The sequence below is a fragment of the Squalius cephalus genome (genome assembly GCF_949319135.1).
Source record: "Squalius cephalus genome assembly, chromosome: 16".
In the NCBI taxonomy this organism is placed as follows: domain Eukaryota; kingdom Metazoa; phylum Chordata; class Actinopteri; order Cypriniformes; family Leuciscidae; genus Squalius; species Squalius cephalus.
The window spans coordinates 10,881,747-10,953,835 of record NC_137137.1 but is presented as its reverse complement, the minus strand read 5'-3'; the positions used below and the strand labels follow the sequence as shown (position 1 = coordinate 10,953,835).

The 72,089-nt window shown below is 38.0% G+C and overlaps 1 protein-coding gene and 1 long non-coding RNA gene across 2 annotated transcripts; both read right to left on the bottom strand.

Annotated features, from left to right (window-relative positions):
• Positions 1 to 26,875: 26,875 nt before the first annotated feature.
• LOC307173901 lies at positions 26,876 to 30,909 on the bottom strand. Its single transcript, XR_013823921.1, has 3 exons — positions 30,835 to 30,909; positions 28,057 to 28,095; positions 26,876 to 26,935 (listed from the first exon to the last, which is right to left on the bottom strand). It is a non-coding gene; the product is annotated as an uncharacterized lncRNA (long non-coding RNA).
• A 34,612-nt stretch (positions 30,910 to 65,521) lies between these two features.
• On the bottom strand, positions 65,522 to 67,824 carry foxd2 (forkhead box D2). The gene has a single exon (XM_079897463.1). It carries the CDS (start codon positions 67,364 to 67,366, stop codon positions 66,257 to 66,259), a length of 1,110 nt encoding a protein of 369 aa, XP_079753589.1. The 5' UTR covers positions 67,367 to 67,824; the 3' UTR covers positions 65,522 to 66,256.
• Between the last annotated feature and the right edge of the window lie 4,265 nt (positions 67,825 to 72,089).

Sequence of the window (72,089 nt, the reverse complement as noted above, 5' to 3'; positions counted from 1 at the left end):
GCATATGAACCTACATCAGAATAAATATATTTTAGGCTCTTTTGAACAGCCTTTCCACAAACTCAGCCTAGCACATATGTCCCCAGCGAGTCACATGACCCGAGACCGAGTAAATAACCTGTGATTTAATTATTTGTGCTATCCTTTGTTCTCTCGATTTATTCAGCGTGCTAATTGTTCAATGACTTTCATTAGGTCGAATTAAAAAAAAAAACTAAATCTGTTCATTTTTAGTCGTTTGAGGTTCGTCTCGCTCAATCAATTAAATAGACAAAACACAAAGCTAAAGATTGCTGTATTATAGTCTATTTGTCACGCGTAAATAATACAGTCATAAATAATGTTTAGTCGATCTCGAATAACTGCACGAATTTTGGTTGCTAAAACATTGTGTGAAAAGGCTGTTGAGATGTATAGGGACATCCCGCGTGACGTCACGCCATTTGGAGCAGCCATTTTGACGGAATAGAAAATGCTAAACCGCCGGTGATACTCATAGACAGACAGTATAAACAGAGACGGGCTCGCTCTGATATAAACTACATTGATACTGCAGCTCGTCGCGATATTCTATCATGCCCGAGCGATGCTGTGCAGTTGGATGCGATCAGATACGTGATCATACAAAAGGAATAGGCCTATCTTTATACCGTATCCCGAAAGAAACAAAACGGAGAAACAAGTGGTTGGCGGCAACAGGCAAAACGCTGATGGTGGTGCTTGGCTTCCAACTGTTTGTGATATAAGGTAACTTACAAGAAGAAAAATGTAAACAAATAATAAAAGTGCATGTAAAATATACAATAAAGTTGAGATGAAATTATACAAGGTTACTTGACTTTTTACGTCTATTCAGTTTTTGTAACATGTCCATGACAACCGATAGCCTGCTTTTGTATGCTTTTAATGAAGCTCTGGTGTAACGTTAGCGTGATGGGAAGTGAATAAGGTAACGTCAGCTGTAAATGTCACCAAACTCAATGTCAGGAAGTTTTTCTACACATTAAATGCCTGTAAAAAGAACTTGCGGTGCTTCATATGGATCTATGATTCCTATCTTCCTCTTGTATACTTGATATATATTTTTGTGATGCTAATAAGTGCGATGACATGACGTGAAGAGTTAGCTGAAGCTAATAATAGTGGTGGGGGAAAACTCGATTCTGTTCAGTATCGAGATATTTTGCGCACGCAATTATATCAATACTGTAGCGCAAAGTATTGCAATATTTAGGCTAATTATAAAACAATTATACTAATAATTATATTATTAGTATAATAATATACTCCCTAATATATTACCCACCCCTAATAATAGATCTATTGCCATTAGACAGTCCATAGACAGTATAGCCAATGTGAGTAGCTGACGGATGTATACCGTCAAAATGGCTGACACACGGCTAGGGGTCACGTGACTGGGAGATCCCTATATGCTTATATTCAAAAATAATACATAATTATAAGACCCCCTCAACCTTGTTTTGACCTCCTTTGGATAGGTTCAAGTCATAATTAGGGAGGTCACACCTCCCAATTCCTCCATAATTTGCACCTTGACTATTCAATAAAGAGCTCTGCAAATGTGCAAATGCATGCAGGGAACAAATCTGGCAATCACAGAGAAAATGGCTAATAAATAAAAGGCCATTATTTTTCAGCTAATAACTACAAGGCTACTACTGTAGTTTTATGGAATTTTACTGTTTTATTTTACAGATTTTTCATGTATTTTTGAAATCTGGAAATTACAGAAATAGACTGCAAATGTACATTTCCTGTGTAAAATTACATGAAAAACATGTAAATGTCATGTAAATTTCTGTAATTTTTTCTGGCACCCCAGCTGCCAGAATATTAGTTTTTTTACGGGATTTTTTTTACTATTCCCATATTCCCAGAGCCCCTATTCCTGGTTGTCTTGGTGAGTGCATAGCCAGGCAGCAGGCAGTGGTTTGGATGTGGAGGAGGTGGTGAGGAGATAAGCAGGTGTTTGTTCTTTGCAGTGCTAGTGTGTTTCAGTAGTGAGCCCCCCCCCCCAATCCCACCCCTTCCTCAATGATCACAGCCCGCATTCTGCAGCCACCTCCACTTGGCTGTTCCCCCTGTCTTTGATCAAAGCCCTCCCACACACACACACACACAGCTGCCCATGTGTGAGCTTCTGCCTCACTCCCCCCAAAACCCTTTAGATCACCCCCAGAGAGTCCTCAGGGTGGGATAGCTGTGTTTGTGCAGTTGGGTGCAATGGATTGAAATAGAGAGAGAGAGAGAGATCGCCAAAAAGCTTGTGTGTGCAAGAGTGTGTTAGTGCTGGTAGCAACAACAGACTGAAAGCAAAGGAGTCCTTATGAAAGAGAGAGAGAGAGAGCGAGAGAGAGAGAGAGAGAGAGAGAGAGAGAGAGAGAGAGAGAGTTTAATGTTGTTTTGTGTACATGATTAAGCACACAGACTTTCAGATGTTTAGGCAGACCTTTTTAACACACAAACAAACAAGACCACAAATGAAAGCCTACAAACTCGCTGTCAGTAAACATATGTGAAATGTATAGACATATGGCGACACCTGTATACGCTTATTGTTCTGGAACGGCCCTCTGATATTTCACTTGAACTGACTGTTTCTCGGATACATTAAGCATGTCTGTTGGAAAAGTGCTGTCACTCAGCCAACAACATCAAATAATTGCTAACTCCAATAGGTTTTAAAGACCTATTGCACAAAATCTTAACATTCAGAATTATACATTAAAATATACTGCATGTTCAATTTTTTTAATTTAATTAATAGCCTATAGAAATATATAATATTTCCTTTAATTAAAGAAAATTCTTAATATCAATCAATCAAACTTTATTTATAAAGCACTTTAAAACCAAGTGGACCAAAGTGCTGTACAGAAAAAAAACAACAACATAAAATACATACTTTATCCAATGCATATAATACAAATAAAACAAATCAAGAAGCATAAAACATAAGAAAAATAGCCATAGAAACAATAAGAAGCATTTAAAAAAAATAAAAAAAAACAGTGAAGAGGGATTCTGAGGGAATAATATTCCTTTAGAATTCTTATAGCATTTCTAAAGCATTTTAACAAATTAAGTCAGTTGTGCTGAACAGTTGCTTCTCCTCTCTAGGCCTCACAGCCATGGTCAGTGAGCAGGGCCGTCGCTATAGTGGGGCAAAAGATGGTGACGATTCCATAATTATCGTGTTCATTTTTTTGTCCAATTTAGAGATTTTTGCGATTTCGAGGTGGGACATGCTAAAATTGTCCTTATTCTTCTTCAAAGAGAATGAAGGAGACAGGATAAAACTCACTGCAGGAAATCTACATAAGGATGATGATTGTAGAGGTTCACTGAGATGAAGGATGATAAATGAATTTCACTGATTCATCAATCACAATAATCTCTAAATAGGATAAAAAAATTTAACATGATAATTCTGATACATTATGATTCAAACATGAAAAAGCATCAGTGGGCCATACAGTAAGACAAAAATGCACATATCACGAGCCAGTCATGAAAACATAGCTATTTTCTTTACATTTCAAGGTTGTTGTCACAGCTCACTTATGGTTGAGATCAAAGCAGGGCATCCAGAAAACTGCCCAAGGGCAGACAAAGCTGAAAGACAACCATCAGAGAGAAAGACAAAAGAGGAATGACACATGGTCAGTCATGTCTGCACCCTCTGCAATATACAATACGCCATGCCAATGAGATTCCTCACACAGGACTGATTTCCACAAACGCCATGTGTTTTGCCACAATAGGATGGGCCACAGCAGGATATAAGAATTTCACATGAACGCAAACTGGCTGTGTTGGTTTTTAGGCATCGTCTTTGTGCTTCTCAGAAGCGATCAGATGTTTTTAATGAAACAAGGCTCACAAGAAATGGCCTTCAGCTGTTTTGCCTTTACAAACAGAGTTTTACCAATAAAAAAAAAAATCTATATATTTTTTTTCAATTTAAAGCATAATGTGGAACAATTACAGGGTCTAAAATCCAGTCTAAACTGCAAAACTAAAATAAGCGAAGTTAATACTTGCACTTAAAAAATTATTGCACATCAATAAATCTGACACAGAGAGTTTACCTAGCCATATTTCCATTATTAGATCTAAAGGTAATAAAACGGGCAAAGCATGTCATTTTAATTTACTACCAAGCATTTACATATAAACAATAACACAAAGAACAGTAAAATGTGAGCCTTTTCCATGAAGATGGAAAGCGTATTCATCCATAATGCATGATGTGACGTTAGCTGGTTGCTCATTCCTTCCAAATGTTTCATGTGGTTCTCCTGACTCTCTTCGAGTGCTGATACCAGACAGAGAGACAGAAACTCGTGAAACTCTAATCCCCCTGCCTGTTTATGTAAGCTCCTGCCAGTGCTGTTAAACAGCCTCTTATTTTTGGTTCAACCTGTGGAGAGGCCAAAAACTATTCAGCTGGTCTGAGAAAGAGAGTGTGTTTGTGTGGCCATGTGAATATATGAGAGGGTTGGAAGAGGAAAAGAAGCTAACAAACACTAAAACATTTTATTCTGCTTTTTGCTATTTTGCATCTGCTACTATATGTTGAAATGCTCCTCATTTTGTAATGTCTGATGATACTATAAATAAAACTACAAGAATTGTATTAATTTGCTGCGGTTAACAATAGCATCTATAGCATGTTCGTTTGTGGCCATTCTCTGCTTCACAGTAAACAATTTGTTGCATGAGATGGCATGTGATAGTTTTAATGCATATAAACGCAATTGCTACGTGTTTGGCTTTACTCAGGACTGTTTCTACCTCAGTTTCAACAAGTTCACTTTGATTTTAGACATAGGTGTAAAGAGTAGCCTACTGAAAAACATACTGAAAGGGTTAGTTCACCCAAGAATGAAAATTATCCCATATTTTACTCACCCTCAAGCCATCTTAGGTGTATATGACTTTCTTCTTTCAGCCAAAGACAATCAGAGTTATATTTGAAAATAATCCTGTTTCTTCAAGTGTTATAATGTTACTTTGAAGCCCCAAAAAAGTGCATTCATCCATCATAAAAGCAATCCGTACAGCTCCAGGGGGTTAATGAAGGCCTTCTAAAGTGGAGTAATGCGTTTTTGTAAGAAAAATATCTATATTTATAACTTTGTATACTCACTGGCTTCCTGTAACGGCCGTACGAGAGTCTAGTTCCGGCGGAAGAGTGAACTCTTACTGACGCATGATGTATTGACGAACGCAGACGTGCTGAGGATAGAACAAAACACCGGTCACGAATTAGTACTTAGTCTAAAACAAGAATTTTTAAAGCGGAATGTTGGAGGAGCTTGAGTTTGTTGCCCAGCCCTATTTGTTTGAACCGCGAGAGGTCTACTCTCACCAAAGCTTACGCTACTCCCAAGTCCTACCTCATTCGCCGGAACTCGACTCGATGCGCGGACGGACGTTACCATAAACTCTGTAATCACTAGCTTCCGGTAACGTCCGTCCGTTAAGTTATAATTATGGATTTTCTTTTTTACAAAACTGCATTGCTTCGCTTCAGAAGGCCTTTATTAACCCCCTTGGAGCCATATGGATTACTTTTATGAAGGATGAATGTGCTTTTTTGGGCTCCAAAAAACAAGCTCTCATTCACTCCCATCATGAAGCTTGGAGGAGCCAGGATTTTTTTTTATAACTCTGATTGTGTTTGGCTGAAAGAAGAAAGTCCTAGGATGACTTGAGGGTGAGTAAATTATGGGATAATTTTCATTTCTGGGTGAACTAACCCTTTCAGTAAAAGTAGAAATAGCCCGCCTTACAGCTAAATTGACTCCATTAAGTTACCAATTGAGCCATCACATCAGAACATGGCAGAAGTTCATACTAATTGCTATAGGCCTAACTAAGTAAAAACAGCAACATTTTTCAATAGCGTGACAGTAGAGTGACATTTTCACTGGCTACTTTTCCAGTAAGCTACTTTATTCAAAGACTATCACTAAAACACGACCAAACGCTGCATTGCTGTTTTCTGAGGGAACAATCAAACACACTTACCAAAACAGTCCTTTCTCTAAAACCAGATTCATTCTAGTGTATCAATTTGTCCTAACTGGTCTCTTTCATATATAGCGCCGTAATGGCTCTTTCATATAGCTTCGTAAAGTCCATTGTAAGCTGTGTTCATGTAAATAAACAGATTCACAAATACGATTCACCAATTGGCATCCCATCATGACTGCATATGTGCAAATTAGGGTGATGTTGTTGTATTTAAATTTGTAAAATTGATACTGTCATCCTAATTGAGATAAGCTAAATACTTTTTCAAAACAGTAGTTTGACAGTATTTAAAGTCACACTTCAAATCATGGTTAGCTTGTAGCTTGACAAGCTACAATTTCAAAGTAGCTTCCCGAACACCGGTTATGACCACACACACCCCTCCATTGTCTCATCAAGTCTATGTCTCCTGATTTAAGTGTTGAGAGAGACATTACAGATAACAAAACAAAGTGCTGTGGAGTATGTTATGCAGTGATGGGATTTCAAGGTATTCAAAAGCTATAATGCAGTCAGCACTCAAAAAGCTTCACGGCTGATAGGAGACCAGAAGCCGGCGTTTGGACTGAATCACATGACATCTGCAACCTCTGAGTCCTGTAAATCGAGCAGACAGCATCGGGACAGTCAGTTCACTGCAAATACATCAGAAAAACAGTGTAAAACTGTGAGATATACTGCTAATGGGAGAAAGGCAAATGGATGAAAAACATGGAGATGGAAAAAGATGGAAAGTGGGAGATGAAATGTGAGGCCTGTGACACAGAAGAATGTAAGGCTTTCCCAGAGCACAGGGAATGGTAACAGCATCTATAAATTTACTAACATTTCTCATGGGCAGATATATCAGATGTTCTAAACTATCTATACACAAAAACACACACACACACTGACATAGTCTAATGACATTTAATGCACATTCTACTGTGCTGATGAAATAGCTTGGAATGGGACAGTATATTTTTAGGAAAGAAATCTCAAACGGAAAACTATCACAGCAAGGAGAACTATCTGAAAAATCAAAGATCTTAAAAAAAGATCTTTTTTAAAATATAAAAAAAAATCTGAAAACTATCAAAGTACATTTGTGATTATCGGATACAATGTGTGAGCATTTTTAAACAGTGAAATCCATTAAACAAAACAGCTTCAAGTTAACCATTGAAGCTCACAATTAACATTAATATAATGAATTGCAAACAAAATCTTAGTGCTAACTAACTTTATGTTCAGCTTTACAAGTTGCAGGTTCACAGAATGGCTAAAAGTGCACAGAAAATGTTTCCTATATGGACAATGTCAGAACCAGACAAAATCTGAGAAGAAAGTGGTCATGTCAAGTCCAAGTTCAAGGCCAGGACCTATACTAACTACTTACCAAGCTTTTAACTCATTGGTCACATGATTTTGAGAGCAGGCATGTCACCTACAAACACCTACAACCATCTCTATATTACACTAATGCCCAAATATCCAAGACTTGACTAGAATAGCGTTGGATAATCATGTCTAAAATTAAAATAAATGTATGATTTTTATTTTATTTTTCTAATGCATTTTTTATTTTAAATAATTAAATAACTCAAATTTAAATAATACAAAAATTATTTCATTCAATAAATTTGATTTATTATATGGACATTTTTATATTTAACATCATATATTTTATTTGATATATTTAACCAAAGTAGCCTTCTGTATTCTACAGGGTTGTCCCATTGACAGACATGCAATATCCTCACTGTGTGTGGTCATTTTGTGTGGTTATTAGTCATTATAACAGATGCAAAGTTTTTCCCTCTCTATGTTGTTTTTTAAATTGTTAGCATAAACTGCTTCATTGGAATATGCATCAAACAACGAACACATAGGAAAGAGACTGATAGGTAATTCAAATGAAACGTCATCTATAAAATAAATATTACTCTTAAATCTCAAGACATTATACCCCAAACCCTTCCTTCATCTCATCATCAGTCCTTCTCCTTTCCTTCCTATGTTTCTTCTGGCATTCTCACATGCTTGCCTCTAAATTAGGAAAAAATCTGCAAGAAACAAGCAACTGTATTAACAGATGGACAGAGTCAATAAAACACACACAAATCGTGTCTCTGACACATCTGTTCCCCAGCATTAGAGTAATTTCCTCGCTGAAGAGACCTGGGACAGCAGTGATGGAATGGAGGGGGGGGGGTCGTTGGGCTCGCCCCTGAGACCTCTCATCTTTCAGTGGGAGTAAGTAACTCGGCTAATCCCTCTTGGACGTTCTTGATGAACGAGCATCATTTGCATGATCACAACCGGCCCTTCATTGTTCAAGGGGGTTGTTCTGGACACAGAAAGTCTCCTTGTCGTTTTTTTTATGACACATTTGGCACAGGGCTTTGTTTACTTAATTAAGGTTCTATTTCATAGCATGCCACCCCAGATGCTTTGTGTCCATTTTAAGCTAAAACAACACAATAAATAAGAAGACACAAACTCTGAACCGTAAAACACACATATTGTTCTCTTCCACTACACTCACTCTGACAGTAAAGACATTAATGTGACACAGACCCCACACCAGCAGCTGAACTGGAACTATGGCTGACCTCAGCAACACAGTTAGCTTACAATCCATACTGGAACCCTGCATGGCAGAGCGGCTCAAAGCAAGGAATTTCCCATGATTCAAACACTCCCATCGAATTACTGCAGCTCTCTTCAGTCCTGTGAGTCATTACTGGCTTTTCTACTGAAAACCTTTGTGCTATTAAATGCATATTAATAAACCTCATTGGGACATGATCTCAAAGCACTGGTGGTACCATGCTGATAAAAGCTGATGCTGTCTTTGGAAAAGGCACAAAACAAACAAGCTGAATTACACCCCATTGTTTTGACCCATGCATGTATTATACCAAATTTCCACTAAATTGGCCAAATGTCCTAATATTCATAATAATACAGGACAGTGTTATTCTGGATGTTCGTTTCCAGAATATGCACATACAAAAAGAACACACTTGGTGTATGTGCAGGTGTATCTGTTAAGTTAATAAAATAAATAAATGAAATAGAAAATGAAAACAATACATAATACATTTTAATATAATAAAATGAAATATAAATTCTAAAAAGCATTATTATAAAAATTAAAAATAAGTGTTTTGTATTTTTATACTGTCATTTATTTTATTTCATTGTATATTATTATATTCATATTATCATCCAATATTGTTATATTTTATTTGATTAGTTTTATTGCATTTATTGCAGATACACCTGCAAACTGACACCCGTGGAGTTCTTGTGAAGCATATACAGTCTAAATCAAATGGACTGATTCCATTTGTTCTTGCGTTCCTTTATTCATTTGCTTCTGATACGCGCTTTCACTTGATAATCCATTGATTCTGCTCCTTTCACAACAAACATAACCACGTTTGTAATACACGGTTTCCACAAAAGCTGGTGAATGACAACAGAAATATTACTGAAGTAAGAGGGATTTAATCATTCTCTGGTCCTCCACTGTGTAGTCTGCAGGAGTGGCCTTTAGACAAACAGTCACCACATGCTTAACTTTCAAATAAGCCATTATAGATCAAAGGCCATGAATGTGATTAGAGCGTGGACGCTCTCTCTCTCTCTCTCTCTCTCTCTCCCTCTGTCTGTGTGTTTAAAGAGGCCATTTCTGTACAATAATCCTGCTTTTTTCCCTCACAAAGTTATTAGAACAAAATATATCATGCAAGATACAAGCTGACAGACCGACAAAAAAAATCTTTGGGAAGCGAAATAGCAAAACATCAAACAGATTTAATCAGAAGAGGTCGATAAGCATCCAGCCTCGGTTAATTCTCAACAAATTATCTAATCCAGATGTTGCACTTTGAGTGTAAACACAGTACCCTGCAGAATCATAAAACAAATAAGCATGAAAAGGGTTTAGAGTTTCAAACAGAGCCTAACCCGGCTCGAGACCTTTCCACTGCAAACCCCACCACCCTCCCTCCTGGCTTGGCCTTTTTCAAACAGGAAAATGTAAATATGGTAATATTTAGCACGTGTTCTAAAACAGATCGGTTTTCTCAAGCAGGGAGAAAAAAAAAAGGAAAAACAGGCCCACACACGATCCCAGGCCTCCCCACATTTACTGTGTGTTCCTGTTTAGTTCTGCAGGGATGTGCTTTGCGGCTTGATTCTGTTTGCAAACCGTCCCGCCCAGATCTTCCACGCTCCAAAACCTCATCTGGGCCAGTGAAAGTGTCTAATGCCACAACAAACTTAACAATAGAAAAACACCACACCAACAGGTCTACTAATCTACTCATGCAAAAGGATAATGTTTCCAAAGACTAGGGAGGGGAGAGAGAGAGAGAGAGAAAGAGAGTGAGAGCGAGAGAAAGAAAAGGAGGAGTGAAAAGGGAAACACTCAAGACATATGGATGTGTTTAAGGACCACCAAGGAAGGGAAACTTGTGCATTTTCGCATAAACCCAGATAAACTCCAAATATGTAATTACACGGGGTTTAGGGCTTGTCTGTTGACAATTCATTCAGGAATCTTATGGCTTTTAGTGTACAGAGACTCTGCTCTGTGATGGAGTCAGTGCCTGATCTACATTCTATGCTTGATCACTTACAGCCAAGGAGCGAGAGAGCGAGAGAGAGAGCAAGAGACCACTCCTGTTTGGCAGAGCAAGAAGAAAGGAGTGAGAGGAATGGCTGAAAGTACATAAAAAGAAAGGAGGAAAAACGAGGACCCCCATAAAATACCTGCAGCACGTTTTAAAACTTTCATCGCTTCTAGTATTTATAGTGCTTCGATTCCATGTCAGTGTTTGTAGCCAATTTGTTGTGTTCCAATAAATAGACTGGCCTATTTATCAGCAGACCACATGGCAGCCATTTATGGCGGCTAATGAGAGGCAGATGTGCCGTGTGTATATTTTCACATGCAGGTTTGACGCGCTGACAGCCCCGGACAGATAGCTGAGATGTACGGCCTCGGCCCTGACTTCCGTATCAGCTGCACACAGCCACCGTGATTTCCACTTCGTCCCTTCCACAGTGACTGATGATCGTATTAATATGTTCATTCCAGACCATTTGGTCCGTGGACACTGGAAAGATTTTCTTTGGCAGGCATGACGAGCGTACGCAGCCTAAACAACTTCAAAGCATCTTCGCTCTAGAGAGGGAGGATCGTGTAATCTCATACACATCTGTGCTATCAAACTGTGATGTAACATGAATCATAATTTGGAGGGACTTGGCCTGGCTCTCCCTCACACGTCTTGAGAAAAGTGCATTCATGCACCACAATCTATGTATGTGTGTGTGTGTGTGTGTGTTGCCAATTACCCCGGCTATAAATACAAGAGCCCCATCCGTCACCGAGTCTTTGGGTGGCTGTTGCACCACCCTAATTGGTTTCAGATGGTCCCCCAGATTTCTCTGCTTGCAACAGCGCCGTCACACAGCCTGTGTGTGAGAGAAAAGCCGCAGGGCAGAGCGAACAAGGGAGGAAAAAAAGATGAGTGACAGTTCAGAAGTAAATATGGGTAGAGGACAGGAATAAACAAGGAGACTTTGGAAGTTCCTCTTCCTTTCTTCTCCAGATCCTCTGTGAGCCAGATCCACAGGGGTGGGACAAACAGAGGATTATACATGTTTTAGGCTCAACTATAAATGTTCTGTTTCCTATTTTGCAAAAGTTGTTTTATGTGATTATGTTTATAAATGCTAAATCCCTTCCTTGAAGAGAAGGGCTTGTTGAATGTTACGCATCAGCCAATACAAATTGTCTCTAGGGCGAGCTTAGCATCACAGGGTCCTTTTATTGGGACCAGAGAAATAACAGGGTAAAGAGACGTTCAGCTCACTGCTGGAGCTGCAGTACGTGCAGGTGGGGCTTTATCTGAAATAAACAAAGGCATGAAAGATCTTACTTGTTTCTGGCACCAGGGCTAAGCAAAAATAAGAGGTGAACAATTGACTCCCTTTCAATTCATGAGTGTGAACTTGAACCGAATTGCCACACAATACACAGGAAGGTGAATTAAAAAATTTGACCGGAAGTGGGATTTATTTAACTGATAAAATAAAATTAAAAGTTAAAAAAAATAAAAAATACAGAAACAGATAATCCATTCTGGAAAATATTGTTCTTGCACCCTGGTCTGTCTGTCCATCTATTTATCAATAAACCTTACATTTTCAAGGCTTTTAAAATATTTTTCAAAGCTTTTAAACAAGTTTTGACTAGTAACTTAACTGTAGCAATTGTAATAAAATACAGTAACATGATTTTTTTTAACTTCAGTTCATTTTAAATGTATTTACTTACATTTCAGAATTTATATTTAAATTCAAATTCAATACAAATTCAGAAACTTCTCCATTCTCAGATCAATTTTGAATATTGCCTTCTGAGATGAGACATTATAACTAATAACAAAAAATGAATCAAAAATGTAAACAATAATTAGAATCTTGATAATCAAATCATCTATCATTATAGATGTGCCACTTTGTTTTCCTTTGACGTTGAGCATTAGTCTTGTGAAGACAGTGTTGCAATGCATCAAATTGTGTGGCTTCCGATTCCCTGGATTACCACCTTCTTTACAAGCTAAAGATGTCAAACTCTGCGTGTGGTCATGCCACACACCCTGGGGACATCTGATCAATTGACATCTATTAACACTAAATTAGTATTGATCATGAAGCTGGAGGACGCAGATCCTCTGACAGCTGGCCAGAGCAAACACTGAAAGTAGCCTACACAAATTACTTTCAACTGATGTGGAATACAGACAGCATGTGAGATAGATTGAAGAAGGAGCTGAATTAACTGAATATCCAGATATAAACCCAATTGTCAAACCTTGTTCATTTAACAGTTTATGTGACAATGAATTCATGAATGAATGAATGTGGGTTTGTTATTTTCGTATTTCGCCTACATAGTGTAGCCTAATGTTTAACAAATTGTAGCTAAAAATAAAAAAAAATAAAAAAAATTTAACAATACTTATAAATATAAATAATCTTGGGGTCTATCCAGACAACATGCCTTTAGAAAGAGCCATCAGTCCAGTTATACTTGACTGCACATTTGCGTCAGGTGAGCGACTATAGATGACAATAGAATGGACTTTTGGGCGAACTCCACATGCCAATTAAAGCCATTTGACATCAGGCAGCCTCGTACCCCGGAGCCCTAAACGGCAATAAATCCATTAAATCCCGCTCATTAGAGCACTAGTCTCATTAAGTCCGAGCGGGAGAGGGAGGAGCAGCGCGTGAGGAACTGCATGCGCACCGACACACAGTCATTAAAGCAAGCTGAGATAATTACGGACGCCTGTTGTTAGCTAATCAAACCATGAACATCAACACCGACGCTCTTTGGTTACGCTACTGTGGCTATACTAAACTGAGCAATATAGCCTATACGCCATTTTACATACGCCAAACATTACAATTACCTTAAAAGAAAAACACTAAATTAGAAACGATTTAGACGTAGACGAGATTCCTCAGTCATGATTCATCAGGCGTTGTTAAAGGGCCGTTGGAAACCTGCATGATTGACATTCTTCCACGGAAGTATAGGACACAAGATTTTTTTCCCAACAATGTCTTCATTGATTTTAACATTAACATTAATGCATATATAATAGCTAATAATACTAATATTATTATTAATAATACAATTAAATTAAAAGGGAGGCAATTTCAATGGTAGGCCTACATTAATATCATGATGTGAAAAAATGACTATTTGGTTCAGCTTCCTTCAAAAATCCAAAGGGATTCCATACTTTGAAAAACTTCCCTTAACAATATATATGAGTTTCTCCAAAGCCAAACAAGACATAACCATTGTTTAAAATTAGAGCTTTTTGTGTTTTTCAAATGACGAGCGACTTCAAGTTTAGCTTGTAATAAACAGAAGATCAACCTTTTCTTACCAGAGTTAAAGTGCAAGTTACAGGGAAAATATTTCATATTTAAAGTTTATGACATTTTGTTTTAACGCCAGTGCTAAAAAGTCTACAACCTTTTCCCCAAAAAGTTGAACTTGGGGACACTTCCAGAAGCAATGATATAAAGTTCCTATCTCTTGGTTGCATTTTATACAGAATGTTGGGATTCAATTTATCAATTCCTGAGTTATGTATACTCTCATAATCCACTCATAATCCACTTGTTAGAAGTTTAAACCTTGTCTGTGTTTGGGCCTTTAAGCAGATACTCTGCCATTCATCTTCTGTTCCATGCACTTATATCTTGACAGGTCACAAGATATTTTTAAACGTTGTACCCTATTGGCTTTTATGGTAGCCTATGGCTAAAAAGCACTAAAATGATGGAAATGGAACATTATATAAATGATAGATAGATAGATGGATAGATAGATAGATCAAATGGCATTGTAAAGCTGTGAAGTAAATGAATGCAATTTAATTTAATCCAATAGTAGTGTGAATACAATCCTTCCAGAAACTAGGAGTCAGTCCGGCTGTAACTCTAACTTTCAATTATAGAGTCCATTAAAATTGATTGCAATATTCATAAAGCATTGTGACATTTAGAATAGTGCCATCTGAATCTTATTAAGCACGCTTCACAATATATTCTTTATGAGGGCTTAATGCTTTTTCTCAGCCATTCACATTAAACAGTGTTGATGCTGCTGGTGTAGTTTTAGGAATGGAGAATCATTCTGCAGTGCAAAAAAAAAAAAGTGAGGAAAAAAGTGGAGTAGAGAATAGAGAGAGAGAGAGATTGGGATGAGAAGGAGAGAAAGGAAAGAAAGTGAGAGCAATGGAAGGAAGAGAGGTGGCTGCAGGTTAAGGAGAGCCGAGCGTTTGAAGTGTGAGCTCTCATCTGGATGAGCATGTGCTAAACCTTTGCAAACCCGTATCGCACAAGATCAAATATTTATATATGCTATTGTCTAATGGAGAGCTCTGCGGCGAGTGCCTTAATTTGTTTTCCTCTGCCACAAATTAATTCCGTCCTCATCATCAGTGTCCTGCGAGGTGACTGCGATTATCTCAGCTCTATCATTGGACGGCTGATCAAGCATGCTCTCCAGACATTTTAATGGTCAAACTCCACTTTACAATTACTTCTCATCTGATACGCACATTTCCATAGATTAAAGGTGAGGCAGAAACACTTGAGGGAGATGCAACTAGCTCTCTCTCAGTTCTCCCTCCTCAACATTTCTCTACTTACTCTGTTTTCCTTTTTTCTCTCCTCCATCAACTCCCCCTCTCCCTTCTTAACATTGCCATAATGAAGAGGCAGATTAAAGGAACATCTACATAAGAGCTTATCAACCCAAGAGCTTCACAATTGAAACCATAAGTACATATATTTTCTCTATACGATGTAATGTATGGTTAAAAAGCCAATCATCAGAGGGATAGAAAGGAAGCGAGCAGTGCACACGGCATCATGGACGTCACTTAGTGTAAACAGATGTAAAGCAGAAATGTGCTAGTAAATGTTTGGCCCCTCTGCAGCAATACAGACCGAGTGTTAGAGCCTGATTGTGCTGCTATTACAGGCAAATGACAGCACTTCCATTCTATCACTGAGCCCATAATAATCAAAGTCATTGATGACACTGAGAGAAAGAGAGAGAAGGGCCAGAGTCAGGGGCTCTCAGGCACTTCTGCTGTCACCTCTATCATGTTGTCATAAGTGGATCAGAGGTTGACCGTGATGAACCTGAACGCAAAGGAGTCACTGGAACTCACTGATCAAATGCAATAGAAAGAAAGATTGGTCTTTCATCTTGATTCAAGAAAATCAAGTCAACAACTGCCTCGCTTCAAACCAACAAACCCCCTCCAATTTCAGGCCAGGGGACACAAACGTTAAAGTACAAGACATTATCTGAGCAAGCTGTAGTCAGACAAATGATTTTGGTTGAGGGAAACTGAAATTACAAATTAATTTAGTCTATTAACTTCAATGAGGATGCAGCATGAGCCATTGTGAGGCAGGGTTGAGCCAATCAGAATTTAACTGAGAATACATTTCAATGACAATTCAACAAATTTGAATTGAGGTAGGAAAAAAGAATGCTGAATTCCAGTTTAAATTGGTAAGGAAATATAATACAGTGAATTATTTTTGTGCAGGGTGCCACTTCATATCCCAGAATTCATCTTCAACTTCAAATTCGAACTTATTAATTAAAGAGAGCCAGTTCTTCAATTCTGAATTTTGCCCAACCCTGTTGTGAGAGTTTAACGCTCTAATTCTAAACACTAATTCGTTTTCCAACTGAAATCTAAATGGAGAATCTCCATTGATAGTCTAATTCAGTCCAGTTCTAGGTATAATCCTCACTGTGGGAAAGTGGTTCCAGTAGTAATAGCAGTGGGTTGTGCAGATCCATAGCGTTAGAATCAGGTCAGATATGCAGCCTCTTAGTGAAGCTCTTGTTATATTTCTCAGCAAGACAGGGAAAAGAAACAGTCTGTAACTAAGCTCTTTAAAACATTAACTTAACGTATGATGTAACTGAACGTAATCTAATTTTCTCTAACTCAATTTTCATGTATCTGCACCAAATCTGCAACAGAGTGAAACTCAATTTGTTCCGAAAATTCGGAGGGAGAGATATCTTAGAATAATGTTTACAAAGTCACCCCAAACTGAAAGGCTAAAAGCCTGACAAAGACAGCGTGTGTTGTCCTTGACCGTTACAGCAGGAAGGTGTGGCTCAGTTTCGTGGAGTTTATTTGAGCTGACTGACAGACACGAGGCCAGATTACACAGCTTTCCTTGTGGCGCAAACATCTTCATCAGTGTGAAGCGAGTTCAGGCTGTTAGTGGTCTGAGACATACAGTACAGGATAGGTTAGTCACCCTCAATGGTCTGGGAAAAATCCTGAGTCATTCCCAGACGGTTTAGTCTGACTGTACGGAGCATGGCAGAACACTGATCTCTGATAAATTCTGAATTTCACGAACCAATGTGAAAAGTTCAACATCAGTCCCAGATCCCAAATAGTAATTTTCTTTGCACAATTCTGATTTAGACGTCTACATATACATACTGATACTCTCGCTTCATCCCTGAAGGTAGTGCTATCGATTTCTTAATCTTGTCAGTTGTGTTCCGTCGGTTTTTCGACATGTTTTCGTAAGGAAAAGTAAGATTTGGTGTTGATGGGGTTTGATTAAGTTCCAGGCCAAAGACGGATGACCTTTTAAATTCAACCTGACAGAGGAGCAGCGGTAAATGCTTTCCGACACGAGCAGCAGTGAAGTTTTTCTTCATTTTCCCTAACAACCCCTTTCAATTCTCCATTACCGTCCACCTATCATACGTTGTTTAGGCCACTCAACCCACTTCCTTAATCCTGTGTCCTTTAGAGCCCTTAATGCCCCTGCCAAATGGCATCAGACGTTATTTAGGAAATAGAATGTGAACGCTCAAAATGTTTATGAAATTTCAGAGGCCCGTTCCTATGAACTGTGTAATCGTTCCACTATCAGGGCAGCTTAAGTGCAACAGTATGCACACCATGTAAAGATTACACACACAAACACAGTCTCGCATTAAAGACAGATATAGATAGAAATAATGAATTAAGAGGACAGAGATTAGGAGATAGAAAGTCTAAGAAACAAAGTTTGAGATCTAAAGATACTGTTATGAAAAAGAGCGAGTGCAAAAAGAGATCGCTGTCTGTATGTGTGTGTGTGTGTTGTTCTCTGGCAGGCTAGAGTGGAAGTTGAAGTCAGTAATGGGAACAGTGTGTTTTCCCCCTCCAAGTTCTTTGCCCCAGCTGCCTATCAAAAACTAATATCCTCAAATTTGACGCTTATGTTGTCCTTTGAAATTAGAAAGAATCTGTGTCTAATGCTATAAGCCCAACCTGGCTCCCCTGAACTTCGCTCCACTTCCAGCACAGTCTCTCTCTCTCTCTCTCTCTCTCTCTCTTTGTGCCACTGAGACCCCAGGATTTAAAGACCTACAGCGTTCTCCTTCCAGTCCCGCACCCCTGCTCCCCCAGGCCCCTTGGCCTCTCTCTCCTTCCTCCCTCTCGATCGCTTTCTCCCTCTACGGTCGGTTCTTTTTTAAATACAGTAACACAATCTGCGGGAAACTGATATAATCTTTTCTAAACTATAAAAGTCAGTCACCCAGAGAAACATCTGCATGGTCAAATTTAAAACAAACTGTCAGGGAATCGGGTAACCCATAAAGAGAACGGCAGAGAGGGAGCGAGGTGCCATGAGGGGCTCCCTGATCTTTTTAACTTCACCTCTCCACAGACGCTCCTCTCTCCGTTTCTTTCTGTTTGTTCCTTCTTCAGCCTATCACTCTATTCCAGTAAATTCTATCACATTTCGCTTTTTCATCTCGGCAGAGCCCACCCAGGGAACGCTATTCTTGGAGGTTGATTTTATTAACCGTTAAAGCCCTGCTAAGCGTTAGGTTTTGACTTTTCCCTCATGGTAACTGTCAGGCTTTCCTGTTTTGTGTCACAGGTACACGTTCAGATGCACTTCTGGGAATGACAAACACATTAAGGCTTGCCCGTTCTGTCGGAAACGTGGCCTTGAGGTTAGAATGCTTGACTGACATATTGAGTTGTGGCGCATATGTGAGAGTTCTAATCTGGCTTGCAACTTTTAGCCAGTACATACACCTCTACTCACTAAATTAAATTATTTTTACATTTACATTACCTTTGAAATGGCGTTATGAAATGCTCACTTACTTTTTTTAGAATGTATATATATATATAAACATATTAAATGTGCATACAGTCATCAGAATTACTGGCACCGTTGGTAAATATAATTAAAGAAGGCTGTGAAAATAAATTTACATTGTTTATCCTTTTGACCTTTCATTCCAAAAAAACACTAAAAATATCTGACCTTTCATTGAAGAAAAACTAATGAATGAGGGGGAAAATCACATTATGAAATAAATGTTTTCTCTAATACACGTTGGCCACAATTACTGGTACCCCTAGAAATTCTTATAAGTAAAATATATCTGAAGTTTATTCCCCTTCATATTTACAGTTTTTTTAGCACAGGGTGACATGAAAATATCCAGCCATGAGTATAAATATGATGTAACACAAAGGCCAAATTCCCTTAATCATCCATCACAATGAGCAAAACCATATATAAAGAACCAAAGAAACCAAAGAACCATCAGGGCAATAATTAAGAAGTTTCAATCAACAGGAAATGTTACGAATCTGTGTTTTACGAATTATAATGTGAACCTGCATGGAAGAGGTCGCGTGTCAATATTTTAATGTACAGCAAGGAGGATAGTTCAAGTAGCCAAAGACTCTCCAAGAATCACAGCTAGAGAATTGCAGAAAGTAGTTGAGTCTTGGGGTCAGGAAGCCTCAAAAATATTCATAACACTTTATAATAAGGTCTTATTTGTTAACACTAGTTAATGTATTAACTAACATGAACTATCAATGAGCAATCATTTGTTACATTAATCTTTGTTAATGTTAGTTAATAAAAATACCGCTGTTCATTGTTTGTTTATGTTAGTTCATAAAGCATTAACTAATGCTAACAAATACATTTTTTGATTTTAATAATGTATCGGTAAATGTTGAGATTAACATTAAAAAAGATTAACAAATGTTGTAGAAGTATTGTTTATTATTAGTTCATGTTAACTAAAGTAGTTAACTAATTTTAACAAAAGAAACCTTATTGTAAAGTGTTACCAAAATATCAAAGGACACCTACTTCTCCACAAGTTATTTGAGAGGGTTTCAAGAAAAAATATTCTATTCTCATTCAAAAACATGGTCTATGAAACAAAAAAAAAGACGTGACTTTTATACTGCTGATTCTTAATGTTGAGGGCCTTTTTTTCTGCTGGAGGTCCTGGACATCTTGTTCAAATACATGGCATCATGGATTCTTATCAAATGCCACCAGATAAAAAATCTAAATTTGACAGCCTATGGTCCGTGGTTGAATCTTCCATCAGGACAAAGATCCAAAACAAACATCAAAATCAACACAAAAATGGGTCACTTTGAAGTGCAAACAAAATTCCAGTTCCCTGACCTGAATCTGAAACTTTTTTCACTGTATTTTTTATTAAAAATTAGACTTCTTTCAAAAACATATACATTTTTTATATTTCCAAACTTATGGTAGGTACTGTTTATGAATGTATGCATGTATACACACACACACACACACGACTTCTATGTGTTTGTGTAAATCTGTGTGTGTGCATGTCCTCTTGGCTGTTGAGTCACACTTTGGATGGGTTTAATTGCCACACTGACCCACCACTGTTAGAGAGTGAACCCAGCGAAACACACAGACAAACAGCCCTTACTCACACACGCAATACTTCAGCCCGTCAAGTGTACTGCTCCTGTATGAGGACAGTGATCTCGGTATTGAAACACATCAATGCACACCCTGCTCAGAAAGAGAAAACATGTTAAGAAACACATACCCATGAGCACAAACACACATTCACACACTTGTCCACTCACTTACTCTCTCTGTAACACCGGGTGACTAATCTCACCACAAATAGCTTGAATAACACCCACTGTGTAGTGTTACATTGGTTGTAAAGTGTGTGCGCGCATGTGTGTCCTTTGTGCGAGTCAATAACTGTGGATCTGGCTAATGCCAGTCCTAAATGGTGTCTCTAATTACTTGGCCTAGAGATGGCTTTTAGCTAAATCACATGCTTTCTGAAGAGCCTGTATCAACAGAGACAAGGGCCTGAACAATTACACCAGTCCTCTCCCATCGGCAGTGCCGTGTGGCTTTACCCATCAGCCCCTGGCTCGCCGACGCTCCCTCATTAGCTGCTCTCCTGGACTAGGATGTTTTCCCCTGTGTCTCTGCAGCCACACATGGCTACAGAGAGGGCTGTCGTGGAGAGAGCTTACTTATGTTAATGTTTTCACTGGCTGTGGGAGAGAGATAGAAAGAGAGAGAGAGAGAGTTATGGATAAACAGAAGCAGAAGATGAGTACCGAGTGGACTGTTGGTTTTAATTGATACTGGAGAGGTGTAACATGATTGCTCTGTAGAGGACACTGGAGCGCCGCTGCGCTCACTAACGCACACACACATACTCAAACTGAGTGCTGTGGGTACAGCTCTCATGTTTAATGTAATGTGATAATACAGAACACTTTGACTTGGATTCATACTGTAACCTCCCGGCTATATTTGATCAGCTGTTTTTATTGAACGGTGGCTGAGCAATGAAAAATCTCACGCAAAATACCCAAGTCTCTGCAATATTCAGTGCTTTTCCGCATCTTCTTTCCAGTATTTGGATTGTTTCTGTCCGTGCGTATACTGTACAAAAAATGATGAGTGCTTTCAGGTTTCTCAGTAGTTGGCTAACTAACAGTTGTCTATGCACACTAAGAAGACATAGGAAAACAAAACAATTATTTTTTATATTTAACAATTATATTAAACAGAGTTTATTTTATTATACTTTATCATCAGTGTTGTTACTAAAATGATTAAAAACTGTTTTTGGTATAAATATTAGATGAAAAATGTAAACTTAAAAACGACAAAATTAGAAATGTTGCCTTGGCAACTAACTAAATTTACTAAAGCAAAAACTGAATAATTTTTTTATCAAATATATTATATTAATTAATTTTTTTAAAAAAAAGCTAAATAAAAAAAAAACTCGCATAACAAAATTACTCAAATTAAACAAATTAAAATGAAAACAATTGTCAACTAACAAAATTGACTAAAACTAAAACTGAAATAAAAATGGTATAAAATATATTTTTTATTAAAAGCTATATAAAATAAAAAAAACTCGCATAAAACTACAAATTAAAATGGAAACAAATGATAAAAATAATAGCATATTCAAAACTATTAATAAAAATATAACTATATAAATAGATGACAAGTATTAGTGTTTTTAAGTAATGAACGTTAAATAAAATTATTATTATTAGAATTATTAAAATAAAATAGTATAGGAAAAAGAAAGAATAACATTTAATAATGATAATAAAAATATATATTTTTATTTTATTTGTTTAATTTTGAAAAGGTAAAAAATACACATACGGCCTCTAACACTGCTCAAGAGTTTTCAGAATGGAATCTGGCATTTATCAAATGCTCAATTTAACAACTTTTTAAAACTACAGCGAAACATTTTTACCCAAGCCTGAGAGTGGCAAGAGAAGAGTCTAAATGGAGACATAGAAAAGAAGAGGATTCAAAGAGAGGGAGAGAGAGGGAAAAAGAGGAGTGAAGGAGCTAAGTGGGGTTGGCTCTCTCAATAGTCAGTCTGCTCCACCCTATTAGCCTCCAACCATCCTCTTCATCCAACAGCGCCATCTGTAACTCAACGCTGACTCTAAACACTATCACCCTCTGAGAGATGCAGAGAGAAAGAGCGGGGGGCAGCCTCAGAGTGCGGGTGGCTCTGGCTCTTCAGTTAAAGAGCTTTGCAATCATTGTGCATATTTCATTTTGCACCATTTCCAAATCAACAGTCTCTCTCTGTTCTAAAGCCCATGTGGCAATCACGAGCAGTCCTCTTCACTGCAGTCGACTTCCACTGGAACAACATGCACCAGCTCCACACATATCTGTGTTCTTATTTTTTTTAAATTGCTGTGGTAAAAATATGACGTGTACTTCTAGCGACATAAAAAACCCTCTGTCTACCATTGCAAGTGCAAACAGATAGCCCCGCCTCAAAATGACACAGCTAAGTGTTAAAACAACACATTGGAATATGGCATGGGGCTACTACATTTAAATATTGCATCGTTAAAGGTGCAGTAAGCGATTTCTGAGAAACGCTGTTGAAAGTGGATCGGACAGAGCACCACAACACTCTTAGCCAATCAGCAGTAGAGGGCGTGTCCACTCATCCAGGAGAGAGAGTGAGCTAGAGGAAGACTTGAAGAAAGAGAGATGGCTGAGAGAGATTACTGAAGAGAAAAGGTCAGAGGAATATCACTGGTAAAAGAAGGGTTATGATCAGGCAAGAGCTTTAGGACTCTTGATAATATTAGAAAAACTTTCCAACTCTGGAGAGAAACTCTTGTTTCTGCTCCATTCGTGAGTAACGTTGGTTTTGCTATGTTTCACAAAACCAAGATATGCTGTTGTTGTAATGTTAGCTGTAGTAGGTTTGAGTGTCATTGTTTGTCTGGAGCTGGTGTGCTGCTGGCGACTAACAACAAACACTTGCTTGTGTATTTACTCTTGTGTGTTGATATGTACATTTTTTGTTCTTCCTTGTCGTTCGTTCGTCATCTTCGCTTTATTTTTCGTGAAGCATTATTTTGCTTTGCTTCAGATATGATGAGGTGATATCCGCTCTTGCATTGCATGTTTGTGCAATCTGGGGGCGGAGCAATGAAGGGAAGGGTTTGCGTTTGTTTGGGTTGATTTCAGATATCAACCGTGATCAGTGATCACTTGTCAGAAATCACTTACTGCGCCTTTAAAGGTGTAATTTCTGTGCCACAAGCAGCACTAAAAAGGACTGCAAAAATAGGGATTGATTTCCAAGCAAGTTTCCAAACACTTCAACGGACCCATATCAATTGTAAAAAAAACAAAACAGTCAGTTCCCTCCTGAACAGCTTATTCGTGATAGTTACACACCAAAGTCACACTGAAGGACATGCCGGGACACAAACATAGTATGTTTGGAAAGCACTAACCTGTTTACACTAATGACTTGCTTGCACATTAGACTAAAAGTATTTTAGCATTAAAAAATTACACGCTTCACCTGTAACGTTGATGGAAGAGATTGAAAAAGAAAAAAAAATAGAAAGAAAAAGAGACAGAGAACATCTATTGAAAACCTGTGGGGTCTGCACTTTCAAGGAGGGGAATTCATAGGGGTCCGAGACAATGGCACCAGTCAACAACAGGGCTGCCCTCTCTCTCTCTCCATCTCTTCCTCTTTCTCTCTGCCTCTTCTCCTTCTCCCACACAAAAGCCAGCTGTTTGGATCACTCAGTGGAGAAATGAAAGAAGGACATGGCATTTTAATGGGAGGGCTAACAGACAAGAGGAGAAGGGAGAGAAAGAGAGAGGGAGAGTGATCGAGAGAGTGTGTGTGCAGAGCCTAGCCGTGCTGTTCCTGAGCCTTTTTATCTGAGTGATTGCCCCCAATTAGATCTGTGTTCGGGGTGGGTGAGAACACGCTGGGTTCAGGGAGGGGGTTTACAGTGATGAGTGCCCCGTCTCCTGCTCATTAACCCCAGTCAAACATAACCGCAACGTAAAAAGAACATCAAAAACAACACATTATTTTGTTTAATTGAGGGTTTTAATTTTAGACATGTAAACAAGTGTAGAAACGGGCTAATTCTGTTTCCACTAATGGTCTAGAGGTCACTGATTTACATAGGTGTCCTGAATCAGTTTGCCACCAGGAGAGGAAACAGAACAGCTTTCATTTAGATCAGAGTTTCCCAAACTTTTTATAAGCCTTCTCTGAATAATTTTAAAACTTTGTATTGCAGGAGTTCTGCATCCTTAAGATGAATCACTAATATTCTTTGTTTGTAAGTTGTTTTAGATACTCAACTCAATATTCATCATGCAAAGTAAAAGTCCAATATATTCTGAAAGGTTGATTTATTCTTTTAGCAGACGGTTTGTATGACACCGTTTGCTAAATAAATAAGGTAAATGCTTTTAAAATATAATGGATTTTTACTTTGCATGGTTTTATTTTGTTTTATCATAAATAATTACATAACACATATTAAAAATTTAGCATGATATTTCAATCATATAATCGAATGAAACCCTCAATGTTTGTGAATCCTCATTTGGGAAACGTTATTTCTGTTCTACGGTCATAAAACTGTTACCTGTGTTGTTTGCTATTATTATTAAAACTAAAACTATTAAAAATCTAATCTAAAGGTGAAATACAATAATATAAATATTAGATGAAAAACAAAATTTTGAATTTAAAGAACTTAAATTATCGTGGGTCCAATTCTCACTATTAACTATGATATTTGCTTCAATAAAATCCTAATTTCTGCTTATTAATAGTTAGTAAAGTAGTTGTTTAGTTTAGGTATTGGGTAGGATTAAGGGATGTCGAATATGGTCATGCAGAATAAAGCATTAATATGTGCTTTATAAATACTAATAAACAGTCAATATCCTAGTAATATACATGCTAAAAAGCAACTAGTTCATATTGAGAATTCTACCCTAAAGTGTTACCAAAATAATAAATACTATTAATAAATACTTTAACACTGGCTGTATAGCCATCCAACCCCTCAGTGTCAGAACATAAATAACTCCCTCTCTTCTTTCTTTCCTCTCATCCTCTACCCTCTTATATCACAGCCGAGTGAAAGAATACAATCCCTCGCTCCATTCCACTCAATCCTCATGTACCTCAGACAAGCTTACATAAGTCTCATCTACCTCTGAGTCTTTCTCTTCTTCTCATACTCCTGATTGAATTGCCAAGCACTGAGATTCCAGCAGACTTTCATTGAGCTGTAGGGAATACACTGTCATAGCCACATTGAATTATAATACTAATTTGGATGGTTTGATATCACTTTATGTCTAAATTATTGTGTAATAAATTGGTTCCATTACTCACCGAGGCAATTGTGGGGCAGAAGGGAGGCAGGGAAGGGAGGTAAATCTTCATGGTCTCTCTTTTTTTCTCATATTAAATAACAGGAGGACCATCACTACAGCTGCCTTAATGCACATTAAGACCCACATACATTAACAGATTGTCACTGTCACTGTCACGCATACAAACGTTCTGTCTCTCTCACTCGCTTTCAATGCCATATTGAACACAACAGGTGTGGTAGGGCGGGGGTGGGGGGGTGGTTACGATTGCAATCCCTTGTCTCCACTGGCTTAGACATTGTAGAGAGAGAATGATAGAGGAAGCCAGCATCCATAAATCGCCATGAACGTGTAAATGCCACTGCTGTGCATTCCAGGAGAACAGGAGTCCAAACTGCTACAAGTTCCCTTCTCTCTTTGCTGCTGTTGTTTTAATACTGCTCTCCCACACACACACAACTCTCTCTCTCTCTCTCTCTAATGTGTTTTATTGGTATGACAAAAACTACACATTTGTATTGCCAAAATGTCTGGCTGTGTACAATGAAAAATTGTGCACCGTAAAATAAAATAACAAGTGCAAATAACATGTTAAAGTAACATTCAAAAAAATTATCAGTAGAGTAAAAAAAATTACTATTAAGTTTAATATGCAGCATAAACTAAGAACATAGCAGTTAAATATAAAGGAATAGTAATATTAATTGAGCAAGTCGCTAAGAAACAACAAAGACAAAAAATAAGTAATAAATTTGATAATGAGCTTTTCTTTCTCTCCCGTTGAAACCATTAAAAACAAGTAGTTTGATATGACGTTTTGCTATCATTTGAATGATCCTTATTTTTGAGGACACACTCCCTCCGTGCCACAAGCTGAGAGACAGAGAAAAGCGTAGTAATGTGACTGCGTGTTTCCACTCAAAATAGCCAAAGGGTAAAGCCTTCACAATTACTCCCTTACACCCCACAGTTAAACAGAGAGAGAGAGAGAGAGAGAGAGAGAGAGAGAGAGTTAGTTTACATTATCATCAGAGTTGCTGGATTCATGTTTATGTTTAAATAACCATTGTAATTATTTGCTTGGACAATACAGTTACTTACACAGTTCACTGCTTCAACTTGTTTGAGTGAAACAAATTGAGTGTGTGGGAGAGAAATTGAACATGAAAACAAGAGATGTTTTTCCTTGTTTCGCGTGTGTCATGACATTCTTTGTCATCTCCGAGGCAAGAAGCTACAGATCAAAAGAGAAAAACACAGAACAAAGCCTCAAATCCAAACCCTGAATTATGCAATATTTATTGCCACTGGAAATGCTTTGCCCCTGATTTTTCACAGACAGCATTACAAAACAATAGTGAGTTGTAATTCTGGAGTGCATTTCCTCAGACTGTAGCCTCCCGTGGCTTTTATCATGTGCTACTCAGACTCAATATTACACGGCAAACTGACCCACATCTGTAAATAAATAAAATATTTTTTGCCTATAATATTTTGCAGTCAACACCCATAACATGAATCAAAATTATTTGACAGTCATTTGACCGAAAACAAGGCACTGTGTCTCCAGCAACTGACAAAGAAAATACCCCTTTCCACAAAACTTCCAATTAATAAAAGATAATTAATTATTTAAAATAATAATAATTTAGAGAATAAATATCAGATTTATTTAAAATAATCACAGCTTTCATTTTGAAAGAACAGTAGGCTACTTCTATGCCTAAAAGCTTTTTTTTCGACTGCATAAAACTGCAGTCAATCTGAATTTAAAATTGACACTATGTACTTCAACACACAATCCTGGTCCTATTGCTAGTCATTATTATTAAAATATTATTAATAAGATGTTTTGAAGAAGATTGGGGGTTCAAACAACATTAGACCCCACTGACTTTTACTGCATAGAAAAAAAAAACCCAAATGATACCTTTTTTTTTTTCACAACAACAACAAAAAAAAAACAATTTTGTGTTCCACAAAAGAAAGAAAGTCAAAGTCATGCAGGTTGGAGCGACATGACAGTAAATTAATGACAGAATTTTCTATCTCGTCTATCTCTTCAGACTTATAGAATTCATAACTAACTTTTAATCGAAGTTGAGAGCGTATAGTGTTTAAATGAGTCTGCAAACACACACATACAAACACCATGAGCCATGTTCTTGAACTGGGTCTGCCAGTTTTCCCTTAACCCCCCCACATCAAAGGCCATCAATCTCTCCCAGTACAGAGGGAAAGCCAAATATTTAGAGAAGGCCCAAGCCCCCATAAATCTGTTGTGGGAGAGAGCGGGGAGAACACGATACACCCTTAACACACACACCTAGCTCCCCATCCCAGCGCTCTCCTCACCTCCATCAGCCAGAGGAAGCAGAGGAAGACAGAAGGAATCTGAAAAAAAAGAGAAAGCTGTGCTGTGCCTAAGTTGAAAGGTGCTCTGGGAGTCTTAAATTAGGTAGAGAAGTATATAGTGCCCCCTACCTTTTAATATACACATGCATAAAGGCATATATGCTGAGACACAAACACACACTAGAAATCCATAACTACCGCTTTAAATCACTGCTATGGCTCACATACTAGCGAAAATGCAATCCCCTAAACACAACACACACATTTGCAATCCAGCAACTTTTCCCCGGGCTTTGATTTACAATAACAAAGCTTGGTTCCACTCGAGAAGACTGGCAAATATTCTAAACTATTTATTCCCCCTTTCATTGGAAAACAATATGGTATTTTGTGTAATAAAGAAAGGAATGCTGTACTGACAGGTCAGAGGTCACGTTAGGAGTAAATTGAGGGCAGATGAGACCTAGTTTAGTTTGTGAATGGAGCCGTGCGGAGGAGAGTGGACAAGACGCAGAGATGTTTGGCTTGCCCTGAGTGCAGAATAAGGAACCAGCCATAAGAGCTGGAGGGCTCTTAGCACCGCTGAGCTAAATGACATGAGTTTATCCATCTTATGGCTGACCACTTCAGTGAGAGCATGCCTATTGTACCTGAGAAACTATTTACCAGTGCATTGGTAACACTCACACACACAGTCATACTCATATACACAGACTCTTATCATCCACTTCGTTCTTACACACACACACACACACACACACACACACCATAGACTGTAAAAAAAAGACACACACACACACACACACAGAGGACAGTCCTCAGCTGTCTGGCTAACAGGGAACAAGCAGGGATTATGCTGTCTCTCTCACTCTTTCCACGTCTTTAAGAGTTCTCAGTGTGTCCTTTAGGGTCAGACAGGAAGATTGATCCCATGGAAAGAATACAACAACCTCCAGCCCTGACAGATGCCCCGGATCAACTACAACTTTCTTCGGGGACCCTGCTGGGATAGAGAGCCACCTCAGCCCATTTAGAGAGCAGCCCTAACACTGCAGCCCAAGGCTTACACTCAGATCACAAAGTCTGTATATGGAGCTCCTTATATAGGTAGGGGGGGCCAAATCAATTCCCCAATATTTATTAATTTGACATGATAATATAATATAATATAATATAATATAATATAATATAATATAATATAATATAATATAATATAATATAATATAATATAATATAATATAATATAATAAGAGTCAATTATTCAATTTATATATGGTTATCACACCTTAAAACAATGATCAGATGATGTATTTCAAGACATTTGTCAGTTTTTTGTCCTAAAACGCGCTTGTGTGTAGGTCTAATTTCTTACGCATCTCATCCCAAGCCTCCGTTGCTAATTCCAAAACGTCATTTTAGATCTAGTAATGGCCTGATAGCAGACTATTGCAGTTATTAAAGGAGAACTCCGGTCAATTTTAACATTGAGCTCATTTTTTTGTACATTTGGAGTGCTGTCAATACAGAGAACAATGACAAAAATCGGTGTTGCCTACACCGTGTTATCCTCTTTTTAAAATTTGCACCCTGTTGACTTCAATGGGGCAAGTTTTAAACCTGCTTTTAGCCTCTTAACATCCTTGATGTGTCATTACAAGTGCACAGGTCATGTGAGTGATTCCTTCGGCGTGAACGCGGGTCAATCTGACTGCAGTAGATGTGAAAGATATGAATAAAAATGATATTTATTTAGCCAGCGCACATACCTGTATTTACATCCTGTTTTCGGTCAAAGTCCATAGTAATCGATTGTCGAGTTCACGCGCATTGGTTTAGTACCTATGATCATGCGCGTGAACTCGACAATCGATTACTATGGACTTCGACCAAAAACAGGATGTAAATACAGGTATGTGCGCTGGCTAAATAAATATCATTTTTATTCATATCTTTCACATCTACTGCAGTCAGATTGACCCGCGTTCACACCGAAGGAATCACTCACATGACCTGTGCACTTGTAATGACACATCAAGGATGTTAAGAGGCTAAAAGCAGGTTTAAAACTTGCCCCATTGAAGTCAACAGAGTGCAAATTTTAAAAAGAGGATAACACGGTGTAGGCAACACCGATTTTTGTCGTTGTTCTCTGTATTGACAGCACTCCAAATTTACAAAAAAATTAGCTCAATGTTAAAATTGACCGGAGTTCTCCTTTAATGCAGTTATTAGATAGAGAGAGAGAGAGAGAGAGAGAGAGAGAGAGAGAGATTTTGCATATGTAAATTACCTGAGTCTGGCACGTCTCTCAACAATGTTTGGCAGCAGCTTCTCTACTAATAGCTGTACATTTATCACCTCCAAGAACATCACCGTTATTACCTCGCTAGTGAGAAATGTCATGTAGCTTTTTACTACTATACCGATAAAATCGCAAAGAGCAGCACTGACAACAGCGCTTTCCGTAAATAATAAAACATATTTTTGTGTAAAAAAATCATGGAAATAATTAGTCGTTTTTTAGCCTATTGTTTACTATATTTATTTGCTTGGTCAGTGTCAGTGTTTTTGTTGTTGTTTTGCTGTTGTAGCCTGTAAGGACCTTTTGAAATCATTTGATATGAAACTGTAATATGGTCAAGATCTGCCTGGAACTATAGCCGTGCATTTCCCTGAAAATAATTTCACACCTTAGAACGTTCCTCAACCAATCAGATTCAAGCATTCAACAGCCCCGTAGTATAATATAATTAATATAATATATAACCTGAAACTTACTGTTATTAATATTGGGGGCAATGCAGTCGGACACCCATGTGGTCAGCAGTGGCCCTGGTTCAGCCTCTGCCTGAGCATCCAGGAAAGGGCAAATTCAGGTGCTTCTGTCATCTCGCGCCATCAGTTTGTTGGTATTCTTGGCTGTCGTGCCCAGTGAAATGTCACCTCTCTGAAGGCCTCCATCTATTTTGTGTATAAATGTCAATAATGAGTTATACAACCACAATATGGCAGAGGATTCTTTGCACAGGGGTTTTGTAACCTTTTTTCAATGCTGCGACTTTACTTTAAAAAATTCGGGTATGTCTTCAATGTTCCCCCAGAGCAGCTTTTCCCCCCTTCTGTTATTTAACTAACCGCCTCTCCTGTGTTTCTTTTCTGTGTTTATTCTTACAGCATTAATTCCACCTTTCTTCTCTCTCTCTCTGTTTCCCTGTTCCTGTGTGGGCTGTGCAGAGAGAGCTCCCTTGTCTCGGTGTTTGACACGCGTCTTCCTGTGTGGCTGCCAGGACCGCTAGGGACAGGAGAGGAACAAAGCTGTCCAGAGCACTGCCCGATTCAATTACACACCTAGGCCACAAATAAAACTCAGACCGTCTGCACTCACAGGCACAGTGGCCTGCACCTCAAAACCTCGAATGAAGATATTTTGGTCTTGGTTTGGACATTGGGACATATGTTAATATTTATGTTGATGGACATTGGTGTTTATTCAGCCATTTATGAATAATTCTATAGGTTACATCCTAATAAAATGTAAACATTTTGAAGATCCATCTAATGGACTACAACACAATTTAAAGATAAAAGTGATAATAATATTTAGTCATTTACTCACCCTCATGTCATTCCAAATCCTGAAGGAAAAAAAGATATCACAGTTTCCACAAAAGTGTTTTTAACATTGATGATAATACTACGAAATGTTTCTTGAGCACCAAATCAGCATATTAGAATGATTTAATAATTTAGAAGTAATGGCTGCTGAAATATTAGCTTTGCATCACAGGAATATTACATTTTAAAATAGAATTTCTTTTCTATTTTGCAATATTACACTTTTTACTGTGTTTAAAAAATAAATAAATGCAGCCAAAAATATTTTTTTACAAAATTCTATTAAATAAATGCACTGTAAGTCACTTTGGATAAAAGGGCCATCAATAAATGTAAAAGAACAAACTAAAAAAAAATATTGTGCTGTTTTTCTATGCCTTAGGCATTTTCCAGGAGGTCTAAAACCCCTTAACTGCGGTAAAAGTCAGTGTAACACAAGGCCTTGAAGAGGCTTATTGCGAATATAAAACAGCAGCAAAAGCAATATGATAATATGTCACATATATCATTCCTCTTACTCCTCCCCTCTCTTCACCTCACCCCTCTTGTGAAGCCAACAGCCCCCTCCACTGGGCCCGTGAGGGTCTCTGGTCACATAATCACTCCTTGCTGATCCTAATAGCACATCACAGACACCGCCACTTCAGCCTCCCTCCGTTCAGAAGCACCCGGTCGGAGACGTTCGTTACCCCTGTGACCCCCCGCTCTAGCACCCAGAGAGGGACCCCCAACATCTTCTACCCCCAACACCCAAGCGCTGGCCCCCTTGCACATGCATTGTCCCCTGGGGTTTAATTGGAGCGATGTTCCCTATTGTGCTCGCACTCAATGGCAGTGGAGAAGCCCATTGTAGGAGTGAATGAGGCCAGGAGTGTTCATTAGGTCCCGCGGCTGAATGGGTCTATCTGGGGGTGAGGACCACAACACAGAGCGTCCTGGACCTCCGTGGAGGGTGAAACCACTGTCGCTCTGACATACACTGACGCTTGGCCTCATGAAAGGTCTGCGACTGCGAGTTCATTTGTTATGGGGCTTTTGTAGCTCTGAGATAGACGAATCAAGAAAGAAAGAGAAAAAGAGAGGCTTGGATGCCCAACCATACCTGAGGGATCCAGAGCTGCTGTATGGAGGTGAATAATGTCCTGCACTATCAAGAAAACGCTCTGATCACATTCAGATAATGCAAACTTGTGAGTGTCTACACAAAGAAGGTGAAACGTGGACTATATAGAGAGATTTCAAATAAATGCTGTTCTTTTGAACTTTCTATTCATCAAATAATTCTAAAAGAAAATGCATCACTGTTTCAACCGTTTTCTTGAGCACTAAATCAGCCTATTAGAATGATTTCTGAAGGATCATGTGACGCTGACAACTGGAGTAATGAAAATTCAGCTTTGCCATCAGAGGAATAAATTACATTTTATATTAAAACAGAAACCGTTATTTTAAATTGGAATAATATTTAACAAAATATTAATGGTTTTACTGTATTTTGTATAAATGCAGCTTGAGCATAAGAAAATGCAGACAAATATGCATGAAACAAGGCAGTCATCACTGCAGTGTCTTGTCTGATATGAATGAATTAAATTTCTCTTGGGGGACGGCAACAGCTGGGCATTTCCGCACTTCTGCAGACTGCAGCTGGCACTGTGCCTCACACCTGGCATACCGCCAGTTTCCTTCAGCAGAGTCATGGTGCATCGCCCAGGACAGAGCAATTCAATTCAGATCATCAGATTAAACTTGCTATAAAAACCACTGAAGTATGCCTATCAACCTTTTTAGTGTAACAACAATCGAAGGTGTTTATACTGTAGGTGTCATTTTTTTTCCGGAGAGTGTAAACTGTAAAAGCCTGCGAGATTGTGTCACCATCACTGAGTTTTAAACATTAAGCTTAATTAAACCTGTCCTGTAACATGTCATATACAATGAATCATTTACTCACCCTCCTGACAAACAACCTCACCACGCTAGTTGTGGTCTAGTCTAACTTTGGTGACCCAGAACGTAAACCGAGCCTCTAAGGTAAACTTTCTAAGCTTCCTGCACCCAGACTGCACTGACTCGAGCCCCGCCAGTCTCCGCCTGTCCTGTTACTGGAGCCACAGTCATGGAGCTGTCCTGACAAACTCCAGCCCTCCACCCTGACCAGCGCTCGTCACGTCACCCCTCACAGCCCTGCTATTGAAGTTCAGGCTGCTCCGAGAGGACTTTCTCTCTTTCACACACACACTCATAACCGATGGTTACAGGCTGGAAAATGCCAGAGGTCATGCAAATGAACACACAAGTGGGGCTAAAATTTAATGTTAATCTGACATCATTTAAGTAGTATGTGTGGTCACCGTCTTATTCTTTATATACACAAACATTGTGTCTACCAGGGACTTTCCACGAATAGGGTACAAAATAGCATATGAAACTTAAAAAAATTAGAATAATATTTTTCTTTTTTATGAAATGGTCAGTGGAAGAAAATGCTGATCATCAACCTCAAGATGTCAAACTAATTATTATTTAAGACATATTCATTTTTTATTAGGGCTGCAATTTTAAGAACCCTGATATTACAATTTGGAGCATATCTAATACAAAATCAAATCATTTTGTAATTTTCTAGCAATAAATATTTATAAAAATAGACCATTTCTAAGGTTCAGAACTATTTGGGGACAAAATTAAATATCCATTCAACATGTTTTAAAATGAAATCACCATTGATAAGGGCAATAAAAACATTTTATGCATTTATAACTAACAAAATTGTTAATTGTTAACTAACAAAAGGAATTGTTTCTCATGCTAATTTAATTTTAAGATGATAATAATGTTTTAACTGACATATCTAACAGATCTCATAATAAAACATTTTGATTGTTGCCTGTAATTCTTAAAAAATAAAAATAAAAACTGTAATATAAAAAAATAACAGTACTGTATTCATGGAAAGTGCCACTACCACTCAAAACACACAATGATTTATACTATGTCTCTCACACAAAGCAAACTTTCCTTCTTTCTGTCAGTGTTTATTTTACTCTATGCCTCATGGAGTAGCCCACACTAGTACACACATGCATGTACTTACATTTATACATTTAACAGATGCTTCTATTCAAAGTGACTTACAAAAAAAGAACAAAAGCAATTCGTCAAAGGACCAAAAGTAATTGTAATATACAGTGCCAGGTTTATTAATCAACTAGATGCAAGCTTCATCCCACAAACATAAGGCACACACTAACATACACTCAACATATTATCCACCTCAGTAAAATCACACTGAAGCCCCATGAAAGCACATTCTCATTCACAGTTACACAAGGTCTATAGCATCTGGATCAAATGGTATATGTGTCAGTGCTTCAACAATTGGCATTTGTATTTTGTGTGTCCCCTTTCTATGTTCTGTCCTTTCCTGTTTAGCCTGGGCGTCTGCTGGGCGTCTGTGGGCAGTAAACAAAAGAGGGCTACGTAACCACTGTGGCACGCTTGGAGAGATGGGATGGTTTTCATTTTGCTAGGAAACAAGGCTGATCAGACATTTGCACTAAAAAAAGTTTAAAAAAGTATTTATGACAAACTTACTCTGACAAAATTATTAATTATTAATATTTAAGTAGTCTTAAATATGTATCTTAAAAATGTTAAAAGCAATATAAAACACTTTATTCGAATTATTCCAAATGAGGGAGCACATCATTAACATAATACACCCACAAACAATACCCATATAAGCTATCGACACAAGCTCTAGTTTAAAGCCACTCTCACTCTCCGCAAACTTAGCCAAGTGCGTCTATAACCAAATACAACAAGGCCTAGACCACATGTAAATGGCTGCAGACCGAGTACACACATCATTACTCTGAAATAATCAAGGGTCAGTATTATTATTAAGAAGAAGGAAAAAATGTATCTTAAATTAAAAAAAATTTAAGTTACATAGTTAATTGAATAACTCTAAATAAATGATTATTGTCGAATAAATTGAAGTGCAAAGTCACAGATGTCTGCAAACAGGTTTTAAGTACTTCTATGGTGAATGAAACAGCTCTGTGATATTTCTACCTCACCCTCTTTTCTCTTGTTTTGGACCAAATCAGTATTTCTAACTCCCGCTTCTCTCTTTGCTCTTTAATTTACTTCCCTTTTAAATTCTTCTGCTCTTTCAACTAATTCCTGCCACCCTCTAAAAAGTCAAACCCTATGAGTAAAACCCTAGACTGCCTTTTTCACAGAATCTCTCAATTGCCATCCACCCCCTCCCCACCACTCCAACAGTTTGATCTACTGAGAGTCATGCTCTTCACTTTTACAGTGACATCTGTGATTAGAAACCGCGTATCTGCCCACCCACATGCTGCACATCACACAGAACAAGCTGTCGAAGATGTAAAGACATCACGTTGTGCCAAAAGCATGAACAAAAACGTCACCGCGTGACCCTGAGATCTGGCCGACAGAGCCGTCCTGGGATCACATGTTGGGGTGTGGGTTTTAATAGGCAGCCAGGCTGCATAAAACTCACTGCTTTGTTTGTTTTGCAGCCTTCGTACTGTAAAATCCTAAAGCGATTCTCAGGGCCGCCCTCTTCCATTTAGTAGTATCTGCAGAACAAATGTTCCCCACACTGGAGCTGTTGCTGGCCACACGGTGGAGGAGGATGTTTGGAGGAGAATGAGAGAGAGTGTGTGCTTGTGTGGTGCTGAAACGGACTGATGTGTGAACACACACACACACACACAGTGGAAGGCAGGGCCCGAGGGCCGTGGGGTGTGTGTAAATGAGCATTATCCTCTCTGCAGCCCCTCACATCCTGACTCATGCCACATCACAGAACCAGACCCAGCCAGTCCACGCTCATCCAGCCATACATCTGTCCCCGAGCACTGAGGGGACTGAAAAAGACAAACAGAGTGGAGAACATAAGAGAGAAGCAGATGCAGCGGCCGCACGGCAGCATGCCGGATAAGAAGAGGAAAAGGAGTGATGGAGGAAGGATGGGTAGAGCAAAATGGATACAAAGAAAGAAAGTAATAGGGGAGTCCAGCTGTGTCCCATTAGAGGTGGAGCACAGGAGGTGGTTGGGGTTGGCAGGGGGCAGTGTCCAGGAAGTGCTAAGAGGGACATACAGCGGTCTGGACAAGGGTTTTATTAGACAAACTGCCCTCTGTCTTTCTCTTTTTCTCTCTCTCTCTCTATACGCCCTTGGGCCTTGCAAGGGCTAGACCAGTAGAAAACTATTAGAGCTGTGGAACTGAGGCCGGACCACCCAGAGACACACATATTATAATGGCTACCAGGAGGAAGTCCTGCCATCAGGGCTGCAGCTGGAGAGAAAAAGAGACCTAGGCTGAAAGAGAATGTGGATGAGGCAGACAGAGAAAGAGGGATAGATAAAGGAATAAAAGAGGCGAGCCGCTGAGGTTTTGCCACTTGTGAACACTGCTCTCCTTTGATTTTTTTTTGTTGCTATCTGTCTCGTATTCAAATCAAACCTTCACCTGCTGCCTTTGCTACTCTTGGTTTTCCACACACTGTCGCTGAGGAGACGCAGGTTGAAATAGCTCGCGTGCTTGCATCACAAGCCGCGCCTGAGAAAATGCGCGCGGAATCTGAGAGCTTCGAGAAATGCGCACGCGCGCCTCAATGAATAGACCCTTCTGCCTGTTTTCTGACGATTATCGTCTGCAGCCCGAGGGGTAAAATACATATTCAAGACGAATCATTTCTCTGGTATGCCGGTATATTAGCATATTCATCACCATCGCCTTAGGTAACGTAACCAAAGTTTTAAATAACGGTATCTCGCTTTAAAAAGTAACTGAACCGCGACAAGCATATGTGGAGAATTTGACACAGCCACCCTCCGTGTTAACATTCCAGAGCAGGATGTGTATACCGGTAATGAGCCTTGGCTCGGACTTCTGAGATCCTTTCTTCAATTGTCTTTGATCTTCTCCATCTGAGTTGTATATTGTACCGTCCAAACATGCGCACCGTCGCTGTCTGCAAACCACAAGAATGTTTGACTAAATAACGTGATTCCTCGGCAGGAGACATGGAAGGAAAGTATAGCCAAGGTGAGGGCGGAAATTTGTTCTCAAGGTCAAGTTAGAGATGAGAAAGACGGTAGATGTTTGGGCGGGACTCATTTGTTACTATGGTAGATTCTGTTGCCTCATCCAAATATAACAGACAAGGGTGGATCCGGTTTAAGTCTAGCCTTTGACTATACTGGCTGAAAAGCTATTTATATGAAAAATATCTTGATGTAAAAAAAAATTAAAAATCTTTATTTGTCATAAATGGTCAAATGGTCTCGCACGGAGGGTACTTTCTCATCCTGTCCAGCAGGGTTGCCAGATATGCATGCAAAACCAGGCCAATACCACAGCTCAAAATATACAGTAGCACACACAAAGCAAAGCAAATACATTTAGATGATGTATTTACAAGTTTCCTTTCATTTGTAGGCATAGAAAATAAGGTAGGAAAGTATAATTAAAAAATTATATATAGCCTATAGGCTAGGCTATATCTAATCAAGTTAACAACCATAGGAAAGAAAATTAGCCTGACAAAACTAACATCATGATGCATCTGGACTCACATTTATGGGTTATAAATATATTATACAGAGGTACAATTTTACTATAATGCTAAATTAACAGTTAAAACTAGTTAACGCATTTGCTATTATGAACTAACAACAAAAGTTCTATAAATGACCCTCAATGTATTATGAATTATGAACAGTATATTTTTAATTTAACATAAACCATATAGTTGTTTAGCATTAGAAAAAAGAAATAGAGAAATAATGTAACGTGCCATATGTTAAATAATCATGTGTATTAAAAAAAATATATATATAGCCTATGTCTTTCAATATATGCGAAGGGTTGCAATACTAGACATTAAAGCATTTATTAAATAACAAAAAGAGCTGATAAGTAATATGATGGACTAATACAATCTAAGAAAGGTTGTTTTATCCTGTATATAATCAACTTGTGAAGATTACTTGCGTTGGAAGGAGGCATAACTGTTTTAATTATTTTATAATTGGTAGTGGTTAAGTGGTTTATAAGAGCAAAAGCATGTAGAATATTTTAATTTTCTTTAAATCTTAAAAAGAGTTCAATTTCAAGGAAAGAGCCACACAGGGCACCATTCAAAAATGCATCCTTCACCCTAGTCTCGGAGTTCACTTCAAAAAGTGAAGCTTATTCATTCGCAGGTAATTATTAAACCACCAAAAGCTGTCCAACACAAAGATTTACGGAGAGGGTGTCCCTGCCAGGAAGCAAAGTGTTGGGAGGGTTTATTCTCCCTCTGGCCACATTGTCACACTCACATGGTTGGTCTCTCGCTTCAACCTCATCCTGTCCAATTTAATGCTATAGGCTCCCTGACAGAGCTCAGGTCGGAAGATTTAATACCTAAGCTATTCAATCATTAAGGTGTTTTATACATCTAGCCTCGGCCTTCTAGCTCCCTCGTAAAAAATAATATTTGTCTTTCCAACTGTACTGTGAACCACAAAGTCCTTATATTTTATTTTCATCTGTGCTGTAAAACCTTGTTCTTGCCCTCAGACCCACCCGGCTATGGGCAATTACCTTGTTCTGTAACTGCACTGTGGTGTGTGATGATGTGATCATGTATGTGTATGTGTGTCTGAAAATGTATGAGCTGAGCTGTGGGGAAGCCACACTCTGGGCAGGAGGTCAAGGCTACTTGAGATTGCGAGTGTGTGTAATATGTGTTTTAACTTCCCTTTGGCCTGGCACATGAACGCACGCACACACCAGCCCACATTTGCAGCCATGTTTTTCCAGGCCTGAGATGTTACTGCTTCTGTGGTGGTAACTAAAAGGCAAGCTGTAAATGAAGTGTGAGAAGAAGTTGTACAGAGTGGTCAAGTATAGAATTAGAGGTAGAATGAGATTAATTTAAAGAGAGAATACACCTGGACCAATGACCGGGTTTCATCACTGAAGAGCCAAACGTAAGAAAGCAAACTACATTTCTCATGTCTGGTTCTTCAACAGTCTCTCTGTCAGTTTTATCTGTAGAAACTCCACAGTGACTGTCCAGACGTTTAACATCACTGTGTTCTTAAATGCTGTGTCAAGTCAGCTAATATTATTGCTGTCTCATTAGCTAATCAAAGCGCTAACTTATGAGATGAGCTGAATGATCCTGTTAGCATTGTGAAGAGGCATCTTCAGGGCTGTCATTTTCTCTTCTACAGGCTTGTTAGAGGACAACGATCTGCTCATTAGAAGTGTAAGTAGTGGGCCTGGATATGAGGAGCTCTCCAGAGAATGGCTATGTTCGGAATAGCATACTAGCATACTACTCAAATGTTCGCAGATTTTCTGTATGAGTGGAATACCTGTATTACATGCCAAAATGTGCAAGCAAAGCATACTAGAGGAATACTATATCCCATAATGCAACACACTTAACCTTCAATTTCCAATGTGATGAATGACCTAGATGCAAAATCAGTGCTGATTATTATTATTCATATTTTGCATATTTTTCTTAACATAATATTCTGGATGAGAAAAAGCAAAGACATTTTTTTTAACATAAAATTGGTATAGACTGCCTCATCTGACACAGGTTTGTTATTGTTTTCTTAATATATAGCCTATAGTCTAATATATATATAGCCTATATATAGCCTAAGAGAGAGAGAGAGAGAGAGAGAGAGAGAGAGAATATAAACAATAACACATGAGTCTCAATTGATAAACGGAGAGTTCAGATTAAATCCTTAATAAATATAATATACTGTATATAGTGTAATACACTATAATAATACAATATACACTAATACACTGTAATAATAATTTGATTAAAAAAATAATTTGTTTAAGTTTTATAATTTTTTACAGTTTTAGAAATTGATTTTTCCCAGGTATAAGATTTTTTTTCAGAGTTAGTACATTAGTATCTTCTGTAATGTACTCAAGATAGTAGTTTTTTTTTTTTTTTTCAAGACTTTTCATAGCCCTCAGAACGAATAAAATAAGTTGCTTGTTTTATATTTTTAGTGTGTGTTTGTCTGGCTAGTGTGAGTTTCATGACCATGTCATCACATCAGAATACAGAAAATTGAGCATCCATTTGACCAGCTTTGCATTAAACATTAACTCGTGTTCTCTTGTTAAAGCTGCTAGCACGTCACACTGGAGGTTGTAAATACCTGCTCATAGCCTCCTCCCCACCTCTGTGTGGCAGCTTCAGTAATGAGGTCCACCAGGTGGCTCAATACATACATGTGATAGAAGAGTTATAAGACAACATTATATAGCCCTGACAGCTGACACCATCAAAACACATTCTAGTAACTTCAGTATACAACAACCATACATCACTATATGCAATTTTCAGAAATACTAGAATACATCAACACACACAAAAAAAGGAATCCACTGAAGATATTTTGCCTGGATTAAATGCAGATTAATCAGATTGTCGGGTCTGTTATTATTCCTCTGATTATATTTTTAGGGATTACCTTAGATCATGAGTATAATGTCAATTTTTTGGCCACTGCAGCACTCTCCATAGCAACAGTTTATATTTCATTTCTTTGACATCATGAATGATTTAGTCACCTCTGTCCTTTCCATCCCATTAATAAGGCAAACACATTACGGCACAGCAAAGAGAAGATAACAGGAGCCTGAATTTTCCTCTCGAACCTCCTCCCAAAGAATGAAAATATTATCTTATGCTTATTTATGATTTGAGCTTTGACTTTGTAATTTGCCGTTAAGGTTTCGAGAGTGAGCCGGCCCAATGGACAATGAGAAGCAGCAACTGAACTAAGCCAGGGAACAGAGAAATGACTGTGGGCATGGAAAAATGATGTATTCAGTATTAGAATTAGGTTACAAAAATCAGCATCACTTTTGCTCCTCTTTCTTTCTCTCTAAAGAGAGGAGCAGGAGTTGAGTGACTCTACCCTCTGCCAAACCCACTAAACCTTCATAGCCCTCATTCTTTTATGGATCCATGGCCTACTGGTTTCGGACACATTGAGCTGGAGTATAATACAGGACACTAGAGGTCAAATTCGGTTCGGGATCTGATCCTGTTCTTGATTCTACCCTTCTTCCCCATTTCTTTTCCTTTCTCTTCTCTCTCCTAAATAAAAGCACCAAAAAAGACCAAAAAACCTCATGAGATCTGGCAGTGATAGAAAACAACACGCATTAGCAATTCTTTCATACTTTCACAATTCCATCTAAGATGAATGTTCTCTGAGGGTCTCTCGTGTGCTTTCTTCCTCTCTGCCTACTATTATTCCGGTTTGTCTATTTTCCTACGCCGCGTTTGTTTTTCTGCAGCATTCCAGCGTTCCATTGCCGCATTAAAGCCGGATTCCTGAGTATAAATGGATTACATCATTGTTATTGAATAGATGTTGCTAATTCAAACGTGCTGTATGGATTTGTTTTTAGAAATCAAGTATAGTAAGTGTTCGGGGACAAGCAAGGGCGCTGGACAGAAAGAAGCAGAAAGAAATGGAGAGAAAGCCACAGGAGCAAGCTACAGAGAACCCATCTAAACTTTATTTTTTACCGTGAGTGTTGGATTTGGAGGTACGGCCGAGCTTTGTGGCCGGCTGTGTTTGGGTTTCTCCCTATCTGCTGACAGCTTTCTCCGTTGGATCGAGGCAGGACGCTTCCCACAGCGCCGTAGCCAATCATGCCAATCAGATTTGACATTTCGAGTGGGCCCCAGAGTCAGGCCGAGCAACAGACTGACCTGTGAGCTCTGTTAACAATACCACTCAGCAGATTTCAACACCCGCTCAGTTCCCAAACACTGCTGTGCATCTCTAGGCTTGATATTGTCGAAGAGGACAAATTGATTCGGGCTTGAGCACTGGACAAGAAAAAACACAACATTATATGTCTGTTTTTTTGAATAGCGCACTGAAATGCAGCAAATTGGCTCAAAGGGCTGTTGGGTATTTTGGTACGTGTTAAAGCACATGATTTTTTTAACATTTCCCTCAGACTATTCTCTTGGGACCTCACAGAGTAAAAACCCAAACAGAGAGGGAGAACTTAGGTTGCAATAACGCAAACATGGAGGCATGTATAAAACTGAGCAAAAGTGATCAAAACGAAGATAAAGCTGGTGTAAGAGAAATCTGAGAGTCCTATGATCATGCCCATGAGATTTTCTACATTTACACAGTTCTTCTGACCACCCAGCCCATCACTACTGCCCCTCACCCAGCCCGGAGCATGAGCTGGAAAAAACTACACTGCCCACTTCCTCCTCTTCCACTCAATCTATTCCTCTCTTTCTCTGCCACTCCCAGTCATGTTATATCCGCTCGTAAAGGTGAGACTTTGAACCCAATTCTCTTGCCCCTCCCCTGATGGCAGCTAAAGGGTGTCTATTGTGCGTCCGTTAAACATCAGGTAGAAGATGTATTCATTCAGGATTTCAAAGAAGTGTAGGGGAGTTTTTTTTTTAAAGTAAATATATTTTTGTATAATGACTCAAGTCTTTTATAAAGGCTATTCAGAGTTTCCACCATTACCAGTGGGCTACTATTGTTGCAATGTGAACCTGGCACAAGTCTCGAAGTCCTGCAAACCCTCAGAAGAGTGAGACTGCTGTTCTCTTGATGGTTCGGAGAGCTTGTTTCCTGCCACTGCTGTTGTGATCTGGCTTTGTCATTAACACCCCTGCTGTCAGAGGATTACAGTAATAGTACAGATTACCATCTCTCACATTCTAACCACACAAACCAAACCTTAGCACCTAGTCTGATGAGACTTTTCCCTCTCCATCCTCACTGTATCTCAGTGTCTGTTCTTCTCTTTCTTTGTCCCTTCCTTTCCTCTCTCTGGTGCAGATGTTGCAGCGGTAGCAAAGGTCAGAGGTCACTGAGGGTTTGGGTTTCCTGAGCACAGCCTCCTGTAGAGCTCAGTCAGGGCGCTTCCGTCAGCACAGCCCACTCACTGCAGCCTCCTCTGCAAAAATATTAGTCTTCAAGCAGCACAAGGGAAAAAGAAGAGCGAGGGAAAATATTTTTTTCTTTGGCATACAGCTTTGATGGTCCAATCATAGCTTCACCTTAACATACACACACACACACACACATATATATATATATTATCTATATATCTTAAAGTCAATGTACCTATTAAGGAACATTATCAAAAAATTGTTAACACAATTGATTAACATATATTTTCATGACAATTAAGCACATTTCCCACACATTCTAATTACTGTTGTGTCAAATCAATGATTTTTTAAAATTAAAATCAGCATAAATAAAGGTAACACAACAAATACCACCACTACAAATAGAAATACTTTACAATTTATATATATTTTTCACATTATGGTAATAGGAATTATATTTTTCTCAATATAGTAATTACAATTGTAATTACTATATTGAGAAAAATATAATCTTTATGAAAGTAATAACAAAGGGAAAAATCTTAAATGTCCTAAAGGTTGGCTTAATTTTCCTTATGCAGAATTTTGTTTTGATTTCGAAAAGTTGAATCAAAAATATACACAAATTTGAGAATCTCTAGTATTTGGGTATATCCCCCTTTTGTATTAATATAATTTGCACATAAGAGTTCAAATTTGACAAATTTGCACATTTAATTTATGACCTAGAAATAGTGCAGAGTTTTAAATTTCATAGCAATTAGTCATAGTAATTCTTTTAAATATTAAAAATCCTGAAACATTAAATTTTCAATGTGATGGGACCCTGCTTTTTTATACATATATATATATATATATATATATATATATATATATATATATATATATATATTCAACATTAAAGGGGTCATGAACTGAGAATTCAAACATTCTTTGATCTTTTGACAGTTAAGAGGTCGTTATACTATAAAAATATCCTGTAAGTTTCAAAACTAAAAACTTCCTTGTTATTCCAAAAACAGCTTTTATTGAAACCAAGGCTAGAAAACGACAGGATCTCAAAAGTGGGGACTTATGACATCATAGGGCAGCGAAAGACAATCAACACCTCTGTCTACATCACGGTGTCTTTGGCGCCGCCCACTGGAGCGTTAGTGAATAGTTACATCAACACAGGATCAATACCATTACCTTCCAAATGATCCTAATCAGGGTTTGAAATTAACACCCGCCAACCCGCCAAATGCGGGTAAAAATTAACTTTGGCGGTAATGCTGTCAAATCACTAGCCAATTTGGTGTGTTACTATGTTTACTCACTCTGCTGGGGAAGTTCGTGTACGCCAAATCTGTGCGGATTTAGCGCAAATACTCAACTCATGAGTCATCATGACATTAAATACAGCATATTGCACAGAAGCTGCACATTTCTGGCTTACTTGAACATACATATTACTAAGCAGCAAATAACAGTGCGCTTGTTCACTTGCATTGAAGTAATATAGCGAATATTAAAAAGCATTTGGTTAACAGAAAAGACATTGTTATTTTCCAACATCCTACATGTTCTTTGTTCTTACTGTATTGATCTGTCCACCTAAAACACATTTTTGGTAAAAAAAAAAATATGAATGAATGGGGAGGAGATTGCTGGATGACAGGATTTTGTTTGAATAAGAAATGAATGTATGAAATCCAAATTGTAATCTGTTATTTAAAATGTGATTAAATTATGTACAGAAAGCGATCAAAGAACGCTCCCTTTCCAGTCGCCCAAGCTGTTAATCACACAGGCGAGTTTATCTGTACACTTGCCAAAACTAGTTATGAAATCAATGATGCTGTTACACTGCACAACGAAGCTCTTACTGTATTTACATTGTGTTTGCATTGTTATTTGGTGAAAGCATTCGTGAGAGTGCAGAGATTGCGTTGCAATGATGAGATCACTTCATTCACGCGATCAACAGACTGTCTTTCATCTGCTCAATGCTCATCACTGCAACCTTACATGTGTTGGGAAAAGATCTAAATATAATGCTATAATCATCACTTTTCATGATTCATTAATCTTGATAGCTGTAATGGTAAAAACGTAGTAAAATATTTCGAGAGAGAGAGTTTCACATGTAATGCTAGCTATTTCATATGCAAACATGTCAGCCAATCACAGCAGTGGGCGTTTATACTGAAGTCTCACAGCAGACACGCCCCTTAAAACAGAGCGTTCAAATCAGAGGAAAAATGGCATTTATTTCTAAATTATTATCATACTAACATATTAAGGGCACCCCAGGAAACATTATAAAATAAAAAAATAATCCAGTTCATGACCCCTTTAAATGTGTGTGTTTGTGTACATGTTTGCAAGCAAAGCCTATGAGCTTGTGTAAGTCAGTGTGCGCTGGAAGGGCCCGGAGGTCTGGCCTCAGCGCTCTTTATAAACACATCAGTTGGGTTGACAGTGCACAGTAGGGGTGTACTGCAAGACGGGGAACTGGGACACCGTCCTCATAAAAAATCACTTCTAATTTATTTCCCCCCAAATTGGAAAGTGCACGCTCACACCTGACTAAATCATCACGCGTCAACAGGAGACGGCCCCCCGCCGCACACAGGCGAAACCTGAGCTTAGCATTGCTGCACAGTCTTGGGCCAGCCAGGCAGAAAAAACACACGAATGCACTGCACACCCTGTAATGGATTCTGCAGATGTCCCGGTCCAGATAGCCCTGTTCTCAATATGGCCCCTATTATTGAGAAATCCTTTATCAAATTTGTAATTCTGCTCTTTTTTCATCCCCATCTATCTCTCTGTCTGGTCATGAATGCCCTCTCACTCTTTCTTGGGCTTCCTCTCTTGGCTCGTAGCTACTACCCTTTCTTGTGCCCTACGACCCTCCTCCCTTCCCTTCAATTCCTTCCTTCAGCTCATCTATCACTTCTAGGCCAGTTGGCATTTGTAAGCGGGGTGTCCATGCTCAGCATGCTTCAGGAAAAAGATTCCTTCCCCTTAATCTCATATTCTTTATTTAACTCATAATCAGTTTTCTGATCAGATTATTTTACCTCTATGTTTTCCCCCCACATTTTTTTTTTTAAGATTCCTGCCTTGTTCACACTAGCTCTGTCCATACTCTTTTTCTCTCTGTGGAGTCCCAGCTCCCAATGCCTAATGTGGAACACTCGTTATTATGCAAGATCGGATGCAGTTTAGTATAAACTTTACAAAAACCAAACAAACAGCATTGGTCCTCTTGGGATAGGAAGTATCAAGACGGGTCGGTCCAGGAGGTTGGGTGTGACTGCTGTCACTCTAACACCCCTGAGACAAAACACCAATGCAGACCTCCACAAGACGGCTCAGCTCATCTTATAAATAGCGCAGTCTATGGTAAAGAACTGAGGTAAACAGAATGTTGAAGGTTCAAGCCATACAAATGATTTACAAGCCATGAGTAGCAGCATTATATCCTAGTGCAAAAACTGTGATGCTCTGTTATGTAAAGTGTCAGCTAAATAGCACATTAGATAATAGCTCATATTCATTTATGCATATAGGACTAAATAAGACACCAAAATGAATATAACCTAACCAGTGACATGAAGCTTCAGTTTGGTGTATTAGCCGACAACAACTGATTTCTTGCAGCAAAATTGGCATCTTATTTACACTGTAAAAAATATTGTTGGTTTAATTTTTTTTAAAAAGTAAGTAACCTGGTTGCCTTAAAAATTATTGAAATAAAAAAAAAATTAGTTAATTCAAAGGAGATTGGTTTAATCAACAGAAATTCAAACTACCATGTTATCTGAACCACATAAATTATCTAAGTTGATTTGACAAAAGAAAAAAAAGTGTTGTGTGATAAAAAATCATGAAAATAATTAGAATTGTAATGAGACTTTAATGGTTCCACTTTTGATTATCATAACAATTACGGTCCCTTAACAGTTGCATTAACAATTCTTTTAATACCTGTAAGGAATAAATATTGGGGGGAAATAAATGTAATTTAGTTGTCAAATGATTAGATAATTTCAGTATTAAATACATTTAAAACAAATGTGAGTTTACAAAGACTTTTTTAATGAATAAATGCAATGCAATAATTGACCTTGGAACTATAGTAGACAACAAACAAAAAATGGCATCTTTATGAAATACTACTAACAAAATTCATACATGTTATATAAGCAAATCTGTTTTTCAATAACTTTTCACTAATTCACTAATATAAGAGACACTTGTTCAGGAATCAGACTACACTGGTCAAGCTATATGTTTTTGATCCAGTAAAAAGAACCGGATCATGAAAGTAATTCGGTCAGGAATCGGATAACATTGGTCATGCTGTGTGTTTGACCAAAATAATGATTCACTAAAACAAACTGTCTCAAAAAAGTAATTCCGTCTGCATCGACAGAAGAATACACTTGTGGGAAAAAAAACGTTAATGGAATTGAAGGTCATTCGGCTCTGGTATGTTTTAATGGAATCGGTTCCTGCCCTAGTAATTCTGTTTATTATGTTTTGTGAGCTGAGCACTTTATTCTATGACAACATTAAAAGCCACAAAGTCATTACTAATGTTCCAAAACCGTGCCCAACAAAGCTAAATAATTCATCATGCATCCAAAGTCTAAAACAAATAAGGTATATATGACAGAGAGTGTCGGTTAAACTAAACATAATTTACACTCAGATTCCCCATAATATTTAATATAGTTTTAAAATAGCTAACACTTCTTCTGAGAACAGATCTAGAGAGAGTAAAGGTGAAAGGGAGATTCCACGGCTGACTAATGTCCTGGTTTGGTAGAGAGTGAAGGACAGCAGTAGTCAAAGGTCAGTCAGGGTTAGGCTGTCAATGCATGACATAGAGCGCTTTAACTCTCTCTCTCTCTCTGCCCTCTCTCTCTAGGGCCATGCCAGATGTTAAAATCTATGTAACTACTGACAGGCCTACACAGATCTTTCTCTCAGCCTGTGACTGACCCTTACAACCTCTGTTCTCACAGCTGTTGTACTGTAGAGCACTGTTTCCACAGAGATGGCAGACAGAACAGAAGGAGAGGATCGATGATGCTATCATTTATGCTGTAGAATGTTGTGTAACAAGGTTTATGTTTTCACTAAATATACACAATGTGAGAATGATGTGAATGGTGTCAAAAAGGGTACATAATTTGGATGTATGTGTTTTAAGGAGAGGTGACAGATTACATAATAAAAATACAATGTATTGTTTAAGATTTTGCACAATGAATGTAAGAACAGGTATGACTGGAATTCTTCCTGAGAGGAAGGATTATCTCATGGAAAATATTCTACACAATATTTTATCTGCGTTTGGGTGAGAAAGGGTTACCGTGATTTTGCCAAATCTGATCCTGGTACAATATTCCTGTCCGGAAATTTTGTCTGAAACCTATCCCTATCCCTAAATTTAACCCCACTCTCAGAAAAAACCCACAACTTATCCTTAAAATCAGAGAGAAATGATAGGTGAATAACACTGATGTAGAAAACCTTGTTGTAAGCTAAAATTTGAAATAAACTGTAAACTTGTCCCTCAAATCTGACTGGTTGATTGGAATGTTGTTCCTGATTCAGGAACATGTTGTACTTGGTGAAATCATGCACCGTGAGAAAGAGAGAGCAAGAGAGAGACAAGTTAATAATTCAACAATAGACTAGAAATATAACATCAAATACAAATATTAAAAGATTATTACATTATGATATGACTGGGGGGAAAATTTTTTTTTTTTTTTTTTTTAATCTAAAATTAGCAAATCTGCTGTATTTTCTTTACATCTACAGTCTATCAAGACTTGCATCTTTCATTTTACATTTTATTTTAAGGTGTCCTTTTCTGTGTTACAGTGTAATTATACATTTAGGTATACTGAGTAATAATAATTAACTACATGTACATATAGGGTTAGGATTGGGGTTTGGTTTAGGGTTAGTTGCATGTAATTTATAGTTATTACTAGTACAGTAACTACATGTAACAAAGACACTGTAAAATAAAGTGTTACCCATCCTTTTAATTAGGCTATAATAATCTCCTAAATACATAAGTTATTTTCTATAATTTAGCATTTAGAAAATTAATTAATTAAATTCAAATGATTGAACATTTCCTGATATTTTAAGTATATATTTGACAATGACAGATATACAGATAGACAGATAGACAGATAGATAGATAGATAGATAGATAGATAGATAGATAGATAGATAGATAGATAGATAGATAGATAGTGGAAAAGGATGGAAACAAGTGAATGATGTCAGAAAGAATGCCATAACATTTACCCGAGAAAAAAAAAGATGATGTCATAAAGAATAATCCAGAATGTTTTATAGAAGCATGCATAATGTCGTAAAGGTCCTCTGAACTCATGTAGTCTGTTGACATTAGAAAACTGCTTATGTCAGTGCTAATATCTGTGGCAGAAATACCAGCATGTTTTTCTGGTTCGGAATTTTAGCGAAGGGGATGAAAACTACGGTCTGGATTTTGTCACATTTGTCCACTGGATGTTTTTACACCCTTACAGTCCCTTATGGCTGCACTAATCTGCTAACCCACTGGATTTCAACATTCACTGAGCAACAGCCCAAACAATAATGCCACATGGTATTATAACAACCATGCAAGAGCAACAGCCATTTAGACAGGAGACACACTGGGGTGTGATTTGCATGGGTGACCACTGGGGCTAATAAGACAAGCAAACATTTTTACAAACAAACACATCTGTTAAGGCACTGTCTCAGGTGATTAATCACCGTAGTAATTGTGGTGTAGTCCCCCCCCACCACCACCACCAACAAGTCAGGTTGTGTGCTGTGGGAAACATGATCTGGGATAATACAACCTGCAGTGCTGTGCTAAGATGTGTTTGTGTTATTACAGCTTGTCCAGCTGCATAAGCAACAATGCCTTGAAGAACTGAACACACCCCAAGACAAATCCAAGCCGTACAACATCACATTACACCATCATACCACCATAAACCGCCAAATTAAACACCACCATACCAGACTGATCTAAGCACCTTCAAACTGAACATAATCATACCAAACAAATGAGAGTGTAATCAAACATCATCATAAACATTATCATACCAAACCACATCAAAACTACCATGTAACACTATTAAATCCACTCAAAATAACCATTTCAAACACAAGCAAACCAAAAAAAAAAGTATTTTGCTGGGTTCTATTCAGTTCTTGGCACAAGAACAAGCTCTTTCTGAATGTAAACTTACAAGATCTATTTTGTATTTTCCATTTGATTGAGTTGATGTTTTCAAATCCATTGGAGAATTTTACTCAGGCAGCCAATTTTGGCTTAGGCAAAATTAGGCCACACTCCACAGGAAGTGACAGAATTACTACACTGCAGGGATGGGCATATCGATACAAAGTATCGATATATCAATACTGACGTCAAGTATCGAAAGTATCGATACTCAAACAAAAATATCATTACGACAGTGTTTTGTTTTTTTTACCAGTGATTTTGTTTATTTGACAAGAAATCTAATGCTTACACTATGCACTGAATTGGATGAATAACCTATGTTAGTGAATAATTGTGTAGTAGAATCCTGCTTATCTCAACTGAATACACGCAAATACTGCAAGTCAGAACCAATCGATCACAGACTGATCCGTTCACACACTGCTGACAATGCATTCAAACAGGGCTGCGTTTCCCAGAACAATGCTTAACAGAAGACAGAAAAACATATGTTTGAGCTATTTCACAATAAACAAATTGTAGCCTACATAGTTTGTGCAATTAAATTGTTTTAAATTGAATGTTAAAAGTTCATACTGGTGTTCTATTCTGTAACTAATTTTAATAGAAATCATACACTGTCAGAATAAAAAGGTTGCATTTTATTGGTGCAACAGCCTATCACTGGCAGTCCCTTATGACAATTAACTTTACAGTGACCATAGTTCAAACAGGCCTATAATATTTTGTAGATTTTTGTAGAAGTAAACATTTTAACCATGTGTAAATAAAATTATAATCTAATACATTCCAATTAAGGCGTATTGAATGTTAAAATGCCTTTCAAATATAATGTGAAGTGGGTGTCATTACCCATTTTAATCTTAGTAATTCAATAATTTAAGACATTTTCTAATTTTAAAGTTCAGTTTAGAGGTATCGTATTGGTATTGGTATTGGTATCGGTATCGGCAATACTGGCCTTGAAAGTATCGGTATCGTATCTAAAACAAATTAAGTGGTATCGCCCATCCCCACACTGCAAAAAAATATCTATCAAACCTTTAAGCTTTAAGAGTTTTCAAAACTTTTAAACAATGCTTTTTTATACATTAAAGTGTAACGTAGTGTTTAAGCGTAGCGCGTCTGTGTTGCACGTCACCACGTATCACACATGACCAGCGTAGGCCAATAGTGAGCCTACGTGGTGACGTGCAACACAGACGCGCTACGCTTAAACACTACGTGAAAAGACCCGAGGCCCAGAGAGAAGGAAATGAAAAGTGGAATAAAGTTGTTATTTTTGTTTGTTTTTGCGCACAAAAAGTATTCTCGTCGCTTTATAAACTTAAGATCGAGCCACTGGAGTCACTTGGACTATATTAACGATGTCTTTAATACATTTTCTGGGCCAGCAAGTTTCAGTCCCTTAGAAGCCTATGGAGGAGTGAGACAACTCTCAGATTTAATAAAAAATATCTTAATTTGTGTTCCGAAGATGAACGAAGGTCTTACGGGGTTGGAACAACATGAGGGTGAGTAATTACTGACAGAATTTTCATTTTTGGGTGAACTATCCCTTTAAAAGTTTATCTTGACAACATTTTCTAGTTAAAAATTATTTTCAGTTATTTTTAAGAATTGTTTGCGACCTCTATTAAAATTGAGTAACTGAATTGGAACAATTCTTAAGACAATTCTGAATGGCACACAGACCTGCCCCAATCACAGTAAGTGTTTAAAAGTATTAAAGTCGCAGTGTATTGATTGCATGTAGTAGCAGTTGATTGTAAGAAAGGGGCGGTGTTTAAGCAGACTGAATGATTGAAGATGTCCTGCATATGTCATCAGAGAGAAGTTGTTTCACCAGAAGATCGAGTCATGACATTTTGATTAAAAATTACATGGTAAAAAAAAAAATGGTTAAAAATTAACATAGGATGGATGAATTGTTCACAATAAGATCATTAAACGATCACGTACCTTCCTCTCTAACCTGTGATCAATGTCTTTAACCCTAGTGTCAGAACATGATAACTGATACAAGACTTAGTATTGCTTCTTTAAGTATTTAAATTTACTACTAAACATCAAGACTTGGTATCATGTAGATTAGCATTAGGGGCAACTCCCACTTTTCTTCTCAACTCCCCCCCTCTCCCCTTCCCACTTTTTTCCCAATTGTACTCCAGCATCACCAATGAGTCGTGCTGAACGAGACCTCCAAAAAAGGCTCCAAAACGTGGCGATTACGATCTGGGTAAACCAACTCTACCTCCTACTTTCCTCCCCTCTTCTCTCGCTCTGTCTTTCTTTGTCTCTCCCTCTCTATCTCCCTTTCCTTCAATCCCTGTGTGGCTATATGTAACATCAGTAAAGCTGTCAGGCAGCACAGCCAAGATAAACAGGCCGAGGGCTGGGTTCAGAGGTGAGAGGGGCTGAAATGTTTTTCCTAAGGAACTGAGGGACCCCTGGAGAACCACGGCTGGGGCCAGGCAAGGGCCAGCGGGGAAGACGATCCCCTCGATTGCCCTCACCACACTAACACATTGGCCAATCTCCTCTCTCTCTTTTTCTTTCTCTCTCTCTCTCTCTCTCTCTCTCTCTCTCTCTCTCTCTTTCTCCTCGATCTGCATCTGTGTACACAAATACTCTCAACAGGATCCCCTTCACACGTACACACACACTCGCACTCATTCATTCATTGGCCGGACTGGCTCTTTAAATTACTGCTGTGTCAACACAAAGAGCTGACACTCGCATACACTCACACATATGCTATGCAGATACACATGTACAGTAGATGCCAGACATAGGAATATATTTCACATAAACGTGCAGTGGAAATGAAATTAATTTCTACTTTTTTTGTTATCTTTAAAAACAACTACTATATCTACTAATTTGCAAGTATGCATGGCAAAAGAGTGCCTGTACTGAATGTGAGCATATGGTATATAGACCTTGGGAGGGGTGATATCACTCACCCGAAAGTGACCTTTCTCCCTCTTGCTTTCTCTCGTCTCAAGCTCTTTTTTATAGAGAGTACAAACAGAATGACTGAGAAAGAAAGAAAGAAAGAAAGAAAGAAAGAAAGAAAGAAAGAAAGAAAGAAAGAAAGAAAGAAAGAAAGAAAGAAAGAAAGAAAGAAAGGAAGAAAGAAAGAAAGAAAGAAAGAAAGGAAGGGAACAAGGGAGCAAGGGAAGGTATCTAGGTGCCAGAAGTATTATAAGCTAAAATGGGGTGATACACTAAAACAAGGTGGAAAAAGAGAAGAGAGAGAGAAAGGCATGGGCCTGACACGTCAATGCCAAGAAAAGCATGTTGAAATGAATTAGGACAATAAGATTGACAGAGCACAGGAAGAAGAACAGCAGAGGGTGAGAGAGTTGGCTTGGTCTGAGCACATACCCGTTCCCTGCCATATGGACCGGCGTTCATTCTGCAGCTCAAAACAGAAGGACTCATCTGGGATCTGATTCCTTTTCATCCTACATGCTCCTGACCTGTGATGCTCCAGCACAGGTTAAACAGTAAAACTACGGTCAGTTCTGAAGGTTTAAGAAAATAGAAAACAGACGACAATGAGGAAATAAGAACAGTCGGGACAACCCAACAATTTCCTTTTATTTAAATGTGTTTTCTCTTCTCTTGTCAGCCAGATTTAAATTCATGCTGCTTGAAAACAACATCTACATTAGTTCAACAAATAAGTGCAAATTCACTTTTATTTGTGCTGTCAGATTCAAGTGAGTCATTCATGCTGCTTTTATCTTGAGGTCGGGCATCATGGCTGGACTTAATGGAACACGAAACTGATAAATTCTTATTGAATATGGAACCTCATGTTGACATATAGTGTCAATTCATTTTCAATCAGTAAATGTATTTATATTCATGACATTTAACTGTAAATCCAAGTAAGGTGCACATACTGTACACTACCGCTCAAAGTTATAATACTTTTATTCAGTGCATTAAATTGATCAAAAGTGACAGTAAAGACATAATGTCACAAAAGATTTCTATTTCAAATAAATATGTCTATATATACTGTATATATATATATATATATGTCTAAAAATATCTATTCAGCAAAAATATGTATTAAAATGTATGGTCTCTACAAAACTATTAAGCAACACAATTGTTTTCAACACTGACTATTTTTTAGTCTATGCTATTGAGCAGCAAATCAGCATATCAGAATGATTTCTGAAGGATCATGTGACACTGAAGACTGGAGTAATGATGTTGAAAATTCAGCTTTGCCATCACAGGAATAAATTACATTTTTAAAATATTAAAATAGAAAATATATTTTGAAGTTGTAATTTTTCACAATATTAACATTTTCATTGCTTGTTTGTTTTTTCATAAAAATAAATGGTGAGCATTAGAGACTTCTTTCAAAAACATTTGAAAACATTTTTACCAACCCCAAACTTTAGTAACACAGTCACACAGGTATATTTGTGGCAATAGCCAACAATACATTGTATGGGTCAAAATTATCGATTTTTCTTTTATGCCAAAAATCATTAGGATATTAAGTAAAGATCATGTTCCATGAAGATATTTTGTAGATTTCCTACCGTAAATATATAAAACATTTATTTTTGTGAATGAATGCAGCACAGTCGCGAACATAAATTTTCTCAATGTTTCGATTGTTTTGCACCCTCAGATTCCAGATTTCCAAATAGGTGTATCTCGGCCAACTATTGTCTTATCCTAACAAACCATACATCAATGGAAAGTTTATTTATTCAGCTTTCAGATGATGTATATATCTCAATTTTTTAAAAAAATGGAAAAATATAGAAATCCCCACTTCACAATCACCATAAAGATAAAGGCATAAAGGACATAACTACTTGTGCAACATGCATAAAATGGCAAAGATAGCATGCTACTCCACTCACATATATTTTTATATCTGTGTATATTTGTTTGTAAATATGCTTGTGCACTGTAAAAAAATGATATGATCAACAAGTCATGGCATCTTGTGTTTTTACGTTACTTTAACTCATCAAAATAATAAGCAAATTTCAAAATTAAATATAATTTAAGTTGAAATGACTTTTACAGCCTTTTTTATCATACTTCAAATTTAAAGGTAGCATCTGAACTTTTTTTAGAGTAGACATTTTTTACAGTGTGCAAAGTAAAGCCACTTACTGGAAAACTGAAATGCATGACAAGAAAGGAAGACATGAAAGAAAAAGTCACGAGGATGAAGCAGCGTATTCTTTTACCTGTTTCAGAGTTTTTCTTTCCCAGCTCTCAGCTTCCTGCACTGCTGCCCATCAATCTACCCAGGCCACAATGGTCTGTGACAGAGCCGGGCAGAACCGCAGGGGAAGACAAACAGTGGTGGACACACAGCTCACTTCCTCTTCCCTCCCGTCATGCTCCTCACGCAGGGGTCTGCCACCCTGTCGGCCTCCCTCGTGCTCCACGGCACATCCTCTCGGCACATAAATACCCAGGAAAAACTTCCTGCCCCACTCCAAAACATGACCCAGAAATAAACGAACGTGAGATGGAACAAAAATAGAGCAAAGGTTATATTAGAGAAGAAAGAGAGTTTTATTGTTATTTGAGACATTTTATTGATTTATCGTTTTTTGACTCTATTTGAGCCGTGTTTCCGTATACATCCAACACTCTGGGTTCAAACGCGTATGCATCTGTGTGATACGGAGAGACCCAGTGCAATTATATTATTTTCACTTTTTTTCCGCAGCCCTGAGATGTCCTTTCATTCTCCTCTCACTCTCTCACTCACTCACTCAGCATCTGTTACATCTAAACAGCCCACTTAACCTCATCTCTGTCACTTTCTCTGCCGGCAACATGCACATACACACAGAGGCATACTTTCTCTGAGGTCTCACACAATGCATTCATGACAGAAAAGGAGAGGAGAAATCCTTAGTAAATTTACTAGAGGACATTAATCATTAGGGCAGATTATAAGCAGCCCCTGCACTGCCAGATGCCTCTCTGTTTGAGCCTCTGCTCTGCAATCTCAGGGCACTTCACCTCCGCTGCTGCTGCCTCTCAGGGAGGACGGCCATTGTTTCTGGCCAGCTTTTATTTCTTTATTCCTAACATTTTTTAAATAAGGCGCATTAGAGAGGTCTCATCATCTTTTCCCGCTTTTCAGCCCCCCTCAGCTTTGAACTTGGGAGCTGAAAACCACAACCCACTTCAGAACCTTTAGCCCTGTGTGGCCACATACACATATATGCACATGAAGAAACCCACACATACAACACAAAAGACTTGTTCCTTCATAACATGGTGCTTCAGGACTGAGAAATAGTCCTAGGAAAGGTTCTCTAAAGGCAACAAAAGGCCAAGGGGAGTATAACCAGACATGTGCACACACACACTCACACACTGTCCTCTCTTAAAGGATTAGGGTGTGAGAAGCAGTATTTAGGACTAAAACCACTAAAGTAGGGTTACTACCTTAGAAATTCTCTCCAGGAGTGATAAGTAGTCTCCACCTCCGCTCTCCATTTGTTGTGTGAAATTGAAAATGCCAGTGAGTTGATGTAGTAATAACAGTGCTCCACAGCTCCTGTGGTGTTTGGTGACGGCGGAAAAAGTATTCTAGTGAGAGTAAGTGCGATTCCATGTTGCACATGATGTACCTGTCAGCTGTGTGAACAAACAGACAAAATCAAAGGTAAACCTCAGAGCGTCAACAACCATCACACACATATGTGCTGCGGGTAAAAATCTGGCTGACAGAAACACGTCGTCTGATATCTGTTAAACTAATATTAGCATGTTTGTGCACTGAATCACGCCCTACTGCCTATAACAATAGCATGATGGTGCATAACATTCAAGTAACAGTCAAATAAATCCTTCATAAATAAATAATCTATAATGGTTGTATGAGAACTTATGAATGTGTCAATTATTTATATTCTATATTTTAATCAATTGTGTAGTGTTCGGAAAACAAAGGAACTTGTAAATAATCTAAAAAATATATATATTTACCATAAAGTATTTTGTCACATTTAACAAAATGAAAACTCAAAAATATTCCTGGTTATTTGAAAATAATAATAATATTTTATCCAACTTTGTTGCTCATTAAAAATACATCAGTTGTCTTAAATTAATAATGCAAAGTCATATACAAATATTTATACATATGTGTATGTATACTCTATCTATCTATCTATCTATCTATCTATCTATCTATCTATCTATCTATCTATCTATCTATCTATCTATCTATCTATCTATCTATCTATCTATCTATCTATCTATCTATCTATCTATCTATCTATCATATATACAAATTTACACCATGTTTGTTGTTTTATAAATGTATACAAAGAACTCTTTTCACATGTTCCGGAACATTTCATTTGTGCATTAGCTTTGGCTGACTGGGGTGTAGAAGAGGGATGACCAACAGGAGCAGAGGGAAAGACTTCATTCCAAAATGTGCAAATAGTTTCCCCTTCTCATTTCCTCTCCTGCACACAGATCGACAAATGTGAGCATAATGACAGTAAATCCGTTCAGATAGCACACAGCAATCCAGTTCATTTAAGAATTAATATAGTGGTGAATGGAGCACGACAGCATCTTGAAACAATTAATCACTGGAGAGGACACATTTGGACAACGTTTGTCCAAATTGTTAAACACTAAGGTGCAACAAATCCGGATTATCTGGCAATGGATTATCTGGTATTGTTTAGCACTTCACACACACACACACACACACACACACACAAACTCTCTCTCATTACCTCACACCAGCATACTATATAGAATGGGGTTGGGGAAAGGTGCTTGAGAGCGGTGGAACATTAAGTGTTTCGAGTCACCCGGTGAACTCAGTGCTATTGTGCCCGTATGCTGGCCCATATCTGCGAGGCAGGAGGCTCTGCTGTGACAGGGTCCCATAAAGGTAGTACTAAGAGAGTGAAGTGCAGAGAGGCTTCATCCTGCGCTCTCTGCCCGCTGCCTCTTCACTTGAGTATGTTCTTTGGTATGTGTTGCTCCCCAGCCATTGTGCATCTGTGCTCTCAGTGGCCTTATCTCAGTGGTGTGGCATTTGCCCAATTGTTTTAACACAATAACACTTAAGTTGTAAGCAACATGTTGTTGTTGTTGTTGTTGCAACTCTATACAGCCAATATAAGTTTGTAGAGGCACAGGATATTGTTTTTGTTTGTTTGTTTTTTACACTCCACAAACACATAAGGTTTATTTTCAGCTAGTGAATACAAAGTTCTGTCTTAAACTTTAAAATGTTAAGATTTGGTTCAAATTGGAACCTTTATTTTTAAGAGTCTCAGATGCACATTTTCAAACAGAATAAAAAAAAGAGTATTTTTATTTCATATTTTAATAAATAATCATTAGTAAAGCTATATGTTAAGCATATCCTCAGATCTCATAACGAATTCTTAAGAACGATAGGTTACTTCAGATCTGGTGCCATAAATGTATGCATGTGCTATAAGGTGCTCCTCCAGAGCTGATAACCCTTCCTTGGACCCGTGTTGGTGGTGAGGCGCGGCCGGGAGAGCGTGAGAGGGGACAGCCGTCTCAGGAGGGAGCGAGGCAGGAGCGGAGAGGGAGTTCGACGCGGAAGACATGGACTGGCTGTTTGATGGCCATTCCAGCTGAACAAACAAAACACCCCAAAACACGATGAACCTGGGAGTTGGAAATATGTGCGGGTCTGCTACGAGGTCAGATTCCTAACCGTATCTAATTCAATTTTACAAACTGTAAGAAAACACAGAGCTCGATGGAGCCTCGATCTCCTTGTAAATAATGCTCATATACAAAACACGGAGGCTTTTTTCTGTTATCAAAAGATTCGAGGCAATGGGTCAATTGGTTTTGAAACAAGTCCATTTGCGTAACAGTTATAACTTCAAAAAAATAAATGTGTTGAAACCAAATATTGTGATTTGTCCGTCTCGCTTTTTGACACACAAGTCTCCTCAAGGGGTCCACAGTGTCAGTAGCCGGGAGAGGCTCGCGCTGGCGCGCGCGCGCGCACGCGGAGGACTGCTCGCGCGGTGGTCCGGTCAGCTCTGTTAAAGACATTAGTGCTGCGCTCGAGGAGAGCGCGGGAGGCTCATAGACAGCGCTCACTTCTCTAAATAAACATTAGTCTTAAAAAGTTTGGCCCCGCGACCTCTCTCTGATCGCATTTCACTCTGGATAGTAAACTTCATTTTTATCGCGGGACTTTCCCATTCTTTCCGAAAACAGTCTTCGGTTTACGAAGATATGAAATGCCTACACTGACAAAGTTTCTCTTTCACCTGGCTCTGGGACAGACGTGTATCTAATTTCTTTTTTACTGTGGAAAATAGAGCCGTTAAAAGTGACACGGGAATTTGGTTTTAATTTCAAGATGAAAAAGGTATGCATGCTTCTCCGTTGAGAAACGTGGTTGGATTAGTCCTGAAAACCAAAAGATCATTATTTTGTTTAGACAGACCTCAAAATTTCACACTGAGGGAAAATCAGTCTTTTAGAGTGCAAAAGAGAGATTATAGGTGAAATGTTATGCCGTTATCTGAGGCGACTCGACATCCCCACATTTCACGTAAGATTTTTCTCAGTCTGTAGCTGATAGTTTCTTGGGACTTGCTAAATTGAAAAATCACTACCCTCGTTGCACTCTCTGTATTTAAATGTAATTTCCTAAATTGGGAAAGTGTTGGACTTTGTTTAGTTCTTACTAAAAGCGAACCCTAGTTATTATAGCCTATGCCTGAGAAGAAAGTCATTTTGAGAGGTGTGCCACTCACGAAGGTCAAAGCAAAAGGCGTAACACTGTCAAAAAATCATCATTTGTTAATCACAACATTTTTTTCTTCTGTCAAATCAACTTAAATAATTGATTTGGTTCAGATAACATAATATTTTGAGTTTTACCAATCTCATTGTATTAACTAATTTTTTTTTTTTTTTTTTTTTTCAATGAACTTTACTTACTTAAAACCAACAATCATTTTGTTACCGTGTACAAGTGAATAAAATGAGTCAAGTAACCCGAAAATAAGTTATTCAAATTATTCAGTTGTTAGGGGGTGGAACTTGTGGTGGTATCCTGACCGGATAACGGGAGCATGCTCGCGGACAGACGACAGCTGTCCCTCTCCATCAAACTAAGAGTTTTTGGGTCACAAGTTAAGTCCTCGGGCTTCCATAATGCTAACACTAACCCGTCACTAAGCCAGGCTCGGATTCGGTGATATCCCGGCCACATCTTGGAGGAGTATGTGTTACTGTTTTGTGGCAAACAGAGGAGACTCACGGGAGGATAAGTTGGGCGTATTGCCATGGAGACCGTCATTAAACGGATCACATCATTTTGTCGAGCGGTCATTTTTAGGTCATATAAAGAAGCTATTGTGCTCATCTGATGACACAACAGATTTGAGATTATTCTTCAGTAATCGCTCATCGCGGAGATGCCCGTGTGTTTCTCTGTGTGTGGGATGGCAGGCCAACAGCAGGTGTCCTTCAGTGAGTCCCAGTGAGTCGAAGTCGATGGGGCGAACACTTCCAAAGTTAATATTTTGTTTCCAGAGAAGAGGGGCGGCCTGTATCTCTGCTTTATTTACACATTCTAAATTAATTAAGCAGAGGATTCCTCGGTGCGCTAGAAAAACATGGAGGGGGAGATGCTGGGCTGCGGAGGGAGGGCCTAATTTATTGTGGCCGTACATCTCTGCTTCATGCCAGGGTGTCAGGGGACTCGGCCGACGGCATTCCTTCACAATGAGGGCTAGAGCTCCCATCATCTGTTTATTTCACCGCTTTAAATGAAAGAGCATGTTAGAGACATAGAGAAAACGAGAACGAGAGGGAGAGAGAACGAGAATTTTTAAAGACACAACAACAGAGTTTAATGCGCAACCCACCGATAATTGTTTTAACGAGCAAGATGATAATTACAGAGCGCATGAAAAAAATCCCAAGCCACACTGTACTTGTAATAATAAAATACCGAATACTGACTTAGGCATGCGCTAGTCTGGACAACATCAACAGGTTTCATTAGTTTTGGACGACTGACACCAATATCATCCAATCCAAAAAAAAAAAAAAAAGAAGAAAAAAAGAAGCTTAATATGAGATCACGTTGATACGCATTAAAAGAAGAAGTTTAAAACAGATGTCTGGTTTAAAAACTGGTCTTACATAGATTAATAAACGTACTGTATATTCAATGGAGCCGTTCCTGCTGAACGCACGAGCGCGCTGCACCGTGTCGTTCCTGCAGCAGGTGCCCCAGCTCCGCTAAGGTAATATGTAGCCTATATCTCAGACTCATTTTTATATCAATATTACATAATATTATAGTTATAACTATGGAACTAAAATATTTACCACCTATGGACTTGTAACAATATCCTCACTAATATTAGACACAGAGTGGAGTGTTGTTCGTCACAAGCCAACAACAACGGCAACAATTTAATAATAATAATAATAATAATGTTTGAAATAATGCGTAAAATAATCTCTGAATTAATTTGATTAAATATGGGCCTAATGAGATAGCATGCAAGAAAATTAATTTTCAGAAATGATTAGCCAGTGAATTCCAGATATATATGCAAGGTCAAAAATCATAGCATATTTAATATTTCACACATTTCATGACTACGTAACTATAACTGTATAACTTATACTGTGGTCTGCAAACAGCCTAATCGTGACTGAAGAAGAAAAAGAAGAAATATTTTAATGCACTTTTATGCATTATATTCGCCGTTAAAAATAAATGCAAAAAAATAAATAAATGCTTTGTTCGTTAAAAGAATTATCCATCATTGAAAAATAATTACCTGCATTTTTTTTAATTAAAAGTAGCTAATAAATCACAAAACAAAACAATTCATAATTGCACCACTTATCCTGAAATATTGATAATGTTGTATACTGAATGATGCTTACTATTTGCATCCCAAAGACGTTTCTATAATGTAAAAGATATGAAAGTGCCGATTTATTCTTAATTTAACACGAGTGTGTTACAACAACATGGCCAAGACATAAAAAATGAATTCACTCACGCATAAAAAACATTCATAGGCTACATTCTCAAACAAATAAGCTAAGAAGCCTATATAAAATTTTATCTATTAATAACCTGTCTAAAAATAGGTCAAAATAAACATAATAAAATAATAATACAGAAACGTATGCGTCCATATACATAGGCCTATATGAAGGAAATATCAATCGGATAGCATCATTAACTAACTTGAAATCTAGTAGTCAACATACTATAAGCTCAGATAATTAAATAATTGAAAAGACCTTTCAGTGTGAAAGACCTTTCAACAGTGTGATTCTGATGAGTAGCCCGTACCAAAACCAAAAAAAAAAGCCGACAATAAAAGCTGACAACGTCGCAACATAAAACACCAGGCCAGAAGCGAATACGGGGTTGTTTTAGAGATATCCTTTTTTTAAATTACAGTGATAGAAGAGATAAGTAGAGATATGCTTTGCTCCATGCGAAATCGTGGGTGGTCTCCGTCTCCTCATGGTGTAACTAACGCGCCATACTGAAGAAAATGAAAGCGAAATGAACGGGCAATTAGTGGGATCCGTAACCCATGATTTACACTTTCGATCCGATTAAAGGAGAGTGATGTGATTTCTCATGGAGAGACAAAACAAGACTCAAAAGTACTAAACGTCAAGAGAGAAGATAAATATCCTTTTTTACATTAAAGCCCATCTCGCCTTTAATCAAGAGCCAGTCTTTCTAAAACTTAACTAATCACCACAAATTCATTAGCTGTAAATTATGACAGGCGCAAACACGACCACATGAGTGCACGCGTGGTTAGGCTGAGGAGATTTTTGTGCTGATTTCATTCATAGGCCGCGAGTAGTTTTATTCGCTGTGGCAAGAAGATCAAAAGTACACTATTGTGTAATGTTCCTTCCTCTCTGCTGCTCTCTGTCACCTCGACCAGCAATACATTTATCGTTCTTCCTCCCAGGCTTTTTTACGCGTGTTTACTAGAGAAGCACATGACCTCTGCCCTTAAATCAGCCTGATGTCCCAAACTAAAGTCACCCTAAAAAATTCTTAATAATAATAATAATATAAAAAGCTAATCAAATTATAGTCAGTCTATCATTATTCACAAAGCATCACATTTCTGTGTAGCCCAAAGTATAAAGGCCTCTCCGGCTATATTAATTTACCATAATCCTCAATAATTCAGTAGTTTACAAATTAATACACTCTGCAACTACTTAAAATAGCTATATGGTTTTATATTTAAAAATATACAAAATACTGTTTCTATATTTTACTATTATGGCAGGCAAAAAAAAAAAAAAAAAACTTGACAATTTTACGCGGCGCATTTGGCTGATGGTCCAGAAGTGCTTTGAAAATGCGGTTTAACTATTAGTTTGGACCAGTTTTGTTCTCATGAAATATAGAACAGTATTTGATCCTGTTTTTTAGATGACAAAATAGGCTATACGAAGTTTTAACTTAACCGACCTGTTTGCATTCGCGTCAAAGCATTTGCTAAGTTGAAGAAGAGAGAGAAAAAAATGCGGTGAGTGAGTCAACCCTTCGTTTATGCCTAACAACCAGTTGTCAAAAACACCCCACGAAGCAAATTTACCCATTTGCGCACGAACCAAGTAAATAAAGGCAGCTTTTTATGCCACCTTCTGAACAGAACCGTGTGCTCGGCCAACTCTGAAATGGATTCATCAGTCTGTTTTTCGCACTACATTGAATTCCCGCTGGTTCCTTTGTACATGTCTCAAGACAACACAGATGACATGAAAGCGGACAACCGAGAGTCTTTTAAGACGATCGCCTTTCAGAAGCAAATGTGTGTGGCTTGTCTCGCTAGGGACCACTTGCTGGGTGCCTATTCAAGCCTTAGGGACAAGGTCTTCAGTGACAACATCAACAAATGGGCAAAAAGCTGCATTATTGTGGATTAGATTCCAGATGAAAAAAAATGCTGCCACAAATTAGCAACGAATCCTCAAAAGACGTTGGTGGGTATCCATGTAGAACCATCACATTCAATTATAGGCTTTCAAGCGCTGATGTTCCCATTGCTTTAGCTCTTTGTCATTTGCCAGAAACTGGTCAATTATCATGGCTCAAAGCGCCACACAAGAGGAAACATGTGCCTTGGGCCCAAAAAGTACTAAATACTGGTGTGAAAACGTCACACACCATGATTTCCTCTGTTTTATTAAACTATATTTAGACTAAAGCCTTAGTAAATAACCTAGGCCAGTTTGGCAGCAAACATTAAACGAACATTTTAACAACGTAACAATATTATTGTTCTTTGACTTTGAATTCTTTCTTATTGCTAATTATTATTTTTATTTTTTTTACAATAAACTAAAAATTAAATTATTGTAAATATAAATGAATTAATTTGTTCAAATTACTTGTTTTCTCAACTCGCATAATTGTTTGAACTTCAAACTATTTATTTTGTGCATAAACGTTAGACAACTCTTTTAGGCAGGTCAGTAGGCCTGATCGAAGACCAAATGAAAAGAAGTTAACGAAAACATCTTCAAAATTCACAAACATTTATTGTCTTGCCATTACAACAGAAAATGACCTATGGACATTGTTTTGTCTCTTTACATATAACAACATTCTTTTCACAGATAATTTCTCAATGGAATAATGAAATATGTATATGCACAAGTGTCAGACAGAAAGAGGTAATGTGATTTACACCAAGAACCACATATTCATCTATCAACAGAAATAAAATACAAAATAAAATTCACCAGAACACTTCTGTTGAGAGAATTAGGGGAAGTGGGACGTTAACCTATATGTAATCTATTTACAGCCCCTATTGTCTCTGGCAATGTGCTTTCAAAACAAGTAAATCCTGAGTTTAAAGTCTCGGTTATTGACAGTGCTTTTCACAAACTCACAAAATATACAAAACAATAAAATAGTTAAAACAATCTTCATTTAAGTCAACCAAAAGAGGAAATTCCATATCAATGAGTACAAACTATTTAACTTTCTGGACAAAGCGGCAAAGGTCCACTGGCCGTCCAAAGGTGAAACCTTAGCTTACTATTTACATGGTCTTAATTTCCTCTCCTCAGCCTGTTTCTCTCTTCAAAATCTTACATATTTACAGTTCATAAATATACTTAATTAGCCTTTTATTTAAGAATTCAGAAACATGAAACGGGCGGCATTTTAATCTTGCAAAAGTGTAAATCCTACCTTAGCAAATGACGAAACAACCATATTAAACTGGGCTGCTGCACTTTCTATTTGCTGCCACTCTAGAAATGGCAATTGTTAAGGCTTGGCGTTTTGCTCGCGAAAGTCTGTGTGCCCGGCTGAAGCATCGTGTCCTGCGTTAGATTCAAGTGGTTCGTGGCCGAGGCAAGTGTGGGAGTCAGCATGGCCAAGATCTGAGCCTGTCCACCCGGTTGTGAGGTGTACGGCGAGGCTGGAGAGCTAGCCGCACCGATTATATTGTCTATAGAGAAGGAAGGCCGGCTTGGGCCATTTGTGTCCGTTTTGAGAGGCGCCAGACCAGGAAGAGTCGGGCTGAGTTGAGGGTAGAAAGGCTTTCTCAGCTCGGTACCCAAAAACGAAGGCAAGCTGTGTGGCGTGGAGAATATCGAGGAAGGCGTTGGGAGAGCACAATGTGCGTTTTGGAAAGGGAACGCACCTCCCGGGTGGTGTGGGTGATAGGGGTGATGCGCGTGGAAATTCTGCAACTGTAGGCCGTAATTGTAACCGTACGGTCCGTAGCCAAAGCCAGGTAGAAATCCCCCCGGGTCCCTAAGGATCTCGTTGGTCTGGTGTCTTTTGAAGCGCTTCCTTCTGCGCAGAAAACTCCCATTGTCAAACATGTCGGCGGACTCTGGGTCGAGGGTCCAGTAATTGCCTTTGCCCGGGTTACCGGGTTCACGGGGTATTTTGACAAAGCAGTCATTTAGAGACAGGTTGTGACGGATAGAGTTTTGCCACGCGGGGAATTTCTCCCGGTAATACGGGAACCTGCTGCTGATGAACTCACAGATCTCGCTGAGAGTCAAACGTTTCTTCGGGCTCTGCAGGATAGCCATGGTTATAAGGGCTATGTAAGAATAAGGGGGTTTCACCAACGCATTTTTCCCTGGTTTATCCCCAGTTAACGCACCGGTTCTGTTGTCATCCTGTGGCCCGACCCGGTCAGCCGGACAGTCCAAGCTGCTTTGACCCGGAGAGACTGCGCCCTCTCCCGCATTCTGGGATAGATTGTCATCGGAGTCATTGTCCAAGTGAAAAGTATGATGATGGTGAAGATATTTACCCTCTTTTACAATATCCCCGCCAACGACATCGATGTCCACGTCGTCGGACAGAGCAGAACTGTCCGACATGTCCGTCCCCAGAGTCATCCTTGGAGAGTCTTTTTGTCTTGCTCTCTCGCGTTCCGTGTCCAGTCTCGTGCAGCACCCAGCACAAGCAGTGTGTCGTCTCAGTCACTTGTGCGTTCTGGAACGACAAAACTCCCGTCCTCCAGAAGCCAAAAATACGTTGTCTTCACGTCCTGGAGCCGCATAGAAAACGTACCTTAAGAAACGAAAGAAGACTCGAAAGAATCACACCGGACTTGCATAACACAAAAACTGTCCAGAGCTCAGAGCGCTTTCAAGTCGAACAGGACACTCGGTTCCCAGACCTCGATTTTCTCTTCATCGAGTGTGCAGTTGGTCCATATGCAATATAAACTTTTGGATCATACGAATAAAATTATGACTATGCATTCACTAACTAGCTTTTCGGTTTTCATAATTCGAGTAGGCTATTTGTTCTCGTGTACAATCGTAGCGCTGTGCGTGAAAGAGCCTCCAAGTAGCCTATACCCCCGCGCGGCTTCCAAAAACTATTTATCCAGTCCCCATAATCACGTGATCAGCATGTCGGTAACCAGGAACTAGGGAAGTTTACAGCCGAAAAAAGCAGCACAAGGGAGAAGTGTTATCAACTTGCCCTAACAAGTGTGCTATAGGGACATTTAACTGATATTCGCGACAAATGTAAAAAAAATAATAATAAAAAAAAAGAATGACAACGGTGACAACAAATAAACTGTCAACATATTAAAAAAACAATTTCATTGCTTACTACACTATGTTTTCTTTTCTTTTGTTGTTTAAAAAAACAGCATCATAACAATAAGACCAAATTATTAAATTAACCGTTAGCCTATTTTTGCATTGTATCTTGCATTGTTATTATGCTGTATTTTCCTAGATAGCAACATCGATAATACATCAATAATCAATAATAATGGCAAAGAAACAAGATAAAGAAAGAAAGAAAAGCAATGGAATATTCTTTGCATTAAATCACCAGATGGATGTTTATTCATTTGCCTATTCAAGAGATATATATTCATACAAATAGGCTATAGTATTAAATCGTATCCTTCAAAAACATTTAATGAATCAAATGTTCCAATAAATTGTATGAGTCAGTGAATAAATTTTAAAAGCAACAGTATAGCTAATTATTCACAAAAGTGTAGGCTACAGCAAGAATAGGGAAATATTATTTTAATATTTTTGAGACTTAGTCAAAGTTAATCCTCAATTTAGCATTTACAGGCCATAATATAGTAAATTGCACATTTAAATATTTCACGATATTTTAACGTTTCTTGTATTCATTTGCATTCTTGCCTATTACCAATGCAAAACAGCACTAATAAATACGTTGTTCTATAGTAGCTACTTATTTAAATAGCAGGTGTACGGGTATTTAAATAATAACATTTATTTATTTGGCATGAAAAATATCTTAAATAGTGTATAAATACAATAACATTTGCTCACAAAAAGAGGGTGAAAGGAAATTTGCGCTTATACAAAATCTCTCTCTGCGTTCGATTTCTCTTTTTATGCCGTTATTCACTTCTCAGGGCTTTTTTTTTTTCTCCTGTCAGGGATTCAAAACAACCCCGTTTATGATTTTTGCATAGCTATCATATCCTATACCTCTCCCAACGTAGCCTAAAAGCACACACTCTCTGCAACCTGCTCGGATTCGTCATTGCTAATGGGTGATATGGGTGAATGACAAGCTTTATGCGCCATAGAACGCGCGCGCACTCTTAAAAATAAAGGTTCCAAAAGGGGGGTTTTGCAGCGATGCCATAAGAACCTTCAGTTCTTAAAATAAATAAAAAATTCTTAGTATGAACATCATTTTTAAAAATCTAAAGAACCTTTTTCCACTATAAAGAACCTTTTGTGCATTGGAAAGCTCATATGGATGCTAAATGTTCTTTATGAACCATCAATGCCAATAAACCTTTATTAGAGTCGGGCATCGAATTCTTTTTTATTATGCTCATTATTCATATACAAACCCAAGACAGTTGTGCCTCCGATTAAAATCTGCAGGATATGCCAGATTTCATGCTCTGCATGCTTTGTGACCATATTTTCAATCATATATTGTCTCTTTTATTCCGTTTCCCATAAGTAGGCTACTTATTTAGGCTAAACGTATTAAACTAATTAAAGTAAGCCTAGATATAAATAATTGGGCGTTTCGAGAATTATGTTCATGCACAGCTTAGTTAATTGCTGGTAAAAAAAAAAAATTGTTATATAAAGGTGTTGAAGGAAACAGAAAAGTTAAGAAATAAAATAAAAAAGTTAGTTTAAAATTGTAGTTCATGAAGTGCTTGTTGGAGACGATGGCAGGACCGGAGCAATGTGTGACAGCTGCCTGTGGGAGCCCAAACTCAGAGGTCAAGTTAGCACCTCATGCAATTCTACTGTCTCATCAAAATAAATAATTTTTTTTTTAAATCTATATTTGATTTCTGAATTATAGGACTCAAAATTTCAATGAATATGACTTATTTTTTTCCATTGATGCATTATGTAGGCTAATGCAGTTAATATCTTAAGATAAAGGATTTACAGTTCTCTAGTGAATACACTTTAATTACACTCTTTTCCGTTTACTCAGACAAAAAAGAAAAAGAAAAGAAAGAAATGTCGTGCACGTTTAGGGCCCTGGACAACATAAATGTCAAAGTGCAAACCACAGGCGACACTCTGAAAAAGAACGAGATAATCACCGTCGGTTTTCGGCCTAAACTGACAAATTGGCTTCCCATTCCTATTTTTCCTCCTTTCCGCTTTTAAGTGGGCTCACCAGTTAATGTGTTGAGGGCTTACACTGAATAAAAGGACTGCAAAGCATGCTGTAACTCTGTAACATTTTTAACCACAGTACTGCCACCTTGCGGTTCTACGCTGTATTATAGACTATAGCTTGAACTCCGCATTCCGCACCAAACAAAACAAACAGAAAAAAATTGTATTTCTTACTGTGGACATAAAACATATAAACAAAAATTAAATCCACTTTGTGCTGCAAAAAGTTGGAGGACCTTAGTTTCTCAATAACCAATAGAATTGCGCTCTTAACTGAGGCCGGAAACCATTTTACAATTCTCAAACTATCGCATGTGAATAAGACGAAGTGTATCGTTAGAAGTGGAAAAGAGCTGAATTCAGGCAATTGCTGTTTGTCGCCCCAATATCACAGTTTTTTTCCAATTGCTAACACACAATTTTGAAAACTAGGCTGGTTTTATCAAAATACTTACAATTCACAAAACCACACTCCCAAACTGCAAAATACCTATATCCTGCAAAATGAAGCACTGCAACCAAAACTAGCATTATCAAAATCAAACTTTTGCACGAAATGGCACACAGATTTTTTGTCTAACCAACTACACACTTTTGGGCATAATGAAAAGCAGTCTCATCTTTAGTAGCCTATGCTTTGCCATAATACAAAAATAGTTCAAATTGTAGAAAATTCCTCACATGCATAGAAATATTTGCAGAGACACACATTTATTTATTTTTTGGACTGAACAAAAATATAATCACAAAAAACAGTAAACTAAAAAAAGATCGAAGTGTTAACAATTAACCATTGAGGTGTTTGGCAGGTGACACATGTATTGGCCAATTAGCTCATGTAGTGTCATTTTGAATGGCAGTGTTTTGAAATGACTTTATGTCAGATTGTTGTGTCTTATGCAGAGAACCGTGTTCAGTGCGTTTAAAAAGTATCATTTTGAATTGCAAAATGTGTGTAAAGCAGAAAATGTGTTTTGACTTTTGAAGACTTGAGAAGAGGTTTTGCTCTCTGTGTGTCAGTTTAAATAATTGTGCTGTACATGTTATTTTAGTGTGTTAGATTGGAAAAAAATGTAAAATATAGCCTATAGAAAACACCACCAAGCATTGAAACCATGGAAATTTATTCAATAAATAGATAACGTTCTGAATTTAAATGAAAAAAGAAAACATTCTACATGTAAAGGGTGGCGTTGTACTAGCCTACTACTTCAAAAGTAGATGTTCAAATGAAATTATAATTATAATAATTCAATTAAAAATACATATATAATTATAGCATTTAATGGCACTGCACTCGATGGACCATAAGGGATGCAGTTTTGAAACTTCTTTACAGGCTTTTATTGTTTTAAAAGCTCATTTTAGCAAAACATTTTACTCTCGGAAATAAAGTGGACTCTAATGGCTTGGGGGAAAAAATGCTGTCATTAATTGTAAATATGATGTGATAAAACTGAAAGATCAGTTTGCTTGTAATGGACTGTGGAGTGTTCCGAGGCTCTCGATAATTAACAAACGTTTTCTACGACGTGCTACATGATTAGCATGCTTTTGACAAAGGTTCTCATATTAGAGACCCAGCCATGGCGTTAACTTGGTGGTGGCTGACATCTAGTGGATTCTATGTGAAATGCTCCAAATCTCGGTTTTACAGAAATTATTAGACATTTATTCCAATAGCCAGTCGATGTCGCCCCCTCACCAGAAAAATGACTGTAGGCCTACACAATTTGTGATTGAATATTAAATATAGTATTAAATATAGTGTTCAAATATTTGCGTAAATAGGCGTAAATATCAGTCTTCAAAAGGTAAAAAAAATAAAAAAAATAAAAAGATTTAATGTAGGCTAAATTCTGTTTTGAGAATATATAGCCTACTGTATATCACTGACCGAATAACTATTTATTTGAATTTGTATAAAAAATAATTCATACTGGTT

Coding starts and splice junctions, on each gene's coding strand:
- foxd2 (XM_079897463.1), bottom strand. CDS start 67,366: ATGACTCTGGGGACGGACATGTCGGACAGTTCTGCTCTGTCCGACGAC.